The 65,395-nt window shown below is 36.2% G+C and overlaps 2 non-coding genes across 2 annotated transcripts; both read left to right on the top strand.

The window, feature by feature from the left end:
• Positions 1–8,910: 8,910 nt before the first annotated feature.
• Positions 8,911–9,014, top strand: LOC123935684. Its single transcript, XR_006816968.1, has one exon. It is a non-coding gene; the product is annotated as a U6 spliceosomal RNA (small nuclear RNA).
• A 27,695-nt stretch (positions 9,015–36,709) lies between these two features.
• Positions 36,710–36,819, top strand: LOC123935657. Its single transcript, XR_006816945.1, has one exon. It is a non-coding gene; the product is annotated as a U6 spliceosomal RNA (small nuclear RNA).
• Positions 36,820–65,395: the final 28,576 nt, after the last annotated feature.

Below are 65,395 nucleotides of genomic sequence, written 5' to 3'. Positions count from 1 at the left end.
TGTTTTAAATTCTTTTCAGGTATACTCAAGAGTGGAGCTGATGTTACATGGTAATTCTACATTTACCTTTTTGGGGAACACTAAATTTTTTTTTCCATAAATACTAAACCATTTTACATTTTGACCAGCAATGTACAATTATTCCAAATTCTTCATATTCTTTTCAACACTTATTATTTTCCATTTTCTGATTATAGCCATCCTAGTGGTTATAAAGTGGTAACTCATTACAGTTTTGACTCTCATTTCCTTAATGACTAATGATATTGAGCATCTTTTCATGTGCTTCTTTGCCATTCATATATCTTCTTTGGAGAGAATTGTTTTCTCAATTTAGTTTTTGGATAGCTCTTTGCTAGTGTGTAAAAAATACAGCTGATAATTGTGTATTGATCTCATATCTTGCAAGTTTGTGCTATGTGTTCATTGCTCCAAGAGTTTTTTTTGTTAACTCTGTGGTATTTTCTGTGTATAAGATCATTTGAGATAAAATAGAGATATGTGATAGAGATAATTTAATTCTTCTGTTTCAGTTGGTTGCTTATTTCTTTTTATTGCCTAATTTCTCTGGCTAGAATTTCCTGCACGGTCCTGAATAGAAGTGGTGAATGTAGTCATTTTTTTAAAAGATTTTCTTTATTTATTTGAGAGAGAGAGAGAGACTGAGAGAGAGAGCTCGAGAGGGCAGAAGGTCAGAGGGAGAAGCAAGAGGGCAGAAGGTCAGAGGGAGAAGCAGACTCCCCATGGAGCTGGGAGCCTGATGCAGGACTTGATCCCCGGACTCTGGGATCATGACCTGAGCGGAAGGCAGTCGCTTAACCAGCTAAGCCACCCAGGGGCCCAAATGTAGTCATTTTTTGTGTTGTTCCTATCATAACTAGAATTATTTCTTTCTTTCATCAGTGAGTATAATATTAGTCATGGGTTTTTAAAAAATAAATTTCATTTTTCATGGAGGTACTTAGCTTCTATTCCTAGTTTGTTGAGTGCTTTTATCATGAAATGGTGTTGGGCTTTGTCAAATCCTTATTCTACATTAATTGAATTGATCTTGTGCTTTTTCCCCTTCCTTTTATTATCATGATACATTACATTGATTTATTTTCTTATGTTGAACTACTATTTTATTCCTGGGACAAATCCCACTTGATCATTTGTATAATACTCTTAATATTCTGCTGGATTTTGTTTGCTAGTATATTGTTGAGGATTTTTGCATCTATATTTATAAAGGATATTGGTTTATATTTTTCTTTTATTGTGATGTTTGAATCTGGCTTTTGTAATAGGGTAATGCTGGCCTCATAGAATGTTGGGTTGTATTCCTTCCTCTATGATATTTTGGGGAGTCTGAGAATGTATTCATTCTTCTTTAAATATTTGGTAGATCTTAACCAATGAAGCTCATATTATCCTGGGTTTTTCTTTGTTGGGAAGCCTTTGATTATGGATTCAATCTCTTTATTTGTTATAGATGTATTCAGATTTTCTATTTCTTCTGGAAGCAGTTTTGGTAATTTTTGTGTTTTTAGACATTTACCCATTCCTTTAGCTTTTCTAATTTGTTGGTCTTTAATTGTTCCTACTATTCCTATTATGATTTATTTTTGTAACTTTTTTTTTTTTTTTTTTTTAAAGATTTTATTTATTTATTTGACAGAGAGAGATCACAAGTAGATAGAGAGGCAGGCAGAGAGAGAGAGAGGGAAGCAGGCTCCCTGCTGAGCAGAGAGCCCGATGCGGGACTCGATCCCAGGACCCTGAGATCATGACCTGAGCCGAAGGCAGCGGCTTAACCCACTGAGCCACCCAGGCGCCCTGTAACGTTTGTTTTAATGCACTTTATCAGTCTGCTAGGCCTGCCATAACACAGACTGGGGCAGTTAAACAACAGAAATATATTTTCTCACTGTTCTGGAGGCTAGAAATCCAAGATCAGGTTGTTGGCAAGATTAACTTCATTCTGAGTTCTCTCTTCTTGGCTTGTAGATGGCCATATTCTCCTTTTGTCTTCATATGGTCTTAATATGTGCAGCTGCGCTCTAATTTCCCCTTCTTATAACAACACCAATTATATTGGATTAGGGCCTACTTCAATGATTTCATTTAAACTAATTACCTCTTTAAGATTGTATCTCAAAATACAGTCACATTCTGAGGTAATAGGGCTAGATCTAAAACACATGAATTTTGGTGTGGCACAATTCAGCCCATAACATGTCCCCACTTTCATTTTCTGGTTTTAATGACTTGTCTTCTCTTTTTTCTTGGTCATTATAGACAAAGGTTTATTAATTTGGTTTATCTTTTCAAAGAACCAATTATTGGTTTTGTTGATTCTCTTTATTGTTTTTATATTATCTATCATTTATCTCTCTCTGTTCTAATGTTTATTATTTCCTTCTTTCTCCTAGCTTTGGATTTACTTGCCCTTTATTTATTTTTTTTATCTCATTAAACTGTAAAGTTAGGTTATCAATTTGGGATATTTCTTGTTTTTAAATATAGGCATTTATAGCCATAAATTTCCTGTTGAGCACTGCTTTCACCATACCTCATAAATTTTGGTATGTTTTGTTTCCATATGCATTTATTTTTATTTTTTCATTTCATCTTTTAAAAGTTAATTTTATTTTTTCAGCGTTCTGTGATTCATTGTTTATGCACCATACCCAGTGCTCCATGCCATATGCATTTATTTTAATTTTTTTTCTAATATCCATTGTGCTTTTTCTTTTGACACATTTTTTAGTATTTTTAAATTTGTATGTATTTGCACATTTTCAGTTTTCTTTGCTCTTTGATTCCAGTTTTCCCTCATTGTGGTTGAAGAAAATACTTAATATAATTTCACTTTTAAAATACATTAATTGTGATGTGCACTGAGTGTTATATGCAACCAACGAAACATTGAACATTATATCAAAACTAATGATGTACTATATTTGGCCAATTGAATTTAAATAAAAACAGAAGAAAAGAAAATGTATTATTTGTTATGTAGTCTAACATATGGTCTACACTGGAGAATGTTTCACGTACACCAAGAAGAATGTGTATTCTGATATTGCTGCTGGGTGGGTGTTCTGCATTGTCAATTAAATCTAATGTGTGTGTGTGTGTTTCAAGGCCTCTATTTCCTTTTTGATCTTCTATCTAGTTGTTCTTTGCATTTTTGAAAGTGGGAAATTGAAACCTCTGTTATTGTAGGATTAAATATTTCTCCCCTTAATTCTGTCAATTTTTGCTTCCTATATTTTGGGGCTTTTTTTTTTCAAACTTGGAGCATTTTATTATATTTTAAATTGCAATTCTTTTTTAAAATAATTTTAAAATTTTTTTATAAGCATATAATGTATTACTAGCCCCAGGGGTACAGCTCTGTGAATCACCAGGTTTACACACTTCACAGCAATCGCCATAGCACATACCGGGGCTTTGTTTTTATGTGGGTATATGTTTCTAATTGCCATATAATTCTGATTGACACTTTTATGAATAAATAATGTCCCTTCCTGTTTTTAATATCTTTTAAAGTTCTTTTTTTTTCCATTTTATTTATTTTTTCAGCGTAACAGTATTCATTCTTTTTCACAACACCCAGTGCTCCATGCAAAACGTGCCCTCCCCATTACCCACCACCTGTTCCCCCAACCTCCCACCCCTGACCCTTCAAAACCCTCAGGTTGCCCCAACCTCCCACCCCTGACCCTTCAAAACCCTCAGGTTGTTTTTCAGAGTCCATAGTCTCTTATGGTTCGCCTCGCCTCCCCAATGTCCATAGCCCGCTCCCCCTCTCCCAATCCCACCTCCCCCCAGCAAACCCCAGTTTGTTTTGTGAGATTAAGAGTCATTTATGGTTTGTCTCCCTCCCAATCCCATCTTGTTTAAAGTTCTTTTTGTCTGCTATTAGTATAGCCACCCCAGGTCTCTTTTGGCTACTATTTGCATGAGATATTTTTTTCTACCCTTTTACTTTAAACCTATCTATAGTGTGTTTCTTCTAAATTGAATATAATTGGATCATGTTTTTTATAAACCCACTGGCTAATTCCAACCTTTTATTTAAGGGTTTAATCTGTTTCTATTTAAACAAATTACTGACAATAAATAATTATTATTCTTCTTTTTAATTGTGGTAAGAACACATGATATTTATCCTCTTATGAACGTCTAAGTACACAATACAGTATTGCTGTCAGTAGAATGTTGTACGGCAAATCTGTAGAACTTATTCACCTTGTCTAACTAAAACTTTATATTTGTTGAATAGCAACAATTCATTTCTCCTTCCCCCAGACCCTGGAAACAGTCATTTCACTCTCTGTTTCTATGAATTGATGATTTTAGGTACTTCATATAAGTGGGATCATGCAGTATTTGTCCTTCCATGACTGGTTATTTCACCTAGCATAATGTCTTCCAGGTCCACCTATTTTGTCTCAAATGGCAGGATTTCCTTCTTTTTCTTTTAAGGATGGATAGAATTTCATTTTATGTATGTATATACCACATTTTTTTGATATATTCTTCTGTCAATGGACATTTATGTTGTTTCCATTTCTTGACTATTGTGAATAATGCTTTAATGAACATGTGAGTGCAGATATCTCTTTAAAATCCTGATTTCATTTCCTTTAGATAAATACACAGAAGTGAAAATTTTGGACATATGATAGTTCTATTTTTAGGTTTTTGAGAAACCTTCATACTATTGTACATAGCATTGGCATCATTTTACATTTCCACTGACAGTGTACAAGGGTTTCATTTCTTTACATCCTTGCCAACACTTGGTATCTCTTTTTTAAAAGATAGTCATCCTAACAGGAGTAAGATGATATTTAATTGTGGTTTTGATTTACATTTCCCTCATGATAAGTGATGGTGAGCACTTTTTTCATATACCTGTTGATCATTTGAATGACTTCTTTAAAGAGATGTCTATTTAAGTCCTTTTTCCATTTCTAAATTGAGTTTCAGTATCTTCCCTTATACATTCCAAGATCCCAGGGGATATTTGGAACTTCTGATAGTACTGAACCCTACATATACTACATTTTTCCTGTATATACATACCTACAATAAAGTTTAATTTATAAATTGAGCATGGTAAGAGACTAATGGCAACTAATAATAAAATAGAATAATTATACCAATAAACTGTAATAAATGTGATGGTAATGTACTCTCCCTTTCTCAAAATATCTTCTTGTAATGATGTAAGATGATAAAATGCCCATGTGACAAGAAAAAATGAGGTCGAGTGATGTAGGTCTTGTGACATAATATTAGACTACTACCATGATGTAGTATTACTACTACTGTTGAGGATCATCTGCTTCTGGACAGCAGTTGGTTACGTGTAACTGAAGGTGAAACTGCAGGTAAGGGGAACTACTATATTTGTTTTGTTTTGTTTTTGCTACTGAATGTAGGACTTCCCTATATATTTTGGATATTAAGCTTTTATCAGATATATAGTTTGTAAATATCTCACATTCTTAAATTGCCTTTTCACTTGTAGCAAAATTTCAGGTATGCAGCAAAAGCATTACTAAGAGGGAATTTTACAGTGATTCCTTACATTAAAAAAGGGAAAATCTCTTGTATAAACAAACCAACATCACATCTCAAGGAATTAGAAAAATAAGAACAAACTAAGCCCAAAGTCATCAGGAGAAAGTAAATAATAAAGATCAGAGCAGAATTAAATGAAGTAGAAAATAGAAAAAGTTAAAAAAAAACCTGAATTAATTTTTTGGAAAGATAAACAAAATTGACAAACCCTTAGTTTGGTAACTAAGAAAAAAAGAGAGACGACTCAGATAAGATCAGAAATGCAAAAGAGAACATAATAACTGATGCCACAGAAATAAAAAGGATTATGAGAGGTTATTATGAACAATTAAATACCAACAAATTGGATAATCTATTAGAAATGGATAAATTCATAGGAACATACAACCTATCAAGGCTGAATCATGAATAAATAGAAAATGTGAAAGGAGCAACAATGAGTAAGGAGACTGATTCAGTAATCAAAAACTAAGAAAAACCCAGGATCAGACAGCTTCATTGGTGAATTCTCCTGAACTGTTAAAGGATAACTAACACCAATCTTAAATGCTTCTAAAAAAGAAGGAACACTTCCAAACTGACATTGGCAGAGATGCGCAGAATAATGACTAGGTCCATCTCATGTTACCTTCCCTTATGTAGTCTTGCTGATGCTAGATGAAGGGGAAGTCTCAGCTTCCTACTGGGGGTAAAGTAGCTTGCCAAATGGCTCCAACTTGTATCACCTTGTTCAGTCTCATTGATGTTGTGTGGGGTAGAGAATTAAATAGCTGCTGGAACCTGCTAATACTACCATTGCTAGAGAACCAGAGCACTGCCAGCTTCTACCAGATGGGGAATAGAAGACTACCTCCCTGCCATGGCCCTCGGATACTATCAGAAATCTCTGCTGTGCTCCTGTGATACTGCTAGAGGCAGGTGGGGAAATTTGAATGCTGATGCCTACTTCTGTGGGGCAAGGGCAGGATGGGACCTATTTAGGACCTAAGTAGATTATAACTTACTCTAATCTACTGAAACCATGGGGGGAGGAGTACTGTTTTACCATTGGTGTTTGGCTGGAATAGGACAGATATTGCCAAAATTTTCTATTGTTACATCACTCTTCAGTCCTTTCACTAAGGAGAACAGGCTTTTTTGGAATGTTTTAATTTGCCTTTTGGTGGGTTTATTTTCAAGTGTTATGAAATGCCCTGTCCAGGATATATGACAGGCAACAAGGAAACCAAGGGAACTTACTACTGTGCTGTTCCTTAAGTCTAGAGGCAACTTTTTTTTTAAATTCCTTTCAGAGTCTTCCTATGCTTTTTTGTCTTGTTATGTCCAGAGATTTTTTTCTATCATGGGTAGTTCCTGGGAAAAGTGGGGCAACTTCACTTTGGCAGAACTGAAATTCTCTGTAATGGTTTATTTTTAATTAAAGAATAGCAAAATTTAGCCCTTATTGTGAAAAACTTGTTAACTGGAATAGTTACTTGTATTTATTCACAGATTTATATTTAGAATATAAGGGAGAAATCTAAACTTTTCCATTTTTTTTAAGAAATGAGAGGGCAGTTTCACGAATTTCAAGGTCATAATTATAGCCATTTAAGCATTACAAATGAACTATGAATATCTGATGGATGACATGAGGAAAAACTTATGAAGTTATACATTCTCTTCAAAATAATCTATAAATTCAGCAAAATCCCAATACATTATCTCCAGTCACTATTAAAAGAACGTTAGTGGAGTATTGTCACCAAGATGGCAGAACAGAAAGCCCCAGATCCTGCTTACCCCATGGATACATGAACATAACATTGCACAGATTGATTGCATTCATGAAAACCAGTTACAAAGCTCCAGAACTACAGGCCAGCATATGTCTAAGAAGAACCACATTGAAGTCAGAAAATTGCTGGTAGTTACTCACCAAAGCTGCCTCCTTTGGTACAGCACAATGTGGCTTCTTTCCAGGGAGGGAAAGAAAAGAGTGGAAGGCACAACCAACATTCTGACTTCAGTGGGTTGCATTAGGGACTGGGATTCTCTTACATTAATCAAAACACTGACAGGAATTGGCACCAGGTTGAGGGCTGCTGAGAACAAAGATAATTACTTCATGGCTAACCCCAAATAATCTACAGTACTTAGGATAGACACTAGGTAGAGCTCATGTGCTACAGCTTGCTACAATAGAAGCAAAACTCTAGGAGTACAGAGTCATCAGAGAAAGTTTCTGAGTAGAAACAGGGAAACCCCTTCAACTATGAGATCATGCATGCAAATCCAGAAAAAATGCACTCCCAGAGAAGGATTGAGAGGCCTCCAGAATATCAAGGTAGACTTATTGGTGAAGGTCATTCTTATACAAAGCCACACTGTAAAAACTAGGTGAAGTGGCTATTTTTTCAAATGCTCAAGTCCCAACAAAAAATAACAAGACATACAAAGAAACAGGGAAGTATGGCCAAGTTGAAGGAACAAAATAAATCTCCAGAAAATCACACTAAAGAAATGGAGATGTATGAGTTACCAAAGAATTAAAAACAACTGTCATAAAGATGCTCAATGAACTAAAAGAGAACAGAATTTTTCTTGCATAAAAATTCTAAATGACCTGTAGATAATCAAAGTGTAGATACTTTGCACTAAAAGAAGGAAAGCACAAATCCCTACACCTGGAATACAGTCTGCTGACTGAAATACAGTATATTAAGGCAGCTAGGGACAAAGGACAATTTTTCAGTGAAGAAATTTGACAAATTCTACCTTAGCTAAGTGATCAATGTCAGTATCAATAATGATAAATCATATTGAGAGTATTTATATTTGATACGAAATGAAGAAAATGGCAACTTACCTAGGTTGTATTCCTCAAAAAAAGAAAAACCATAATCCTAGTTTAATCATGGTCTTAAAATTATAAAAATTTCAATCAAAGGGTATTCAACAAAACACTTGACCAACATGCTTTTTTTTTGGCAGTCCAAGGTCGCCACCAATATGAGAAATCTGATGAATTTTCACTGCCAAGAGAAACCTAAGGAAACACAACAATAAACATAATGTAGAATACTGAATGGGGTCCTGGAGTAGAAATACATCAGGTAAAAACCAAGGAAATTTGAATAAGCTATGTACTTTAGTTAAAGATAGAGCATTAATATTGGTTCATTAGTTACAAAGAATGTACCATAATAGCATAAACTGTCAATAATAGGAAAACCATGTGAAATGATATATGGGAACTCTGCACTATATTCTCAATTTTAGTGTAAATGTAAAGCCATTCTTAAATAAAGTCTACTTTCCTTTTTTGCTTTTTAAAAATTTTTTTGTTAAGTGCTTGTTTTGGCAGTCCATATACTAAAATTGGAACAATACAGAGATTTGCATGGCCCTTATGAACGAATGACATGCAAATTTGTGAAGCATTCCATATTTTTGAAAACATAATGGTCAAAACCTTTGGTATGCAGCAAAAATACTCCTAAGAGGGAAGTATATAGCAATACAGGTCTACTTCAAGAAGCAAGAAAAAAATTAAATAAACGACCTAACTGTTACACCTAGGTAACTAGAAAAAGAAAACAAATGAAGCCTAAAGGAGCAGGATAAGTGAAATAATAATGTTTGGAGCAGAAATAAATTATATAGTAACTAAAAACAGTGGAACAGACCAATGAAACCAGGAGCTGGTTCTCTGGAAAAAAAAATAGACTTATCAAAAAGCACACACAAAGGACCCAAACAAATAAAGTCACAAATGAAAGAGGAGAAATAACAACCAATGCCACAGAAATACAAACAATTATAAGAGAATATTATGAAAAATTATATGCCAACAAATTGGACAATCTGGAAGAAATGGATATATTCCTAGAAATAAGCTACCAAAACTGAAACAGGAAGAAATAGAAAATTTGAACAGACCAAAACCCAGGAAAGAAATTGAATCAGCAATCAAGAAACTCCCAACAAACAAAAGTCCAGGGCCACATGTCTTCACAGGTGAATTCTACCAGATATTTATTTTAAAAAAAGATTTCATTTATTTATTTTTGAGAGAGAGAGAGAGAGAGAGAGAGAGCGTGTGCGCATGAATGGGGGAGAGGGTCAGAGGGAGAAACAGACTCCAAGCCCAATGTGGGACTAAATCCCAGGACCCTGGGATCATGACCTAGAAGGCAGATGCTTAACTGACTGAGCCACCCAAGCACCCTCTACCAAACATTTAAAGAAGAGTTAATACATATTTTTCTCAAACTATTCAAAAAAAGTCAAAATGGAAGGAATACTTTCAAATTAATTCCATGAGGCCAGCATTACCTTGATTCTAAAACCAAAGACTCCACTAAAAAAGAGAACTATAGGCCAATATCCCTGATGAACATGGATGTAAATATTCTCAACAAAATACTGGCAAATTGAATCCAACAGTACATTAAAAGAATCATTCAGCATGATCAAGTGGGATTTATCCCTGGGCTACGAGGGTGGTTCAATATTTGCAACTCAATCAATGTGATATACCACCTTAATAAAAAAAAGGATAAGAACCACATGATCCTTTCAATAGAAGCAGAAAAAGCATTTAACAAAGTACAATATCCATTCATGATAATAAAAAACCCTCAACAATTACTTCAACATCATAAAGGCCATATATGAAAAACCCAGAGGTGATATCATTCTCAGTGGGGAAAAACTGAAAGCTTTTCTTCTACAGTCAGGAACAAGATGGAGATGTCCACTCTCACCATTATTAGTTATTATAATACTAGAAGTCTCTGTCTCAGCAATCAGACAACAAAAAGAAGTAAAGAGCATCCAAATTGGCAAGAAAGAAGTCAAGCATTCACTATTTGCAGATGACATGATACTCTATATAGGAAACCTGGAAGACTCCACCAAAAATTTGCTAGAACTGATACACAAATTCAGTAAAGTCACAGGATACAAAATAAACATACAGAAATATGTTACATTTCTATACACCAATAATGAGGCAGCAGAAAGAGAAATCAAGGAATTGATCCCATTTACAATTGCACCAAAAACCATAAGATACCTAGGAATAAATCTAACCAAAGAAGTAAAAAATCTATATTCTGAAAACTATAGAACACTTATGAAAGAAATTGAAGAGGACACAAAGAAACGGAAAAACATTCCATTCTCATGGATTGGAAGAACAAACATTGTTAAAATGTCTGTACTATACAAAGCAATCTACAGTTTTAATGCAGTCCCTATCAAATTACCACCAGCATTTTTCACAGAGCTAGAACAAACAATCCTAAAATTTGTATGTAACCACAAAAAACCCTAAATAGCCAAGGCAATCCTGGAAAAGCAAAGCAAAGCTGGAGGCATCATGATTCCAGACTTGAAGCTATATTACAAAGCTGTAGTCATCAAGATGGTATGGTACTGGCAGAAAAACAGACACGTGGATCAATGGAACAGAATAGAAAACCCAGAAATGGACCCACAACTATATGCACAATTAATCTTTGACAAAGCAGGAAAGAATATCCAATGGAAAAAAAAGACAATTTCTTCAACAAATGGTGTTGGGAAAACTGGACAGCAACATGCAAAAGAATGAAACTGCACCACTTACCATACACAAAAATAAATTCAAAATGGGTTAAAAATCTAAATGTGAGACTTGAAACCATTAATATCTTAAAGGAGAACACAGGCAACTTCTTTCTAGATATGTCTTCTGAGGCAAGGGAAACAAAATGAAAAATACACTATTGGGACTTCATCTAGTTAAGGGGGGCATGTGATGTGATGAGTAGTAGGTGTTATATGCAACTGGTAAATTATTGAACACTACATCTGACACTAAAGATGTACTATGTTGGCTAATTGAGTTAAAAAAAGATAAAAAGCTTTTGCACAGTGAAGGAAGCAATCAACAAAACTAAAAGGCAACCTATGAAATGGAAGAAGATATTTGCAAATGATCTCTTATAAAGTGTTAGTAGCCAAAATCTATAAAGAAATTATACAACACCCCAAAAAACAAATAATCCAGTTAAAAATGGGTAGAAGACACAACTAGATATTTTTCCAAAGAAGACATACAGATGAGTAGCAGACACATGAAAAGATGTTCAACATTACTCAAATCAAAACTGCAATTTTCTATCATCTCACACCAGCTAGAATGGCTAAAATTAACAACACAGGAAACAACAGGCGCTGGTGAGGATGTGGAGAACAGGAAACCAACTTACACTGTTGGTGGGATGCAAACTGCAGCAGCCACGCTGGAAAGCAGTATGGAGGTTCCTTAAAAAGTTAAAAATAGAACTACCCTATGACCCAGCAACTGCACTACTAAGTATTTATCCAAAGGATGCAAAAATACTGATTTGAAGGGAAACATGCACCCAGATGATTATAGTAACATTATCAACAGTAGCCAAATTATGGAAAGACCCCACATATCCATAGACTGATGAACAGAGAAAGCAGTTGTAGTATGTGTACACACACACACACACACACACACACCCCACACACACACCCTCTGGCCTCTGGAATATTACTCAGCCATAAAAAAGAATGAGATCTTCCCATTTGCAACAACATGGATGTAGCTACAAAGTATTACACTATGTGAACTAAGTCAGTCAGAGAAAGACAAATACCATGTGATTTAACTCATATGTGGAATTTAAGAAACAAAACAGATGAATGTAAGGGGGGAAAAAAGAGAGGCAAACGAAGAAACAGACTCTTAACTATAGAGAACCAACTGAGGGCTGCTGGAGGGAAGGTGGGTAGGAGGTTAGGCTAAATAGGTGATGGGGATTAAGAAGGGCACTTGTGATGAGCACTGGGTGTGGTGTGGAAGTGACAAATCACCAAATTCTACATCTGAAACTAATATTACACTGACCGTTAACTACGTGGAATTGAAATAAAAATTAGGAGAAAGAAAAAATGAAGTCTTTGTTTCAATTCCATGTAGTTAACAGACAGTGTAATATTAGTTTCATGTGTACAATATAGTGATTCAGCACTTCCATATAACACCTGGTGCTCATCACAAAAAATAAAGTCTATTCTAAAAACCTCCCAAATAAGAAATTTCCAAGCCAAGATGACTTCATTGGAGAATTCTGCTAAATGTTTAAAGAAGAATTAATACCAATTATATACCATCTCTTCCAAAAAAGAAAGTGGAGGGAACACTTCCCAATTTATTTTATGCAGCTAATATTATACGTACAGAAAAGCCAAAGACAGCATACAAAAAAGAAAACTGTATCAATATCCATAAGGAACACTGACAAAAATTCCTTATAAAATGTTAGCATACGTAATTCAGCAGTGTAGAAAAATAATTATACACAATGGGATTTATTCCAGAGATGCAAGTTTGGTTCAATATTTAAAAATCTGTCATTTTAATCCATCATACTCACAGGCTAAAAAGTGAAAATTATATGACCCTATCAATCCATGCAGAAAAAAAACAAAAGAAATTCAACACTTATCCATAATAAGAAATAAAACTCTCAGAAAAATTCAAATAGAAGGGAACTTTCTCAGTTTGATAGAGAGGATTGTATTAGTTTCCCAGAACCACCCAGAAACTACAAACTGAGTGACTTAATACCAGAAATTTATTGTCTCTAAGCTCTAGAAGCTCTAAGTTTTAAATCAAGCTGTTAGAAGGGCTATGCTCCTTCTAAGGCCTCCAGGGGAATATCCTTTCTTGCCTTTTCTGACTTCTGATAGCCCCAGACATTCTTTGGTTTGTGGCAGCATAATTCCAGTCTCTTCCTTTATTGTCACTTGGCACTCTTCCTAAATGTATCTCTCTGTCCTCTATCCCCTCCTCTTCTTTTTTTTAGATTTATTTAACTATTTGAGAGAGAGAGCACGAGGAGGGGGAAAGAGAGAGAGGGTGGACGAATCTCAAGTAGATGCTGCACTGAGCTCAGAGCCTGACACAGGGCCCAAACTCACAACTCCAAGACCATGATCTGAACTGAAACCAAGAGTCAGATGCACAGCCAACTACACCTCCTAGGCACCTCTCCTCTTCTTATAAGAACACCAGTCATATTGGATTAGGGCCCACTTTTTTTTTTAAAGATTTTTTTTTTATTTCTTTATGTAACACAGAGAGAGAGATCACAAGTAGGCAGAGAGGCAGGCAGAGAGAGAGGGGGAAGCAGGCTCCCTGCTGTGCAGAGAGCCCGATGTGGGGCTCGATCCCAGGACCCTGAGATCATGACCTGAGCTGAAGGCAGAGGCTTAACCCACTGAGCCACCCAGGCGCCCCGATTAGGGCCCACTTTAATGACTTGATCTTAAATTGATTATATCTGCGAAGACCCTGCTTTTAAGTAAGGTTACACTTGCAGGCACCATGGGTTAAGACTTCAATAAATCTATTTGGGAGACGCAATTCAACTTGAAATGGTCCACTCCCTGGTTCTCCAAAATATATACATATTAATCAATTCTTTTTAAAAAATGTTTTATTGGGAGAGAGGGAGCGGGCTATGGACATTGGGGAGGGGAGGCGAACCATAAGAGACTATGGACTCTGAAAAACAACCTGAGGGTTTTGAAGGGTCAGGGGTGGGAGGTTGGGGGAACAGGTGGTGGGTGATGGGGAGGGCACGTTTTGCATGGAGCACTGGGTGTTGTGCAAAAAGAATGAATACTGTTACGCTGAAAAAATAAATAAAAAGGGAAAAAAAATTAAAAAAAATATAATAAAATAAAATAAAACAGAGAAAAAAAAAAAGAAAAAAATGTTTTATTTATTTGACAGAGATCACAAGTAGGCAGAGAGGCAGGCAGAGAGAGGGGGGAAGCAAGCTCCCCGCTGAGCAGAGAGCCTGATGCGGGGCTCAATCTCAGGACCCTGGGATCATGACCTGAGCCAAAGGCCGAAGCTTTAACCCACTGAGCCACCCAGGTGCCCCAATCAATCCTTTTTAAAAATATTTTTTATTTATTCCTTGGAGACAGAGAGAGAGAGAGAGAGAGCAAGAGAGCACAATCGGGGGGAGAGCCAGAGGGGGAGGAAGAAGTAGGCTCCCCACTGAGAAGGGAGTCCAACGAAGGGGTTCAATCCCAGGGCTCTGGGAGCATGACCTGAGCCAAAGGCAGACGCCCAGCCATCTGAACCACTTAGGTTCCCAAATCAATTCATTTTTAAAAAGTGGTGTTTTAGTTTCCTACTATATGTATGGGTTTTTAATTTGTTGTAGTTCTAGCAGATCCTCTGTATAAATTAAAATTTTTTTGAGATGCACAAAATTTGTTATGAGTACTTTTTAAAATATTTTAAAATAGTCTTGTAAGTCATTCAAATCCATTCTCCTTGAATTTTATTTTATCTGATATTAAAATTGCTACATTTGTCTAGTTCTCTCTTTCACATATAACAGACTTTTTTCCTGTCTTTGTATAGTGCTTTTAAAAGTGCAGGCATACCCCTTCTAACACATGAAGTTACCATGAGAAAATGGCTGTCAATGAGGCAGGAGGCTCACATCAGACACTGAAGCTGCTAGTACCATGATCTTGGGCTTCCCAGCCTCCAGAACTGTGAGAAATAAATTTCCCTTGTTTATAAAAAAGAAAAAAAAAACATAGGCATACCTTGGAGATATTGGAAGTACAGTTCCAGACCACTGCAATAAAACAGGTATTATAATAAACCAAGTCAAATGAATTTTTTGTTTTCTCAGGGCTTATAAAAATTATGTTTATACTATACTCTATAATATACTCTATTGTATGCATTAGCATTATGTCTAAAAAATGTACATGCCTCAATTAAACAATACTTTATTGCTGAAAAATGCTAATCATCTGAGCTTTCAGTGAGTAATACTCACACATCACAGACCACATAACAAATATAATAATAATGAATAAGTTTGACATTTTGTGAAAATTACCAAAATGTGACAGACTTGAAGTGAGAAAATGCTATTGGAAACATGGCACTGATAGAACTGCTTGAAGCAAGGTTGCCATCAACCTTTGATTTGTATAAAATGTAGTATCTGTAAAGTGCAATAGAGCCAAATGCAATAAAATGAGGTATGCCTGTAATATATAGTAGCATTTGTAAAACATCAATTGGTTTTCCTTGTGAAATATTTAAAATTAAGGGAATTTTAAAGTTTCATTTCACTAAACCTCCAATAGTGCTACAATCCTGCCTTTATATGCAGCTATTTCAACAGTTTAATGTATACCCTTCAAATCCTTTTATCTGTGCATTTACCAATAATTATGTTTTAAGAAGAAACATAGAGCATTATTTTTAATATGTATTTTATAATGCTTCACACACTTTTTTTTACTTATTCCTGTAACTTGATTTTAAAATTCTTTTCAAAGATTTTATTTATTTATTTGAGAGAAAGAGAGAGCATGTACATGGTGGGGGAGGGGCAGAGGGAGAGGGAGAAGTAGACTCCCCACTGAGCAGGGAGCCCCACACAGGGCTTGATCCTAGGATTCTAGGATCATGACCTAAGCCAAAGGCAGATGTTTAACCAACTGAGCCACCCAGGTGCCCCGACTATAACTTGATTTTTTAAAAAATTTCTATTTTAGTTGACACATGATGTTACACTAGTTCAGGTGTACAACATAGTAATTCAACTTCTCTATATGTTACATTGTGCTCACCTCAAGTGTTGCTACCATCTGTAACCATACAATGCTATCACAATACTATTGACCACATTCCCTATGCTGTATCTTTTATTCCCATGACTTATTCATTCCATAACTGGAAGCCTGTACCTTGCACTCCCTTTCACGCATTTTGCTCTCCCCTCCTCTTTGGCAACCTTCAGTTTGTTCTTGGTATTTATAGGTCTGCTTCTGTTTTTTGTTTGCTTATTCACTTGATTTTTATTTTTTTAAAAGACTTTACTTATTTATTTGACAGAGACAGAGATAGAGCACAAGGAGAGGAAGCAGCAGGCAGAGGCAGAGGGAGAAGCAGACTCCCCACAGAGCAGGGAGCCCAACACAGAACTCCATCCCAGGACCCCGGGGTCATGAACTGAGCTGAAAATAGACACCTAACCAACTAAGCCACCCAGGCATCCCTATTCACTTATTTTTTTAGATTCCACATATGAGTGAAATCGTATCATATTTGTTTCTCAATCTGACTTATTGCACTTAGTGTATACCTTCCAGGTCCATCCAGGTTGTTGCCAATGTCCTGATCTCATCCCTTTTTATTGCTGTGTAACATTCCACTCCAGTCCATACTATTCCATTCATATTGCACCAATCTTCCTTGTCTATTTGTCTATTGATAGACACTTAACTTACCTCCATATTTTGGCTATTGCAAATAATGCTGTAATCAACATAAGTGTTCATATATCTTTTCAAATTAGTGTTTTCATCTTCTTGGGGGTAACTACCCAGTAGTGGAATTACTGGATCATATGTTATTTCTGTGCTTGACTTTTTGAGGAACCTTCATACTGTTTCAACAGTAGCTGTAACTTGACCTTATTTTACTATTTTTCTGTGTTAGTACATTTAAATTGCCCTCATTTCTTTTTTTTTAAAGTTTTCATTTATTTATTTGCAAGACAGAGAGGGAGAGCATAGAGGGAGAGTGAGAAGCAGACTTCCTGCTGATCAGAGAACCTGATGTGGGCCTTGATCTCAGGACTCTGAGATCATGACCTGAGCTAAAGGCAGAAGCCTAACCAACTGAGTCACCCAGGTCCCCCTGCCCTCATCTTTATAATAGATACACAGAATTTAATTTCTGAACATATCGTTGTTTATTGTTATCTCTCCTTTAAAAAAATTTATTCATTTATTTGAGAGAGGGAGTGTGCACAAGCAGGGGTAGGGGCAGAAGGAGAGAATCTCAAGCAGACTTCTTTCTAAGGATGGAGCCCAAAGAGGGGCTCAATCCCACGACCCTGAGATCATGACCTGGGGCAAATCATGTTGGATGCTTAACTGACTGAACCACTCAGATACCCTTTTATTCTTCCTATTGTGGCTGCTTTGATTTTGTCAATTTTTTGTCATGACATAATTTAATATAATGACAAAACCTGTAAATATTTCTGTTCTTTAAGGATGTAGATATTTTAAAAATTTATTTATTTTAGAGAAAGAGAGAGTATGGGCATTGTTAGGGGTAGAGGGGGAGAGAGAGAGAGAGAGAGAGAAAATCCTTAAGCAGACTCCCCACTGAGCCCAGAGCCTGATATGGAGCTCAATCCCAGGACCCAGAGATCATGACCTGAGCCAAAATCAAGAGTTGGCTGCTTTACCAGCTGAGGCACCCAGGTACCCTTAAGCATATGGATATTTTTAGTGACAGGCTCTGGTTCTAAAGATAATTTAGGGTGCCAGAGGATGGAGAAGTTAATCTTATGACTTATATGACAATCTAATTTCTATGATGACTGAGATGTACTACATATTTCACAGAGGCAGAGATCTTTGGCAAAGGCAGGTGCTGACAGGTACATCTGTAAACCAGGTTCTGGTATTTGGAGTTCTAAGTATCCCTTGTCTGTGTGTTTATGAGTGAGGGTTCTAGTTGCAGGTAGACAGAAGTGTTCTGATCCCTTCTGCCATGTGAGTCACACCTGAGGCACTTACTGTAGGGATATGAAAATGTCTCAGATATGCCTGGATTTTCCCTCTTGTTGAGAATTTGCATCACTGGGTGCCATGTGAAAATGAGAGAGGAATTTGGATTGGGTGACTTCTGAGACTCCCTTTAGACCCAGCATATATTATAAACATCTTGTGGAAGTATGATGAGTTGGGGCTGGAACACAGGTGTGTGCCTGACAGGAAAGCCAAATTTGTCAGCTTTTCTATTTAAACGGATTCCCTAAACAATTGTTTAGAAACATTTTCCCTTCAATGCATATCCCTGCAATAAGTTTCTGGTGTTTCCTCTAATATTTATTCATTTACTTATTGGATTGGGAGACTCAAATGTCTGAGGTAGAGATTAAAATTTTGCCTCTGAGGATGAATTTGCCTTATCCAGTTGCCATAGTGAACTGATGTTAACCATAGAAACATAATGTACTTTTGGTTTCTAAGATACCTGAACTATGTTATCTTACCCTGGGAGAAAAACATTAAACTTGGATGTTTACAGGCAGAAAATGTGTGATACTTGCATCAAAATAAGATAATTTGGGTGTTTCTCATCACTATGAGTGTGTGTATATGGGAGGGTGTTGGGGGGGTGAGAGAAATTAAATAAATGATTGCAAATATAAAGGCTGATTATTCCTGTTTTGAGGGCAGGCTGGCAGCCACTGCTAAGAACAGACTAAAGAGGCTTAGTCACTAGTTATTCCATTTCCTCTCTTGTTTCTATGTCCTTGGATGACACCCCAGTAGTGGGGCTCTGTGATCTCAGATTTTGCAAGGCCAGTGTCCAGGAACTAATTTTGACTCTACACTGCTCTCCATGAAATATTTTTGTAGTACCCCTGAAAGATGTATCTTCATTTATAATATAACTTCATATATTAAGGAAATTTGGGAAAGGTAAGTTATAAATGCACAAACTTTGAAGCAAATGAATTGTGAGATACAATGAATATAACAGAAACATTAATGCATTTTTTCCTGGACTGCAGTGGATTGTTTGCACACCTCTTAGTTATCTGAATGCTACTTTGGAAAATTACGGCTATAAAGGAAAAATTTTAACTTATTATATAACTAATTGAAATATGTGAATGGCTCTTCATTACTATATGTAAAAAGTACAAATGCCTTAATAAAGCTTTTGGTGTCAGTGGTTGAATTTTTATTGTGATATTGCTGATGTAATAGTTTTTTTTTTCCTATTTATTATGTTTTTTTCCTGTTTGTTAATTAAGAAAGGCAGATTATTTAAAGTACTTGCTGTTGTTTCTTTTGTGTTAACTATGCCTTAGTAAGCAGTGGTATAATGTTTATGTAAATCTTTCAGCTTTACATTTCTGACTCTACTCTGTGACATGAGTGTGGCCTCTGCTAACTCTGTTTCTAATTTGCTACCTAATTCACTGTTAGGCTATGCTCATAAGGAGTGCCACCTGTAGACATGTATCTGGAGGAACAGAAGCAAGTTAACCACAGTTCTGTTCCTGGGATGAACTCTACTTGATCATAGTATATTATTCTTGTTATGTATTGTTGCTTTAATCTACCAAAAAACACATTTAAATTAATGAGGCATATTGGGCTATAGTTTCTATTTCATGTCATTAGTTTTCTTTCTTGATTTCAGGGTAATGCTGGCTTCGTATAATGAGGTGGGAATTGTTTTTTTTTTTTCTTCTTTTTCCTCAGGAATAATTTATGCAGAATGAATAGTATTGCTTTCTGTTTCCACAAATGATGGAGTAACAGGAACAAAATGTAACTTCTGTATTAGTGTCCTGTTGCTGCTGTAATACCTTACCACGAATGTAGTGGTTTAAAACAACACATGTTTATCATCCTACAGTTCTGGAGGTCAGCAGTCTGAAACAGGTTCCATCGGGATGAAACCAAAGTGTTGGCAAGGCCATGATCCTCCAGAGGCTATGGGGAAGAATTTGTCTTCTTATCTTTTATAGCTTCTAGAACTGCATATATTTACTTCCTTGGCTTATGACTCCTTCTTCCATCTTTGAAACCAGCAGAGTGGCATCTTCGAGTCTTTCTCTACTTCCATCTTCATGTCACCTTCTCTCTCTCTCTCTTTTTTTTAAGATTTTATTTATTTATTTGACAGAGAGAGATCACAAGTAGGCAGAGAGGCAGGCAGAGAGAGTGAGAGGGAAGCAGGCTCCCTGCTGAGCAGAGAGCCTGATGCAGGACTCGATCCCAGGACCCTGAGATCATGACCTGAGCCGAAGGCAGCGGCTCAAACCACTGAGCCACCCAGGCGCCCTGTCACCTTCTCTCTTATAAGGGCAGTTGTAATTATGTGGGGTGACCCAAATATTGCAGGATAACCTCTGTACTCAAGATCCTTAATTTAATCACACCCATAAAACTTTTTTTTTCCCAACGTAAGTTAGTATATTCACAGATTCTGGGGGTTAGGATGTGGAGGTATTTAGAGGTCTCTAATTCAGCCTACTACACATGCCTGTGAAGCAACCAAAATAATCAGAAAAAAAAAAAAAAAAGAAATAATGGTTTTCAACATACTGGACAAAAAGAAAGGATAGTGATAAATGAGAGATTAGAAATAAGTCATAGCTAGCATCATACTTATTGGTGAGAGACTGAAAGCTTTCCTCTATAAGATAAAGAGCAGACAAGGATGCCTACTCTTACCACTTCTATTTAACAACATACTGGGAAGTTCTAGGCAAGGCAATTAGCCAAGAAAAAGAAATAAAAGGCATGTGTATTAAAAAGGAAGGAATAAAACTATTTGCATTTACAGAAGCTATTGTCTTAAATAATAAAAAAATCCTAAATAACCCAAAATAAATTATTAAGGTTGAGTTCAGTCAGATTACAGAATATGAGATAAATATATAAAAATCTGTTGTGTTTTTTATATTAGCAATGAAAAGTCCAAAAATAAAATGAAAAAATAAATCAGTTCTTTATATAATGACTTGTTATAAATAAAATGTTTAGGATTAAATTTAATAATCCAAATGTCCCTTGATGAATGGGTAAATAAAATGTGTTCTATCTATGCAGTGAAATATGATTTGACCATATAAAGAATGAAGTACAGATTCACGCTACAATACAGATGAAATTTGAACACATTTTGTCAAGTAAAAAGAGCCAGTGAAAAGGCCATATATTGTATGTTTCAAATGATATGAAATGTCCAAAAAAAGGCAAATTCATGGAAATGGAAGGTACATTAATGTTTGCCTGGGTCTGAGGTAGGAAGCAGGGATGGACTGCAAATAGGCATAGAGAATCTTTTTGAGGTGTTGGAAATTTTCTAAAATTGAATACAGTGTATAAATTGTGGTGATGGTTGCATAACTTTCTAATTTTAATCCAAACTTATTGAATTTTACACTTAAAATAAGTTAATTTTATATTACTCTAGTTGTATTTAAAATATGTTAAAGTTATTATCACTTTGCTATTATTGTTTTTTAATCCATCAATATCTACACTGAGATTGAATGAGAGAAAAATAATTTTTTACTTTCCTATTGGCACAAAATATAAAACAATTTATACAAGAATTTGTACATGTTTTTATTATATTTAAAAAATTTTTTTGCTTCTCCATGTCAAAAAAATTTTTTAAATATAATAAAAACATGTTGTACAAATTCTTGTATAAATTGTTTTATATTTTGTGCCAATAGGAAAGTAAAAAATTATTTTTCTCTCATTCAATCTCAGTGTAGATATTGATGGATTAAAAAACAATAATAGCAAAGTGATAATAACTTTAACATATTTTAAATACAACTAGAGTAATATAAAATTAACTTATTTTAAGTGTAAAATTCAATAAGTTTGGATTAAAATTAACAAACTGTGGGTTGCTGGAGGGAGGTGGGATTGGGAGAGGGGGAGCGGGCTATGGACATTGGGGAGGCGAGGCGAACCATAAGAGACTATGGACTCTGAAAAACAACCTGAGGGTTTTGAAGGGTCAGGGGTGGGAGGTTGGGGCAACCTGAGGGTTTTGAAGGGTCAAGGGTGGGAGGTGGGGGGAACAGGTGGTGGGTAATGGGGAGGGCACGTTTTGCATGGAGCACTGGGTGTTGTGCAAAAAGAATGAATACTGTTACGCTGAAAAAATAAATAAAATGGGAAAAAAAATAAATAAAATGGAAAAAAAATAAAAAAAATAATAAAAATTTAAAAAAAAATTTTTGTACAACATATTTTTAGAATGTTGTCTTGGGAAGGCTTTAAAGTGTGAGGAGGCAGAATAACTTAAAACTCTCATTTGATCATTTTCTTGCTTTTATATCTTCAAAATTTATTACCTTTTAATCAGAAAAACAACTGCAACTTATAAGCTTTAAAGGTGAATATATACTTCAAAATGACACTCAAATTATGATGACTCTATAAAATAGACTAGTAAGTTTAAAATAACAATATTTCCATAAAATATTAAAATTTAGAAATTCATAGATACAAATATTATTTTAATTGTGTGATCACTGATTATGTGTATTTTCTTAATTTTTAGCATCTTTTAAAATTTATTGACCATTTTTTTAAAACTAAAATAGAGCTGAAAATAACCTATCCCATTTTATTACATATACACACACACATACATATGTATGTTTAGGTGAGGACAAAATTTTCTATAGACTGGAGTGTGCTGCCTATATATGGGTGTGCCTAGTTTTCTAACTGCCTTTCATTTTACATGTCTTCTATTTGCTTCCCTTGCCCTTTGTCTGTCATTTGTCTGTCTCTGCCACAGTTTTAGCTCTGGTAAGCAAGTGCACTAATCTGTTTTTTGTTTTCTCAGAAGACAGAAGATATTAAATTAAATATATTTTCATATGCCAGGTAAGTAAACTTTGCATAGCATAATATATAGAAACATACACAAGAATATTAACTGCAATAATGCAGCTGTCTAAAGCCATTAGGTTGAATTCCATTTATGTATATACACATATATGATACATCTGGATAGATAAATACTATAGAATTAGCAGTGGATATCTCTGGATGAATGGGGTTATGAACATTTTAATTAAAATTTTATCATTATCTTCTCATTTTTCTATAGTTTTCTGTGTTGACATGATAATAAAGTAAATATCGAAAGAATAGTAAAAAAAAAAAAGCCAAGTAGTTTTATAAAATCACATAATGTTATGTAAAATTTTTTGAATTACAGAAATGTATACATTGAATCTTTTGGGCAAAAATCACAACTGTAAAATAACATCATACATTAAGTTAAATATACATTCTTCTTTAGCCAAGGGTGGTGGAACTTCTTGTGCACTCAAGAAGATTTGCATACAGGCATGGTGGTTGTAGCTGAGTGATGATCGAGGATCTAATTTCTTCTTAATTAGCAATGCTGGCTACAGTTCTGCCCTGAACACATGGTTGCATTTTCTACGTTTTTTTGGAGGTAAATTGTGAGAGAGGCTTAATATTTATCATGCTTCTCACTGGAAAGTGTGGAGCCTGGTTATGGCCTCCTACCTGTGTTCTACAAGAAAGACCGGATTCCTAGTTCATGAAACAGTCATGACTGGTAGAGACAGTATGTTCAACTGCTAAGGATGCAGAAAAATTGGGGTTCCCATTTTGGTTTCACAACTTCCTAGTCATGTGACTAATTTCCTCATACACTGGATAAGCTGTATAAACTTATGTAAACTTATATAAGCAGTATAAACTGCATCTCTTTTCTCTGTATTAAGTCTGAGTATGGAATGTAGTAATGGGATTGGGAGGTCTTCATGTCACTTATTTAAAATTCATTTTCTTGATCTTAACTTCACATTACCCTAAACAGACCTAATTCTAAGATCATTTTTTAAGTTGTATCAATTTTAGCATTACTTTACTTATCTATTACCATAATAATGCTATATTAGACCTCAGTGATATACATATATCAATAACCATTGAGAACAAGAGTCTGCAGGTAAGCATTTTAGTCTAGGATTCGACTGGGCAGTTTTCCTAATTATGGGTGGGCTCACTTGCATGGATGTGCATTGTTTGGCTAATGACTAATTTGGATAGACCTCATTTCAGAAACCTAGGAATGTCTGGCTCTGGTACACTCATCTTCTATGTCTCATTATGTCAGTCTTGGCATATTCTCATGGTGATGCCAAAGTGCAAGAATTAAGGCTGAAATGCAAAAATGCTTTTTCAGGTCTTTGATATTGCCACCGCCACTTATATCTCATTAGCCAATGCAACAAAATGGACAAACTCAAAATCAATATGAGAAAATGTAATCCATCTCTCAATGGGAACTTCTGCTGTCATTAGGCAAAGGATGTAGAAACAGATCTATAATCAGGAAATATACAGGAAGAAGCAGTTATCTTGTACCCAATATGATACATAAGAGAATGTTTGGACTAGACTAGAATTAAACCTGTAGCCAAATTGAATTCAGAAAAGGATCAGTAGTAATCAGATATACAGTTTCATTTTCTAACTGCAGTTGTTTCCAGGGATGAAATATAGTGGTGTGTTTGCATGTTTGAGCTTTTCATTAGAAAATGTAAACATAAATTGACCACATGACTCACTAATTCCATATTATTTATATAATTATAAATTATATTAATTATAATTCTTTTATAATTTACTTAAAGTTTTTCCAAACGTAAACTACCCTATAATAACCAAAATCATATTACTGGTTGCCTAAGGTGGGTGGAGGCAGAATTGACTGCATAGAGGCAAAAGGGAACTTCTGGGGTTGATAGAGTTGTTCCCTCTCTTAAATTTGATGGTGGTTACATGGAGGTATATATTTTTCAATACTCAATGAACTTAATGCTTTGAATTAGTAGAGTTTATTGTACATAAATTACACCTTGAAAATTGACAATTTATCTCTACCCCTTTCTATTTTTCCTTCTCTTTCTTCTGAGAAAACATTGATATATGGATAAGATTACCTCCTAACTGAAGGTAGCTCTGTGACTTGAACATCCAGGTATTAGAAACAACTCGGTCAGCTGGGAAGTAGTTACATTAGGAAGTACTCTCCAGGCCATGGAAAGTTTCACCCTCATGTAAAGACACGGCCGTGTGTACATGTGTGCCTGAACAAAATACTATATTTAGCCTTTTTTTTTCTGGTTGTAAAATTGCTCACTAAAAAATAAAATAAGATATTGAAGACTATCAAGGAAATATATACTGTATCATCAGAAATTCCAAATCACAGAGAGATGGTTGGTGTCAAAATTCAGGTTTATATACTTGCAAATTTTTATTTTATTTAAATACATGTTTACATAGTTTTAAAATAGTTCTTCTAGTGAGCTAAACAGTATTATATCTATTTATTTATTTTTTAAAATTTGCAAACCTTGAAAACTTTTATTTCCTAGGATGTTTGACTAAATTTTTGTTTTCCCTTTTTCAGAAAAATTGATTAGAGAAGGGGGATGGGTAAAATTGGTGATGGAGATTAAGGAGGACACTTTTGACGAGCACTAAGTAAATAAAACACAATTAATTATTTTAATTAATTTGTTTTTTATTATGTTCAGTTAGCCACCATTTTAAAGTATCTTCCCTTGTTCATATGGATCGAAATAATCTTTATAAATTGGTTTAAAGGAACATATTTTAAGTTTTTAATTTCAGTTATTTTTCTGATTAAAAACTATTACATGTGCAGAAAATATTAGAAACATATGACTCTTAATCTCACAAAACAAACTGGGGGTTGCTGGGGGGAGGTGGGATTGGGAGAGGGGGAGCGGGCTATGGACATTGGGGAGGCGAGGCGAACCATAAGAGACTATGGACTCTGAAAAACAACCTGAGGGTTTTGAAGGGTCAGGGGTGGGAGGTTGGGGCAACCTGAGGGTTTTGAAGGGTCAGGGGTGGGAGGTTGGGGGAACAGGTGGTGGGTAATGGGGAGGGCACGTTTTGCATGGAGCACTGGGTGTTGTGCAAAAAGAATGAATACTGTTACGCTGAAAAAATAAATAAAATGGAAAAAAAAAGAAACATATGTAAAATAAAAAGACCAAATTAGGGGCGCCTAGGTGGCTCAGTGGGTTAAAGCCTCTGCCTTCAGCTGGGGTCATGATCCCAGAGTCCTGGGATCGAGCCCCACATAGGGCTCTCTGCTCAGCGGTGAGCCTGCTTCTTCCTCTCTCTCTCTCTCTGCCTGCCTCTCTGCCTACTTGTAGTCTCTGTCTGTCAAATAAATAAATAAATAAATAATCTTAAAAAAATAAAAAAAAATAGAAAGACCAAATTATCCTGTCCTCTCACTCCATCAGTTCTTCCTTTTTAAGCAGATTTGACTATATTCTTCCAAATATCTTCCATTTTATATTCTCATGCCAGTAGGAACATCATTTTCTTTACTCAATACATGGATATTTAAGTTTTTTTTAAAAGATTTTATTTAATTATTCGACAGACAAAGATCACAAGTAGGCAGAGAGGCAGGCAGAGAGAGAGGAGGAAGCAGGTTCCCCGACAAGCAGGGAGCCTGATGCGGGGCTCGATCCCACGACCCTGAGATCATGACCTGAGCTGAAGGCAGAGGCTTTAACCCACTGAGACACCCAGGTGCCCCTTAGATAGATGTTAGAGATAGATAGGTAAGTACATAGTGATACCAATATTTATTGTCCTTTGCTAAACAGTACGATATCTTATTGTGAGCTATATGCTTTGGAAAGTCATCCTTGAGGCAAATATTTCATAAAAATAAGAATAAGCAAATACCTATGTTGTAAAAAAGTCTAAGTTTATATTCTTTTTAAAAACATCATAACTTTACAACTTTCCTTCTCTAGATGGATGAACAGCTTTGTCAAACTTGGATTAAAAATATTTCAGAATCTATTCAGATGACACTAATATACAGATTTAATTATAACTATATAAGTTACAACAAAACAAATTTATAATATCATTTATAACTGTACATTTTGCAATTTATAATTATACAGGTTTTCTCATGTTCTTCAGCAAAGTTTCATAGTTATCTTTAATCAGAGGTCTTGCCTTTTGGGAGTGTTCTAAGTGTATAATAAAAATGGCAATGAGTGCCTGAAAATCATGAAATTGCCACAGACTTACACTAAAATGTAAATTTAAGACTTGTTTTACTTGGTTCAATTCTATCATATGTCCAAAAATACAAAAACGTATTCCCATGTGGAGGGCCATCTCTCAATTCCTCCTCGAACAAATAAATAATTTATAAAAATTTGCATCCACAAAGAAACCTTCAGGGCACTTTACAAGAAACAACAAAAGTTATACAAAACAACATTTTTACTTGATAAAAAGCCTCATGCACTAATTATATTTTTACTTCATTGGATTTTTAAAAATTCAAATGTGAATCCTCACCTTTTCACAGACCATTTCCTCAATAGAACTCATACTTCTGCCTATAGTGCAACTGGTAAACTTTTATTGAAAGATGTTTCTTTACTCCTTAAAATCTCCATAAAACCATGTTAGATGAGACTTCCACCATAAAGACCCTCTAATTGTAATTATTTCAGTAATGGTGTATTGGATTAAAATGTTAAGAATATTTTCCATAATTATCAAACTTCAGGTAAAGGTTACTAGGCAAATAATTGTTTCATCACTTATAGATATCCCTTAATTGTGCTCAAAAACAAGGTATTGCTTATGCTTCCAGGGAGCTTTTCCATTATTCATTGCATTATTTTTTGCTATTTAAAAAATCTGGAAAGAAACAAGAAATCCATAAAGAGGAAGTGAATAAATCTATGCTCTATTGCCAAAATAGAATAGTATGCAACCATCAAAAAGAATGAGTTAGATCTAAACATATTACGATAGATTGGGAAAATATAATTTTTATAAAAAATTAAAGCATTATGTATAATTTAGCACCCTCTTTTATGTGGCAAATGATATTAATTTTTTCTATTAAGATATAACTACAAATACATGTATAGTAGGGTATGCACAAATCTAATGAAAGAGTTACAAATAAAGGCAGTGGAGGACTAGAATGGATGCAAGTAGTGAATTGGGACATTATTATTATATATTATTGTAAATTTTCAGAAGTCATTTATGTTTTACATATGCAATTAAATATTAATTTTTAAAAGATGATAAAAATACAAGTTATCGATATCAGGAATGAAACTGTGTATATAATTATAGTCTGAAGCCATAAAAAGAATAGTAAGATGACTTTAACTCTAACAAGCAAAGAGCTTGGAAGTCATCACTCCTATCCTCACAATAAGAAAAAGCTAGAGAAACTGAAAATCTATACTTTTCCTTGACTCAAAAGATAACTAGTGTCATAGGGCAGGACACCATACAGAAATCTGGGAGAAAGGCACATTCTGAAATATATAACATCTGAGGTATGCTTGCTTAGAACAGAAGAAACTGGATGCCATAAACAGTAAAACCACTTATTTACCACTAACTGTAATGAATTGCTGGAGGCTGAGTGTGGGCTAACAAGAGAGTAAGGAACTCCTTTGTGTTGCAATCATTGAAGGTTCCACATTTTCATGAACTGTTCTTTCAGGAACCCTACCAGTTTCCCTATCATGTTCTCATGCATGGAACCTTATCCTTAGAATGCAGAAGGGAAAAGTAACAATTGTGAAATATCCCAAGCTCTTCTCCATAACATAAGCCTATTTTCCAGCAGAAAGATTCAGCAGAGTGAACTGAAAGTTTATCCCACCCGGGGGAAGTGAATTCTACTCCATTCTGGCCCTCTTCAGCCTTTCTGTCTTTGTTTTTCATCTGATGAGGAGAAAAACATAGTCAATAGAAGAGAGGGTTTTAAGGAAATAGGTTGGGGTCACTAAGTCAAAGAAGACACCATGAACAAGGGCAGAAAAAAGTTATATCCTGGAGGAAAGACAGAAACACTTGTCATAACCCTGAGACACAAGCCCACTGAAAGAATGAGACTTTATCAAAGATTATATAGTGCTTCCCCTCCCTCATGCCCTACCATCACAGCAACACTTTTAAAAGACACAAATTACTAAAATTCACTTAAGGAGAAATGGATAAGCCTAATAGTCCTATATCTATTTAAAAATTGAATTACTAGTTAAAAACCCTTAAAAAAGAGAAATCACAATTCTTTTTTTAAAAGATTTTATTCATTTATTTGACAGACAGAGATCACAAGTAGGCAGAGACGCAGGTAGAGAGAGAGAGAGAGAGAGAGAGAGACGGGGAAGCAGGCTCCCCGCTGGGCAGAGAGCCCGATGCGGGGCTCGATCCCAGGACCCCAGGACCATGACCTGAGCCGAAGGCAGAGGCTTTAACCAACTGAGCCACCCAGGCGCCCCAGAAATCACAATTCTTAACTCAGATGTTTTTACTGGTAAACTCCACCAAACGTTTAAGAAAGAAATAATACTGATTTTTCACAATCAATTCCAGAAAACAGAAGAAGAGGGAACAATTTTCAACGTATCTTATAAGTTGAGTTTCACCTTAATATCAAAGATAAAGACAATTAAAGAAAATACTACGGATCAATATCTCATGAGATAGAAAATCCAGTAATAACAGACCAGTAATGAAATCTAACAATATATTAAAAGGATAATATCCCATAACCAAGGTGGGGATCATTCCAAGAATGCAAAGCAGGTTTGACATTTCTAAGTCAGCCAATGAAATGCATTAATAGATTGAGGAAAAAAAAGCAGATGATTATTTTAGTAGAGCAGAAAATTCACTTGACAGAAAACCTTCCAAAAATCAGGAATAGAGGGAATTTCCTCATGTTAATAAAAGATATAGAGAGATAGATAGATATCTTTATATATCTTCAGTCTATAGATCTTTATCTATCTATATATATCTTCATATATATATAAAACTATATCTATACTATCTATAGATATCTATGTCTAGATAGATGTAGATATAGTTATATATCTAATATATAGATATAAATATAAATCTACCTATATAGAGCCTTCTATTATATGTTATATATTATACATATATATATATATATATATATATATATTTTTTTTTTTTTCTTTTGAGAGAAAGAGAGAGAGAGGTGGGGAGGGACAGAGGGAAAGGGAGAAAGAGTCTTAAGCAGACTCCATGCTAAGCACAAGGCTCCTTTCAGGGCTCAATGTAGGGCTCCATCTCTCATAACCCTGAGATCACAACCTGAGCCAAAACCAAGAGTCAGATGCTTAACCAACTGCACCACCCAGGTGCTAAACTACTGGAGTTTTAAAAAATATATCTTTTATTAAAAATAAAAATTTTATGGGAACCTGCGTGACGCAGCCAGTTAAGTGCAAATTCTTGGTTTCAGCTCAGGTCATGATTTCAGCATCACGAGACTGAACCCTGACTCAGACTCCATGCTCAAGTCAGGCTCCATGCTCAGCATAGAGTCTGCTTAAGACTCTTTCTTCATTTCCCTCTGTTCCTCCCTACTGTGCTCCTCTCACGCTCTCTCAAATAAATAAATCTTAAAAAAAAATCCTCGAATAGCTAACTTTATATTTAACAGAAGGAGACTGCAGTCTTTTCCCCAAAGGTCAGGAACAAGACAAAAATGTCTTCTCTCACAACTCATATTCAGATCATACTGGAGGTCCAAATAAGATAAGAAAAAAAATTGTGTAGACTAGAAAGGAAGAAAACTGTTATTATTTGCAGATAACATTAATGTCTATGTAGAAAACCTAAAGAATCTACAGAAGACTCCTGGAACTAATCATGGATAGCAGCAGTCACTGCTTATAAGTCAACACACAAAAATCAACTGCTTTCTTATATACTAGTAATGAACAATTATGCCATAAATTTGAAAAAAATAATCATTTACAATAGCACTCAAAAATTAAAGATGTAATATTTTAAATATATATATACACACACACAAATATATATGATTTATATGTGGAAAACTGCAAAATACAGATGAAGGAAATCAAAGAGATAAATAAATGGAAAGATATTTCATGGTTATGGATTGGAAGACTTAATATTGTTAAGAAGTCAATTCTTTCCATTTTGATCCACAGATTCAATGCAGGAAGTGAAGTCTAGAATAAACCATGTGATTATGTATCAGAATTGGAAACATCAGTACAAACTCATGTTTAGCTAAATATACAGATGGATAAGTATAGAAATATCTATAGATATATGTGTATACTTGGGTTAACATATACACATAATTTCTAAGCCCTGACTGCTGAGGAGGCCTAGAAACAATGACAATCTGGTTATATGAGCACATCCAACATCACTATCTTTACTTCTAATGTCACTCTCCAATAAAAGAAACCAAGAGTCCTTAGAGAAATGGCTGATTGAGGAAGTGGGGCAGGGTGCCACAAAGTAAAAAAGTGCTCAAAAACAAACCTATTGAAGGGTCAGGGGTGGGAGGTTGGGGGAACAGGTGGTGGGTAATGGGGAGGGCACGTTTTGCATGGAGCACTGGGTGTTGTGCAAAAAGAATGAATACTGTTACGCTGAAAAAATAAATAAAATGGAAAAAAAAAAAAAAACAAACAAACCTAAGGGGATATGTCAAAGGGACACAGGAGCCAACCTGAAAGAGGTCTCAATGACCAAATCTGGAACAATATGAGTAACAATATTAAGGATTAATATATAGGTACAGTAATCTAGACAATATGATATTGGTGGAGAGATCTGTGGGACAGAATAGAGAACCTCGGAATAGATTCACATGAAATGCCCACTGATTCCTGACAAAGGTGCAAAAAATTTTCAATGGAAGGATGTCTTCTCAACAAATGATGCTGGAGCAATTGGACATACAGATGCAATAACAACAACAAAATCTCTCAAACTAAAACTCATACGAAAGTTATCTTAATGTAAAGGGAAAACTACAAACCCTTTAAAAACAGGAGAAGGTTTTTGGGACATAGCGCTGGAAAAATAGGTCTTAGAATAGGCACCAAAAGCAAAGGAAACATTAATTAGCAGGACCTAATAAAAATTTAAAACTATTGCTCTTCAAAAGATCTTGTTGAGAAGATGAAATATAAGCTACAGACAGGGATAAATTATTTGCAACCTCATATTCAATAAAGGATTAGAATCAAGACTACATAAAGAACCTATAAAACAGCAAATATACAAAAATGCAATTAGAAAATTGGCAAAAGATGTGAAGAGATGTTTCACCAAAAAGGATGTACAGATGGCAAATAAGCACTTGAAAAGATGTTGAACATCATTAGCCATTAGGGAAATGCAAATTAATACCATGATGAAATATTACTACACATTTATCAGTATAGCTAAAATTAAAAAAATAGTGACATCATGAGATACTGGTGAGAAGGCAGAGAAACTTCATCACTGAGACATTGCTAGTGGGAATATTAAATGGCTCAGCCACTATGGAAAACAATGAAGCAGTTTCTTATCAAACTAAACATGAAACTGCCATATGATCTCTCACTCTCCTTCTGCCATTCCTGGTCATGCTCTTTCTCTCTGTAAAAATAAATAAATAAATCCTTAAAAAAAAGAAAAAAAGAAAACATTCTTGAAATTACAGAATTCTAGAAATGGAGAGCTGATTAGCTGTTCTTAGGGGTTAAGGAAAATGGTGGAGTAGGGAAGGGTAGTAGATAAGGCCATAATAGGACAGCTTAAGGGATCGTTGTGGTGAAGAAACTTTCCTATATCTTGACTGTGGTTGTAGATATGTCAATCCCCACCTGTGGTATACTGTATTGAACTAAATACACACAAATGAATATATGTCAAACTGCTGAATTTTGGATAAATTAATAGCATCAATGTCAATTTCCTGGTTGTAATAATCTACAGTTGTGCAAATTGTTATCGTTGAGGGAAACTGGGTGAGGGGTCCAGGGATCTTACTGTGTTATTTCGTATAACTATATGTAAATTTATAATTAACTCAAAAAATAATTTAAAGGGGCGCCTGGGTGGCTCAGTGGATTAAGCCGCTGCCTTCGGCTCAGGTCATGATCTCAGGGTCCTGGGATCGAGCCCCGCATCGGGCTCTCTGCTCCGCAGGGAGCCTGCTTCCTCCTCTCTCTCTGTCTGCCTCTCTGCCTACTTGTAATCTCTCTCTCTGTCAAATAAATAAATAAAATCTTTAAAAAAATAATTTAAAATATTCGGGGCACCTGGGTGGCTCAGTGGGTTAAAGCCTCTGCCTTCGGCTCAGGTCATGATCTCAGGGTCCTGGGATCGAGCCCCGCATCGGGCTCTCTGCTTGTCGGGGAGCCTGCTTCCTCCTCCTCTCTGCCTGCCTCTCTGCCTCTTGTGATCTTTGTCTGTCAAATAAATAAATAAATAAAATCTTTTAAAAAAATTTTAAATATTCAAAACACAATGATAATAGATATATTGGCATTTGAGAACAAAAATAAATCATGTGTTAGCTAATTTAATACCAGAAAATAGTACTTTTGCAAAGAGATTAGCCTTGCAAGGAACGTGGAAAGATATTTCATTATGATAACAGAAAGGTACTCATTATGAAACATTTATGTACCTAAGCTCGAAATCTACAAAGCGAATCTAGTAGAACTACAGAGATTATTTTTTTTAAAGATTTTATTTATTTATTTGACAGAGAGAAATCACAAGAGAGGCAGGCAGAGAGAGAGGAAGGGAAGCAGGCTCTCCACTAAGCAGAGAGCCCGATATGGAACTCGATCCCAGGACCCTGAGATCATGGCAGCGGCTTAACCCACTGAGCCACCCAGGCGCCCCTACAGAGATTATTTTTAAATTCCAAATGGAATTCTAGAACTAAAACCAGAGGTTAATAAAATTAATAACTTTTTAAAATGTGTAAAATGATGGAATATACACAGGAAATATAAATGACTGAACTGAAAGTTAAGTCAAAGTTGAATATATATAGATAAATGAAGAGGAGAAAAAACTGAAAAAAGCCACAAAGAACAAATGAGACCTGTGGGAAACAGTGAAAACAGCCAACAGATGTGAAACAGGAGTTATAAAAAGGAAGAAAGAATTGGACAAAAGCAACACTTCAGGATAAAAATGTCTAGAATTTTCTGTAAGTAATGAAAATAAAAAAGTCACAGAATCAAGATACAAACCCAAAGCTAAATAAATACAAGGAAACCACAGCTAGGCATATCATAGTGAAACTGCAGAAACCAAAGAAAAGAGAAAACTTTATGTCAAAGTGATTAGAATAAAAAAGTATATGTGTATCATGTACAGTCAGGAAATAAGAAACAACACCCCTTATTTAAACACATTTCAATAGTTATTTAATTCAACAATTATTCTAAATTGAAAATGCTAAAAGGAAACAAATAACATAAATATAAGAATAGTAGGAGAGAGATGGCAGAGTAGGAGGGCCCTAAGCTCACCTTGTCCCATGGATACAACTAGATAACACCCATATCAGTATAAATAACCTGGGAAATGACTCAAAGACTGGAAGAACAAACTCCACAACTAAAGGTGTGGAAAAGGCCACATCAAAGACCATAGGAAGTGTGAAGGTGTGGTCTGGGAGCAAAACAGGACTGGGACCATCCAAGGTAGGGAGGAAGTTGGTGGTGCAGATATGGGCAGAAAACAGATTTTCACATCAGGGAGCCCAGGAACAGGGTGGACAAATCTCTGTAATATTTGCCTTTGGAAGTGACAGGGGCTGAATTTCATGAGTTCCTAAAACCAATAGAAATTAAAGCCTGGAATTTTAAATATTGGAGGCTTTGGCTCTGGGAGAGCCCAATGACTTTAGGAAGTGGAGACCCTGCCCTTAAAGAGACAGCACAATGGCCTGCACAGATAGAACCAGCAGTTTGAAAAATGCTGGGGACAGAACAGAGAGTGATTTTCTCATCTCAGAGCATGGCTCAGAGACACAGGGATCACAGGGAGACCCCTCCAGGAACAAAGGAGTTGGCAGGTATCATTTGCTCCCCCTACTCCCCAGCATAAACAAAGGCCACTTGCAGGAACCAGCACAGAGCCAAAACTCCTTACCTAACTTGCTTACCACAAGCCTCGCCCCCCACCCTGTGCTTCCATTGACCCACCCTTCTCAGTTGCTCACATGAGTACCTGCACTGCAAGTACCCTCTCGCAGAGGACCAGTACAAACCTCAGCAGCACCATGTCTCCTGACCCACAGCTTTTGCGGGCTTCAGTTCTGGTAGCAGTGGTAGTGGGTCTCATTTTGCAATCGAGCCTTCAAACACCTTGTTAAAATGTGCCCCACGGGGCGCCTGGGTGGCTCAGTGGGTTAAAGCCTCTGCCTTTGGGTCACGTCATGATCCCAGGGTCCTGGGATCAAGCCCCACATGGGGCTCTCTGCTCCACGGGGAGCCTGCTTCCTCCTCTCTCTCTGCCTGCCTCTCTGCCTAGTTGTGATTTCTCTCTGTCAAATAAATAAAATATTAAAAAAAAAATAAAATGTGCCCCACCCCTGCTGGGCACACAGTAGGTAAAGAGAGCCTCTATAGATAACTGGATTGAAGGAAAAAAAAAGCTGAGACTCAACAGCAGAGCACACACAATGTATATAGGAGACACTGAAGTACCAGGTCCTAGGGAACAGGGTATAATGCACTGTAGAGCACTACAGGACCTCTCCTTCCTCAGGCTATTATTGTTAAGAGCAAGACAGGTAGCTGATTTTCTTAGAACACATATACAGACACAGAAATTCAGACAAAATAAGGAGATGAGAAATATCTTCCAAATGAAAGAACAGACCCAAACCACAGCAAAAGACTAAAAGTGGACAGATATAAGTAATATGCTAGACAGAGAATTTAAAGTAATGATCATAAACATACTTGCTGGGCTAGAGAACAGAGTGGAAGACTTTGGTGAAACCTTAACATAGAGATAAAAAAGAACCAATTAGAGATTAAGGACATATTAAATAATATTAAAAATATACTTCATGGTAACATGCCTGGGTGGCTCATTTGGTTGAGTGTCTGACTCTTCGTTTTGGCTCAGGTCATAATCTTAGGGTCATGAGATCAAGCTCCGTGTTCTGTTCGGTTCCGTGCTCAGTGTGGGGTCTGCTTGAGATCTCTCCTTTTCCCTCTGCTCGACCCCTGCTTGTACTCTCTCTCTCCAAAACAGACAAACAAACAAACAAATAAATATTTTAAAAATGTACTTCATGGAGTAAATAGCAAGCTAGATGAAGCAGAGGAAGAAGGAACAGCAGAATACACACTCTTTTCAAATGCACACAGAATATTTTCCAGAACAGATCATATAATTCATCCTGTGCATCTTTTCTATCTACAATGTTATGAAACTAGAAACCAACCACAAGAAAAAAAATCTTGAAAGAGCACAAATACATGGAGGCTAAATAACATGCTACTAAACAATGAATGAATGAACCAAGAAATCAAACAAGAAATCAAAAAGTACATGGAAACAAATGAAAATGAAAACAGTGCTTGTTTTAGTAACACATATACTAAAATTGGAATGATACAGAGAACATTAGCATGGCCCCTGTGTAAGGATGACACATAAATAAAAAACACAATGGTCCAAATTATTTGGGCTGCAGCAAAAGTGGTTCTAAGAGGGAAGTTTATGGCAACACAGGCAGGCCTACATCAAGAAGCAAGAAAAGTCTCAAATAAGCAACCTAAACATACACCTAAAGGAGGTAGAAAAACTACACAAAACCAAAACCCAGAAAAAGGAAGGAAATAATAAAGATTAGAGCAATAATAAATGATATAGAAATTAAGAAACAAGAGAACATATCAATGAAACCAAGAGGTGATTCTTTAAAAGATAAACAAAATTGATAAAACTCTTGTAAGATTCATTAAAAAAAGACACAGGACCAAGATAAACAAAATTATTAATGAAAGAGAAGAAATAACAACTAACATCACAGAAATACAAACAATTGTAACACAATATTATGAAATTGAGAACACACAATATTATTGTAACACAACATTATGAAAACTCATATGCCAACACATTTGACAACGTAGACAAAATAGATACGTTCCTAGGGACATATAACCTACAAAAACTAAAGCAGGAAGAAATAGAGAATTTGAATGAACCGATAATCGGCAAAGTAATTGGGTCAGTAACCAAAAGACTCCCCCAAAACAAAAGTCCAGGACCAGATGGCTTCATAGGGGAATTCTACTAAATTCTACTAAACATACCTATTCTTCAACTATTACAAAAAATATAAGAGGAAGGGAAACTTCCAAAGTCACACTATGAGGCTAGTATCACCCTGATACCTAAACCAGATAAAGACATCACAAAAACAGAACTACAGGCCAATACCACTCATGAATATAGATGCAAAAATCCTCAACAAAATATTAGCAAGCCAAATCCAACAAATATTAAAAAAATCATACATCACAATAAAGGAGGATTTATTTCTAGGATGCAAGGGTAGTTTAATATTCACAAAACAACCAATTTAATATATCACATCAGTAAGAGAAGGGATGAAAACCATGTGATCACTTAAATAGATGCAGAAAAAGCATTTGGTAAAGTACACCATTCATTCATAATAAAAACCCTCTGCAAAGTAGGTCTAGAGGGAACATAGCTCAACATAATAAAGGCCTTATATAAAAAAATCCTTATATAAAAAATCAAGATAAAAAGTTTCAAAAAACTAAAAGACAACATACTGAATGAGAGAAGATATTCACAAATGACATATCTAATAAAGGGTTATCATCCAAAACATGAACTGTTACAACTCAATACCCAAAAACATATAATACAATTAAAAAATGGGCAGAAGACATGAAAGACATTTCTCCAAAGAAAATTCACAGATGGCCAGCAGACACATGAAAATATGTTCAATATCACTCATCATAGGGAAATACAAATCAAAACTAATGAGATATCACCACACCCCTGTCAGAATGGCTGAAATCGGGGCACCTGGGTGGCTCAGTGGGTTAAGCCTCTGCCATCGGCTCAAGTCATGAACTCAGGGTCCTGGGATCGAGCCCCACATTGGGCTCTCTGCTCAACAGGGAGCCTGTTTCCCCCTCTCACTCTTTGTCTGATGCTCTGCCTACTTGTAATCTCTCTCTCTCTGTGTCAAATAAATAGGTAAAATCTTAAAAAAAAGAATGGCTGAAATCAACAACACAGAAAAAGTAAGGGTTGACGAGGATGTGCAGAAAAAGGAACCCTCTTGTACCATTGGTGAGAAGGCAAAATGGTGCAGCCATTGTGGAAAAGAGTACAGAGGTTCCTCAAAACATTAAAAATAGAACTACCCTATAACCCAGGAATCTCACTATTCATTATTTATCAAAAAAAATACAAAAACATTAACTCAAAATAATATATGCACCCCTATGTTTAATGACAGCATTATTTACAATAGCCAAATTATGGAAACAGCCCCTGTGACCATTGACTGATAAATGGATAAAGTAGGTGTGGTATATATATGTGTACACACACACACACACACACACACACAGGAATATTATTCAGTCATCAAAAAGAATGAGATCTTGCCATTTGTGACAACATGAATAGAACCACAGAGTACAATGCTGAGCAGAATAAATCAGAGAGAGACAAATAGCATATGATCTCATATGTGGAATTTAAGAAACAAATGAGCAAAGGAAAAAAAAAGAAAGACAAGGCAAGAAACAGATTCTTTTTTTTTTTCAGATTCTTAACTATAGAGAAAAAAGCGATGGTTAACGGAGGGGAGGTGGGTGGGGGAATTGCTGAAATTGGGGATGACAATTAAAGAGTACATTTATCTTGCTGAAAATAAAATAAAATGAACATAAAATAAGAGGAGAGAGCTCGCACCCTTAGAGCTGAGTAAGGCAAGGGAAGATCTGGGGTTTCTGGGGAACCATAATGTGAAAGAAGAGCCCCTCAGTGCTGGGACACAGACATCTGTAGAAAGGGGGCTGCCCAGTTAGTGGTGGTTTCTAAATGTACTCTGATCAGGGGCTCTGATGCATACCTGGCACTCAACCTCTGTAGAGGATGAATTGCCCAGCTGGTGCTAAGCCATAGGATCTCATCAGAGGTTCCCCTGGGCTGGGTTCAGACCTTTGAAGAGAGAAAAGTCATTAGCGTGCAATGACTTTTAGAAAAGTCAGAAAAAGTGCAAAATTGGTCACCCTCCTGTCCTTATAGAGACCACATGGCTCTAGTAAAATGAAAGTCTTTGTTGGGGTGAAACTGAGAGGAACAGGAAGCAGACAGGAAGTTGCAAACCCCTTCTATGCGATACCTCATTGTGGTACTTAACAGGGAGCCAGTTGCTAAAGGAGAAATGTGACTGGTAAGAGTCCCAGGTTTTCCATAGCATAATGTGAGATGTGCAGCTGAGGACCTTATGTATCCCTCATCTACTCCTTCTTCCTAAAGTATATATTGTACTAGGAAAATAACAATAAGTGCTTTAGTTACCCTGCATTTCTTTTAAAACATAATTAATAAAAAGAAATATCAGCAACATCCACTATCAAAATATAACCTCAGTAAGATAATAAATTCACAAAGAAGTTTTTTTGAAATAGAAACCATTTAGAGATTTTAATTAGTGATCCCATAAAGCACATTTTGTACTTTAGAAGAGTGGGTTTCAAAGCAGTGTATGGGTAAACCAAGAGGTATAAAAGGTAGTTCACTGAGGCTCAGGGATAAAATAATTCCATAAATACTTATTTGTATATAATATTTTTATTTATTTCAAAATTTAGTTTCATAAGCATAACTAAGCTTCAGTGGAAAAAAAAGCAATGATTGCCTCTGCAAGTTGAAAGAGCATTTAACAGAAAAAGAACATAAAAGAGCATTAAGATGTGAAGGCAATATTTTTGTTTGTTTTTTGAAGGCAATGTTTTTATCTTGAAAGTGTTTGTGTTACACAGGTATATACATAAAATTACTTTCAGCAAACATCTAGAACAGATTTTTAAATTTTCATTTTTCATAAATTTCACATTACTAGAAAAACTGTAAACAAATATTAAATTCTAGTTAATGACATGTGTGCTGAAGTACTTACAAAAAAGTTTACTGATACTCACAATTTACTATGAAAATAAAAAGGAGTAGTGGGGGGTTAGATGTATAAATGAGTAGATAAGTGAAAAAGCAAGTAAAGTAAACCATAAGAGTAGAGTCAAGATGGACTATAAGAGAATGCTATGAAAAATTTTGTCTATAAATCAATAACTTAAAGAAAATGCACAATTTTTCAAAGACACAAACTGCCAAATCGCTCAAGATTTCCATGAGATGAATAATCCTGCATCTATAAAAAAACATTTAATTAGTAGATTAATAATCTTACCATAAGGAAAACAAGACCAGATGATTTTAATGATGAATTCTATCAAATTTATAAGTAAGATATGGTACAAAGTCATGTATGTTGAATTTAGTTTATTAGGGACATAAATGTTTAGAATTCTTATGTCTTCTTCATTAACTGATCCTCTTTTATTACAAAATAAACTTTATTCCTGGTAGTATTCTTTGCTCTGAAATCTTCTTCATCTGATTTATAATAGCCATTTGTGCTGTTTTGATTTTTAGCTTGGTATGTATTTTTTCATTCTTTTACTTTTAACCTTTATTTTTGTATATAAGTATATAATGCATTTCTTGTAGGCAGCATGTGTTTGGGTCTTGTTATTTTATGCAACCTGACCATCTCTGCAAGTTATTTTATTTTATCTTATTTTATATTTGTAATATTTTTGGTTTTAATTTTAAGACCTTTGAAACACTATTTCCATATTTACCTTGGGGGAGATATGATATGCTTGGTACGATACATATGTGCAACTCTCTGAAAAACATTAGGAACGTGGAATCCCCTGACATTAGATACTGAAAAATAGTTGAAGTTATTATCTGAAAAAATTCAAATAAGAACTATCAAGTCACTGCTTTAATTCCAAGAGTCAAAATGTCATGGGTAAAACACTATTCAATGTATGCATTTTTATGTGACAAAAACGATATTCAGCATATCTTTTTAAAAAATTAATTAATTTAATTTTTTAAATTTCTTTTCAGCATAACAGAATTCATTGTTTCTGCACCACACCCAGTGCTCCATGCAATACGTGCCCTCCTTAATACCCACTACCTGGCTCCCCCAACCCCCCACCCCCCCGCCCCTTCAAAAGCCTCAGATTGTTTTTCAGAGTCCATAGTCTCTCACGGTTCACCTCCCCTTCCAATTTCCCTCAAATCCCATCTCCTCTCCATCTTCCCTTGTCCTCCATGTTATTTGTTATGCTCCACAAATAAGTGAAACCATATGATAATTGACTCTCTCTGCTTGACTTATTTCACTCAGCATAATCTCTTCCAGTCCCGTCCATGTTGCTACAAAAGTTGAGTATTCATCTTTTCTGATGGAGGCATAATACTCCATCGTGTATATGGACCACATCTTCCTTATCCATTCATCCGTTGAAGGGCATCTTAGTTCTTTCCACAGTTTGGCGACCGTGGCCATTGCTGCTATAAACATTGGGGGACAGATGGCCCTTCTTTTCACTACATCTGTATCTTTGGGGTAAATACCCAGTAGTGTAATTGCAGGGTCATAGGGAAGCTCTATTTTTAATTTCTTGGGGAATCTCCACACTGTTCTCCAAAGTGGCTGCACCAACTTGCATTCCCACCAACAGTGTAAGAGGGTTCCCCTTTCTCCACATCCTCTCCAACACACGTTGTTTCCTGTCTTGCTAATTTTGGCCATTCTAACTGGTGTCAGGTGGTATCTCAATGTGGTTTTAATTTGAATCTCCCTGTGGCTAGTGATAATGAACATTTTTTCATGTGTCTGATAGCCATTTGTATGTCTTCATTGGAGAAGTGTCTGTTCATCTCTTCTGCCCATTTTTTTGATATGATTATCTGTTTTTTGTGTGTGTGATATCCAGGATCTATAAAGAACTTCTCAAACTCAACACACATAAAAATTAATTTATTTTTTATTATTATGTTCAATTAGCCAACATATAGTACATCATTAGTTTCTGATGTAGTGTTCAACGACTCATTAGTAGAGAAAGGGGAACCCTCTTACACTGTTGGCGGGAATGCAAGCTGGTACAGCCACTCTAGAAAACAGTATGGAGGCTCCTAAAGAGGTTAAAAATAGAGCTAACCTATGACCCAGCAATTGCCCTACTAGATATTTACCCCTGAAGATACAGATGTAGTAAAAAGAAGGACCACATGCACTTCCATGTTCATAGCAGCAATGTCTGCAATAGACAAACTGTGGAAGGAGCTGAGAGGTCTTTCAATGAATGAATGGATAAAGAAGATGTGGTCCATGGAGTGGACTATTACAATGGAATATTACTCAGCCATCAGAAAGGATGAATACCTACCATCCATGCATCGACATGGATGGAAAAGGAGGTGATTATGCTTAAGTGAAATAAATAAAGCAGAGAAAGATAATTATTATATGGTTTCTCTCACATGTGGAACCTAAGGAGTAGGGGGGGGGGGACCATAGCAGAAGGGAGGGAAAACTGACTGGGAAGAAATCAGAAACGAAGACAAATTATAAGAGACTCTGGACTCCAGGAAAAAAACTGAGGGTTACAGAAGTGAAGGGTGTAGGGAGATGGGGTAAACGGGTGATGGGTATTATGAAGGGCAAATGTTGTGATAAGCATTGGATGTTACACAGTCTCTGTATTTTTGTTGGGGTGTTTAGATCATTAACATTCATGTAGTTATTGATACAGTTAGGTTTAAATCTATCATCTTGTTCTTGGTTTCTAATTGTCCAATCCATTCTTTGTTCCCATTTTACTTTTAGTCTGCCTTTTTCCTCAGATTATATTTAAGATTTAGTTTTAACTCCTTTGTTGCCTTCTTAGCTATAACTCTGTTTTGTTATTATTGTGGTTGTTTTAGAGATTATAGTATGTATCTTTAACTTATCACGGTCTATATTCAAGTGATATACTATATCACATATATTTTAAGAAACTTATAATAGTATACTTTAATATCTCCCTTCCCAGTCTTTATTATATTGTCATACATTTTAATTATACATATTTTATAAACCACTAAGATATTATTATTTTTGATTAAATAGTTATCTTTTAAAAATGATATGTAAATAGTAAGAAAAAATTTCATATATTTACCCAAGTCAATACCATTTTTGGTGCTCTTTAATCCTTTTGTAGATCTAGATTTCCATTTGTTATTTTAAAAAAATTATTTAAATATAGTTTAGTTAACATATATAGTATTATTAGTTTCAGAAATAGAATTTAGCGATTCATCAGTTATATATAACATCCAGTGCTCATTACATCAAGTGCCCTCCTTAATGCCTATCATCCAGATACCCAATCCTCCCATCTCTCTCCCCTCCAGCAACTCTCAGTTTGTTTCCTAAGGTTAAGAGGCTCTTACGGTTTCCCTCCCCTTCTGTTTTTATCTTATCAGTTTCTTTTGGCCTGAAAACTTCCTTTAGCATTTTTTATAGTGTGGGTCTCCTGGTGATAAATTCTCTTCCTATTAAAAGTTTTTTTGCTGTGTATAAAATGCTGGTTGAAATTTTTTAAAAAGTACTTTACAGGTATTACTACATCATTTTCTCACTTGTGTTGTTTCCAATGAGAAATTTGATGTTATCTTCTCTTTGTTCCTCTGTATGCAATATAAGTTTTCACCACCTCTGTCTACTTTTAAATTATTCTTTATCACTTAATGTGAGCAATTACGTTAGTATATACCTTGTTGAAATTTATACTTTTGTGTTTTGGGTTTCTTAAGACACTTGGATCCATGGATTAAAATGTACATCAAATTTGCAAAAAAAAAATCAGCTATTGTTTCTTCAAATATATTTCTGTCCCCACTTCAAAAACTCTAATTACATATATATTTTGCAACTTGAAGTTGTCAAACAGATCAATGATGGTCTTTTCATATTTTTTTTAGATTTTTTTCCTCTGTGTATCATTTTGGATACTTTATTGCTATATCCTCAAAGTTACTATGTTTTCTTCTGCCAAGTCTAATCTACCATCAATCCCATTGTTTTTTATTTGTTTGTTTGCGTATATTTGTTTTGGTTTGGTGTTTGTGGTCTTCAAATAGACTTTATTTTTAAAAATAATTTTAGATTCACAAAAGAATTCAGCAGAATGCAGAGTCCCCTGTCCTCCCATAGTTACAATTTATTTATCCAGTCACTTAGCGAAAGACATCTTGGTTGCTTCCAAGTTTTGGAAACCATGAAGAAAGGTACTATAAACATCTGGTTTTTGTGTGAACATAAATTTTTAGCTCATTTGTGTAAATATGAAGGAGCATTATTGCTGTATTGCATGGTAAGAGTATGTTTAGTTTTCTAAGCAACTGCTGAGCTGTCTTCCAAAATGATTTTATCATTTTGCATTCCTACAGCCAAGAAATGAGAGTTTCTTTTGCTTCATATTCTCTCCAGTATTTGGTGTTGTCAATGGTTTGAATTTTTTCCTTTCTGATAGGCATGTAGTGGTGTCTTCATTGTTTTAGTTTGCAATTCCCTAAAGATATACTGATGTTGAGCATCTTTTCATATACTTATTTGCCATCTGTTAATCTTCTTTGATGATGTGTCCAAGTGTTTTGTCCGTTTTAAAAAATTGTACTGTTAATTTTCTCATTATTGAGTTTTTTAAAAGATTTTATTTATTTATCTGACAGAGATCACAAGTAGGCAGAGAGCCAGGCAGAGAGAGAGAGAGGAGGAAGCAGGCTCCCCGTGGAGCAGAAAGCCCAATGTGGGGCTCGATCCCAGGACCCTGAGATCATGACCTGAACCAAAAGCAGAGGCTTTAACCCACTGAGCCACCCAGGCGCCCCGAAAAAATTTTATTTTAAAAGTAGTGATGACTTCAAGCAAGAAAATCTGGTTTGCTTATCCACCCTCATTCCTTGCTTTTGCATACCCTGCCCCCATCAAGTAATTAGGTTTGATTACATGCCTTTGCTTTAGGAGCATAATTCCCATAATCTTCCATTATTTCTGTGGTCACTAGGGCATAGGGCACTTTGTCAAAAATGGATGTCTTTTCAAGAATCATTTTTATGTACATCCTCATGTACTGCCATCCTCATGTACATTGTTCCAAAAAGTGCCTTTGGAAACAGCTATGAACTATTGACTTTGGAAACAGCTCACTGTGTTGTTTGCCTTTCTCCATATTTTCTAATATTATTCTAAGGTGACCAAGATTCCCTGTGCATTCCATTGGCACAGACATTCCAGCCCAAGGGACTGTTTTTACCAGAAAATCTCCATTTTTACTTGGAGAATATTTACCATGATTAGAAACTGATTTCCAAATATTACTTATTGTCTTTTCATTAAAATCATATCTATCATTATCTAATATTTTTTCTATCATGTCATTCATTCATTCATTGTTTCATTCATTCCTAGCATTGTGAGGAATAATAGTGCTATTTTAATCCTGTGACTCTGAGGATAAACTTAATGTGCCAATAAAAGAAGGTAATATTTCAACTGATGTAGCAAATTTTTACACTGACAGCATGTAATGTATTATGCCTGGAAATGAGATACTGAGCAGAAGTATGGACTGCCAAAAAGTGATTAATTTCAGGATTGATATTAGGGATTTTAGGTGACTCACAATTCAGTTTGTGGTTTTGTTTGGAAGAGGAGGGAGGCAGCCTGAGCTTTCTAGCATATGATTGAGATCTGAGGCATTTACTGAAGGTAATCAGAGTTTTCTCAGATCTGTTTGCATTTTCTCCATCTTTGAGACTTATTTTCCTTATCTACTAAACTCTCAAGTCAACCAAGTGATGGGTGTATATTTGGGGCTATATTGTCTTTGAGATTCCGAGTGAATGTAGTATCAGTTATGCTAGTCTCTAAGGAAGTTAAATTATAAGACTAGAATCCCAGTGGTTTGTGTTTTTGAAAGGAACCCAAATCTGCCACACACCTTATACTGATTACCTACCTAAACCATTATATGAAGTTTTCCCCTCCACACTGTACCTTGTTAAGCTTCTTGTCTTTAATAATGTCTATTCAATCTTTATATTGGAAGGAGGTGTAAGTGGCTGAAGCATGGATTATGGTTCTCAATGTGAAAATCAATTTTCACATTTTGATGACCATAGAAAGCTGTCAACAGTTCAAACATCATGGTGACCTCCTGGTTTCTATGACAACTGGGATTCACGCAATTTTATCATTGAATAGAACCATTTAGCAAGGATGTTTACAAGAAGGAAATAAATGCCTATTAAACTTCAGGGTCTGCCATAGCAAATGTTCTGGGTCTAAGAGAGACGGCTTCCAGTAAATTAATCAGGATGGGTTCTAGTGAACTTGAAGCTACAACTACTACCTGGTCACTTTAGTCTCTTCATGGCAGTGATTAGCAGGCAAAGAAAGGAGTTTATATAGTAGTGGGGCAAGTTGACTCTGATTACCATGCAGAGATATGAACTGTTGCTACATAATTAGGATAGGGAGGTTCATCATCTGAACCCAGATGATTCATCAGGAATTATTATTTTTTTTGGTGCTTCTTGCTCAGTAACAGCAGTAAATGGAATCAGTATAAAATAAGAGTTGATTTCTTCATAATTTTAAGAATTGTTTACACTTCAGATCTTGGCTAAGTGGGGTTGAATGCAACAAAAAGTCTTGGACTGTTATCAGAAACCATTCTAGGAAGACTGCCTGCATGCTTGGTCCTTTAAAAGTGTATTCTTTGGAGGCTTCAAGTAAATTAGCACTGTTCATAAACACCTTCCAGCTCTGGTTTTTAACATCTATTCGACTCTCTGTTCCGACTGCATCCATTTCAGTTATATATTTTTTCTAAATAGCTTTGATAATGTTAAAATGTTCAAATTCTCTATTCCTTCTCTTCTGGTAGGTTTTTACAAGTGCTGAGATCTGAACTATACAATTTTTTAAATTAATCTGTCCCTATTGGCACAAGTTATCTCAAAGTGGACCTCAGGAAACAATTTACCTTTGGCCCAGAGTGCCTCCACATTGGAACACTTTAGCTTTGCTGGCAATAGAATTAAAAGGACAGGACATGCATGGGCTTAAAAGGTAATCCAGCCCTCTGAGGTCTCAAAAGGAAGAGAGAAAAGACCCAAACTCTAGAAGCTGAGGGTCTTAAAAAATCAGTGGACCCCCAGGCATGTAAATTCTTACCTTTCAGCAAATGAGCTTAGAGCTTGCAAAGAGGGAAACATTCCTTTGTTCACTCTTTGAAGCTCTGCCTCCTGTTAACTACCCAAAAGATTGGTTCCCACCTCGTCTAACACTGCCTCAGGAGCAGCCTCAATTGGCTGCTCCTTGAAGCCTGCCCTCTCCCCCCACCCACTGGGTCCTTCCTGCAGTAGGGCCTCCACAGACACCTTACTAGACTGTTGTACCCTATGCCGCCATTTTCTCTGCTGCCTCTACCACCTCCCAGCAGACACCGCTGCCAACAGCTTCAACTCAGCAGCAATCTCCTCCACAACTGCCATCTTCACCACCTTTGTTAAGCAGCCAGATCATATCTCCAGTTGAGGCACTGAGTGGTGTATCTCTTCTGCCATGTCTGCTACAGAGAATCAAGGTCCAATCCCAGGTGGCCAGAAGAGAGGCAGGGGTGGGGGGGGGGAGCAGGACCCTGGATCCATCAGGGATGGTAGAGCACCTGTAGAATGGGGTCTGGAATCGCAAGGGCTGCAGCACCCAGGGATTTCCAGGCAGTCGTTCCAGGCAATTGGGAGGAAGAGGGTGGGCAGGGGTCTGCTCAACCTGTAGTCCAGGGAAACTGGGATGTACAGCAAATAGAAGAGGAGTGAGGGGAAAGAAGAAGAAGAGGAAGAGGAAGTGGAGGAAGAGGAGGAGGAAGAGGATGAAGACGAAAGAGAAGGAGGTGGAGAAGAGGAGGGAGGGGATACAGAAGGAGGCAGAGAAGAGGAGGAGAATGAGGAAGAAGAGGAGGCAGATGACAGCTTTGAGGAAGAGGATGATAATTACATGGACAAAGAAGAAGAAGAGAAGGAAGAAGAAGGATGATAATTACATGGACAAAGAAGAAGAAGTAAGGAAGGTGCAGAAGTTGTTCTGGACATCTGTCAGTTTACCATGGACACAATTTTGTCCCCTATGCATAACTGGGACCCATGCTTTTCCACACTGTGTCCATGATAACCGTATTCTGGCTCAGCCACACACAGGCTGAGTGGTGTTTAGACACCACTCCTGGAGCCCAAAGACCCTGGAGAAGAACTGTGCCTCTGGAGGGGGAGGACCCAAAAGAGGTCCAGTCACATCCCAGGAGCCAAGATCTAGGAGGGAAAATACCTGGTAGAGGGAACCTGATCCTGGGTGCTGGAGGAACCAGCAGAGAGGGCTATATCCCAGAAAACAGAGGAACCAATGGAAGTCAAGGTCTGGGAGGGTGAAGTGCTGAATGATGCTACCATTTTCTGGGAAAGCTGGGACCTATGCACCCAAGGAGATGGATATGGTGAATGGAGGCAACATCTTCAAGCTCTTGTAGCCTTTGTTAGTCTAGTTGGCTTACTTTTAGGCCACTCATAGTGCTTGCCTCTAGTGATTAACCAACAGGTCAGCGCTTTCAAAAAAACATCAGGCTGAATGTACCCAATTCCATAAGGACTTTTACAGTCTTGACAAAAAGTATGATTTTTACCAGACTCTGTTTGATAAGAGAGCTGAGATTTGAGATCATCAATGCAATTCATGAACCCAAAGAAGGTGAATGTCATTGGGAAGTATGTGTTCAGGAAGGTGTATGGGGGAAAATGGAAAGTGAACCTGAAGGAAAAGAGAAAACACATATTTTCCAATGAAGTTCCGAGAAAAACATACAAAACACAATGAGGACCAAGTGGTTCTGATCCCTTCTCACAAGGACCAGAAATAATCAGCAGTAGAGGGATTGAGATCTACTAGAAATAGAGGGAAAACCTCGCTGAGAAAGCTATCAAGCAGCAGAAATCTGAAGACCATGGGAGTGTTATCAAACATTAGCAATATGCCCAGCTATTCTTTTTCTTTTCTTTCTTTTTTTAAAAACATATTTCTATTTTACAGATACTCCTGAGGGCAGAGTACTGGATGTCATTACTGATTTTAAGTTGGGATATTTTTTCCACCACCTTCTGGCCTCAAAGTCAACATCATTATTCACTAAAGAAGCAACTGAATATCAGTATAAAAACTCTGATAAAGAGGCCCAAGAAGCTGGAAGTGACGAGAAGGAAGTGGAAGAGGATGAAAATGGAGAACCAGGATAAAGACAAAACGGATATGGACTCAGCAGAGGGTGGCAGTGTAAAATCCAGGTATTAGTGTAGAACCTTGAGTATTAATTAACCATTTCAGATATATACTTGTTACTAACAGCTTTATGTTTTTTAAAATTTTTCTGTAAACTAAGTAAGAAAAAATTGTTGAAATTTAGTTTTAAAAAACAATTAAATGTTAATAATATACTTATATACTAGATAGTTTAAAAAGCAGTATATTCTGAAATGTACTTTATTCATAGCTGCACATCCTCTGTCCTGTAGCTTTAAGACTACTACAGATGGGGAATTTATTGAACCTTGTATTAGAGATCATTTTTTTTTAGAAAATAGTCACCAGAAGAAGTAGCTAAAGCAGATGTACCATGCACTAACTGTGCCTTCATCACTTGGCCACAGAAATGCTGTCTCCTATAATAACAATGCCTTTGAGAAGGTGACTCTTTACAAAACTAGTAGTTAAGGATTTCATGAGTAACTCACAAATATTAGTTCAATTTAGGTTTTTGTATTTCATATTACATTCAAAAGAAAATAAAATCTGCCCTAGTAAGATTTTTTATCACTGAATTGGTAATTAAGCCTCAGCTTATATTTCCTCCATTCATCCATCTCTGTCTTTCTCTCTCCTTCTCCCCCTCCTTCCGTCTCTCTTTCTAAATTTCACAGCTATAGATGTTTGCTAACGGCCTCATCCTCATTTTAAAGATATGGAAACTGGAGGGTTGGGAGTATAAGGGATGTATGCTTTCTGTAAAGAGCACAGGCTTCTAAGGTAGAAAGATATATTTAAATCACAGAGTGGTCTTTAAAGGAAGAAAAAACACAAGCATTTATAGTGGTGGGCAAGATGAAGTCGAGGTTGGTGTGATCAAATGATTGAAGCATGTGCATCCTGCTATTAAGGGTCTGAGTTACAAAAAGAAACCATTTCATTTTCTCCTTGAGACAACAGATGTACATAGGGTTGACTTGACTCTTATATTAGAAAGTTACTGGTACATGTTAGTGGTATACAATTGTTAACTGACTCTTGTTCCATCCCATAGTTGGAAGGCATAGAACAAAATGGATTGAGAAGAAATGGATTTTTCACAGATACTCGTTTTCAATAGTCAAAATCACTAGTTTGATGTCAAAGTTAATCACCCCATAATGATATTAACTGACATCTGACTTTACTCTTACCTTTTACAGATATATTTGACAGCATTGGTTTACATTAAAAATAAAAGCTGCTTTGAAATAAATAAGTTGCAGATTCTTTTGTTACATAAATAATACTTACTCAGAACTTTGTAACTTTTTTATTTGTTTTGTCCCACCTTGCTGATCTTTTGAAAGAGGAATCTTTTTCAACTGTTTGGTAAGACTATTTAAAATTATTTTATTATAGTCTCAAATAAACTAAAATGTAAATTATAAACAATTCATGTAATGGCAGGGATGGTAGTCTAGCCTCTACTGCATTTTATTGAAAGAACCTAGGTAGGCTGGAGACCAAAATGGTGCTGCTGAGTTGGTGTGGACCAGCAGCATCAGTATTACCTGAGAACTCATTAGAAATACAAATTCTCAGACCCTACTTCAGACCTGCTGAGTCAGAAATTCTGAAGGTAGGCTCTTAGCCATCAAGATTTTAAAAGTCCTTCAGCTGCTTCTGAAGTACACTAACGTTTAAGAACCACTGGTTTAAAGCAATGTGGGATATATCAAATTTCACCTACAGCAAGGACAAGCCATTTTACAGACTCAGGACTGTTAATTGTATAATAATATATATTATATTAATTATATAATATAAATTATAATACAAATTGTATATAAGCATAATATAAATTATAATTATATATGATAGTCATATATAATATGTAAATATAAAATATATACATATTTATATACATAAAATATATTTTACACATTTATATACTCTATATACTATGTATTAGCTTAGTTTTTGTTAGTATATATATTAAGTGCCATTATGTGAGTTTAAGGACCTTAGGGGGTTCACATTAGAAAAAGATTTATATACAACTCTTACTGACATTAGACAAAAGATTTGTTACAACTTTTACTGAGATAAGTCTTTTTTTGGTGCATACTCAGAGTCCATGTCCCAACTCTAATTATACTACAGGTACCTGGGGCCCTGAATTTGTTCCCCAAATGGCCCCATGTCTCAACTCCCAAGAGACCTGGGTGCTCCTCTTCAATGAGTCTGTGCTTCTGTCCATGTTTTACTGCCAGGAGTGAGAGGTAACCAAGAGGTGATGGTTATATGTAGGGAACAAGTGGCTACATTATCCACATAAGTGCATGTGAAGCTTCTCTTGATTAGGGAGGGGGTAGGCTGAGTTATAGGGATTGGGGCATGGACTGGGGCAGGGGCCCACTCTCCTTTAACATTACTAGAATAGAACTTTGAGTACTCTAAGGATGGAAGACAGACCCTAAACTGACTTCCAATAACCCCAGCCTTCTGGAATTCATACTCTTGTATAATCCCCTGCCCTGTGATTTCTTTCTACACCAGGCCCAGCAAAGAGCAGCCCTTGAACCTCCAGGTATCCAGATGCATAGTTCTGAACTTCACACAATAAACCATTCCAGATTTATACTTATGACTGACAGATTGGTGTTTTTAAATTTTCTTGATAAACTAAATAAGAAAAATATATTACTAAAATATACTCAGTATATTAAATCTGAACCTGGTCTTTTAGATCATTAAAAAGGTGAATTTTTCATGTTACTGGAGATAAGGTTTTATTTAACAGTTTATTGGTTGATTTAAACTTTTATATATGGCAAGAAGGCCCTAACTAAACTCTTGCCCTGAAAACTTTAAATGTTACAAATGTTACTGGTGGTCCAGTTTGAACATTTGGTCTATTGTCCCTTACCCTTCCTTTCTCCCTATCATACTTTGTTACCTTAGTACTGAAAAAGTACTGCCCCTTACTTTGTAAATGGGCCCTGTAGCTAGATTCTATAGTCCATAATTCTATGCAGCTTGGACCTGTGGACGTAGTCCCTGAGCAAGGCTAAAGTAGAGCCACTAACCATTCTGCCCCTCTGCTTACATCTGACCACACTGACACTCTCTCCCACATATCTCACTTTCTGTACATGCATCGTGTACACAAATCCACTTAAGACTACCTCTCCCCTGTGCATATAGACAGCTGGAGGCTTCCAACCATCATCCTGTTCAGGCAGACCTGTACGGAGCCCATTTATGATCAGCAGAATCCTCCCTAACATTTTCCTTTTCTAAACTGTTAATATCCTATTTGATTTCTCTTCCTATTGCAAATAGACTGAGATGCACAACAGAACAGTTTCTGTTTTTGTAATTTTATATTTTTATAAAGACCAAGGATGTCACAAAAAAGCTGGGAACTTGTCAGAATGTGCCTCTTGGCATTTAGACTTCCTTAAACTTGTTATTTGAACACAGAGTTTTATTGCTAACTTTTGAAAGAAAATATTAATGGGGAATTTAAAAAGTATTTTATTTATTTGAGGGAGAGAGAGAGCATTAACTAGGAGGAGGGGCAGAGGGAGAAGCAGACTTCTCACTGAGCAGGGAGCCTGATGCAGGGCTCGATCCCAGGACCTTGGGACCATGACCTGAGCTGAAGCAGACACCCAACAGACTGAGCCACCTAGGTGTCCTTTAATGGGGGGATTTCCAGAATGAGACTAACCTTACATTGGTTCATTCTGAGAAAAAAAGAAAAAAGGTTGGAAGTATATCAGCTAGTATAAACACAATTATCTAGGTAATGGTACCTACCCCAGTTAACTGTTTGTCATGAGAGTAAGAAGGAATTATAAGCAAATGCATCACCTCTAGGAGCCTGAAAATGCTCCACATAGCATCCCAGTTGGTCACAGTTACTTTAAATGGATTTAAAGTCACTGAATTTGCTGAGATATTGACGAAGTGGCAAAGAAGTTTGCATGGCAGCCTGGGCCTGCTGCCTCTTCCTACTCTGGGCCTTGCTAAAAATTGTAAGACTTTAGATTACTCAGTAAATAGGTAGGAGTTGTACTCCCAAATAAAGTATACATTGCCCTCAGAATCAAAAGAAGCCCATGACTCATTGTGACTTTCTTTTTTTTTTTTCTTTTCTTTCTTTCTTTCTTTCTTTTCTTTTCTTTTTTAAATTAACATATCATTGTACCAATTTCTTAATAGTAGTTGAGGCTTGATGTGGTGACCTGTCTTTCCTTTTGGAAGGGATGTTTCAATATGCCCTAGACTTCTAGATCCCCAGAAAATTCACCAAGGAAGACTACCTTTAAATTTTTGTGGAATTCATTTCCCACCTTCTGGCATGTGTGCATCCTACCGTAGTTGCAATATCCTATTCATCAAGTCTAATCAGCATGATATCATCAATGTAATGGGACAGTGTCCTGTGGAATGAAGTGGGTATTTTGTGAAATAAAGAGGCAATCAAAGTCCTTCAGAACCAGATTGTAATTTAGGCCAAGGGCATTGATACAGCCTTTCATACTGTCCTTGTAAATAAGAGTGTTCTGATTACTCTTAAAGAGTGTTCTGATTACTCTGGAAAGATCACTGTGTTGGGTCAAGCACTAGTGAAGTCTGTGGCTTGAGTTCAGGGGCCATAGATATACTGTTTGTAAAATACTCATCTTTGCTCAGCAAATATGGGAGCCTAAGGGGGCTCCACCAGCCTGTGCCTCCACAGAAATGCCAACAAACTGAGCAAAAACTGTCAGAGTAAATTGTCAGAACTCTGTGACATTATCAAAGGATTGTAGTAATCAACTGAATGCTGAATTCAGAAAAGGGACAAATATAGTAGAAGAGTTTTGTTGTGGCATTTAAATTTGCCTTGCCCCACTCTGCTTCTTGATGTGTTGCCAGTCTTAAAGATGGCAGTCTGTATCTCCCTCCACTCCTACGTCCCAACCCCATCGGTACCTGGTTCCAGGACTAGAGTGGAACTTGTTCCCAAGGAATTGTGTTTGTCTGTTTTGTCTGCCGGCAGTTTCTTGAAGAACTGAAGCAAGGCACTTGCCTTTGGTTCTGCCTAACTTTCAGGGCAGAAAAATGGCAAACAGGGGATGCTCCTTGAAAATACTGAAAGGCGAGTGAACAAGCCATTGGTGTCTGGGACAAAAGATAGTCTGAATAAATAGTAAACACATCAAAAGCCTGGGAAGATAAGCTCTGGAGAGTTACCTGGGGGAATTAGGGCTTTGAAAAGCTTTCGCATATAATGGGGGATCTAAAAAGCCACATGCATACCCAGAGCATGATGCATGTTTAGAGAAGTCTTGATAAGGCACTCACCTTTCATCAATGGCTGATTTTAGGCTCAGCACAAGCAGAAAGTGAAGACTAAGGTAGGGTTATAAATGGATTGGCTAAGCATTTAAAGAGTGCTCCAACACAACAAATCTGTAAAGCCAAGAAAATATTTTTTAAATTATTTTTATGAACTCCAGGAATTTAAGGAAATTCCTGACAAACCACCAGTTCACCACAAGCTAAAGGCACAGACACTTAAAAGACCACACATGACAAAGTCTTTTAAAAATTAGTTTAGAAGAACAATGAAACCAACAAGCAACTACAACACATAGAAAGCAACAACAACAAAGCCTAACAGGAAAAATCTGATTTTCAGAGTTACTACATTATTATACTCAAAACATCCAGTTTTTATTTTAAAAAATTAGAATGCATTGAAAGTAACAATGTATGGCTTATTCACTATAAGCCATACATTAACAGTAAGTGTCCCTCAAGTATAAACAGATGAAAAGATGCTCAATGTCATTAGTCATTGGGGAAATGCAACCAAAACCACAAGGTAGTACCACTTCACACACAAGAGCTCGGCTATAATAACAAAGACAGATAAGAACAAGTGTTGGCAGAAGTGGAGATACTGAAATTCTCATATATTTGCTGGTGGGAATATGAAATGGGTATGGCCCCTGCTGCGAATGGTTTAACAAAAAGTTAAATATCTAGTTTCCAAATAACTTAGCAATTTTACTGTTAGTTATATGTCTGAAAAAACTGAAAACAGGCATTTAAATACTTGTACACGAATATTTGCAGCATCACTACTGACAAAGCCCAAAAGGTAGAAATCACCCAAATGTCCAATAATGGATGAATAGACAAAATCGGTTGTATCCATCGAATAGAATAATATCAGCCACAAAAGGAATGAGTACTGCTACATGCTATGACATGAATTAACCTAGAAAACATTATGCTAAACAAATGAAGAAAGAAGCTAGAGACAAAAGGCTGCATATTGTATGCTTCCATTTATAAGAAATGTTCAGAATGGGCAAATTCATAGAAATGGAAAGCAGATTAGTAGTTGTTGGGGACTGGGAGAAGGTGGTCACTGCTTAATGGCAATGGGAGCTCCTTTCGGAGTGATGAAAATGCTCTGGAACTAGATAGAAGGGATGATTGCACAATAGTGTGAGTGTATAATGCCACTGAATTGTTCACTTTAAAGTGGTTAGTTTTGTTATGTGAATTTCGCCTTGATTTTTTTTAAAATGCTCAACTTTAACCACAGGAATCATGCTTGGAAATTCTCACAAGTCTATGCGATCTCAGGAATGAGACTAAATGAAATGACGTCTGGATCAAGTCTTCACCTCATGTTCAACCTTAGTCATAAACTTATTGATAGGCAGAATCAGCATCAACTCCACCTTTCTCCTACTTCACATTCTTTGAATATTTGAATGTATATAAGGTATTCGAGTGCTTGAATGCATATAGGTTATTTGAAGATATATAGGTTAATTTCATAGATTTAACTCTTCTATTCAACCCTTGCTGACTTACCTGTTCCTCCCTCCCTTTTCTCTCTTGCCAGGTAAGACTATGCTAAACAAGGCTCATTACAATTGACTGCTTCTTCTCACCTTTACTTTTATTATTAAACTTGCAATCCCCCCAACTCTCAGGAAATTGTTTGCCCTTTCTATTATTAATTTATTCCTGGCCTTGACCTGTTGCACACCAAAACCTGGAGAGTTTTCAAGGGCTTCCTATTTCCTTAACCTACTAAACGTGGTCCTTCCTACTGTACCGATTCCTTAGTGTGTCATTCTGTCTTTGGAATCCTCTTCTCAATATACAACTGTGAAAATAAGATGCACTACACAAATGGCCACTGAAAGGGATGTTCAGTTGTTAATAAAGTATTACTTCTTATAGTCAACATCCACAGAATGACTCAGCAGGAACCTGAGCTTTCTCATTTGATGATTAATTCTATCTTTAAACTGCATTAGATTCTTAGGAATAAGATTAAGGTCAAATCGGCAGGCGCTTAATGAATACTTGTGTATTGAAGCAAATCAATAAAATTGTGTTTAATGCTATGTGTTGCCTCTGTTTTAAAGCATATTGAATCTCGGTTAGATCAGTGCAAGTGGGTGGGTGCCTGGAGGTGGAGATAATGGCAATGATGATAACCTGTTCTGTTGCATTAAGCCCAAACCAATACTATAAGAAACAGCCTTTAATTAAGAGCTAGAGTAAACCTCAGGACAGAAATGGCTTGTTCCCATCAGCATTTTTTTTCTATCAGCAAGCACAGTATTTGGCACATAGTAAGTGTTCGTTGTTTGTGTTTAAATGAAAGAATGAATGAATGGTCAGATAAAATAAGGCTTCATGCCTGGCAATATGATTAACAAAAGAGGTGCTGTAGAAATATCATTAAACATGAAATCAGAATCCCTACGTTCTAATCCTTATCTGTGGACTCCATTTGTGGCCTGCTGTGTCCTTTCCTTTTTCTAATCCTCACACATATCTGGAAAACAATGGTTTGGTGGTGGTGACGACAATGGACAAAGTGATTTCTAAGGGCATTCTTACCATCCTAATATTTGATGACAAGAGTGGCTACATTTTGATAAATGATGAATTGATGAAGCACAGGGAGTTAAAATATGGCTGTGGAGCATGCCATCATGGGATCCAAGTTTCAGCCTCTTAGAGAATGTGGGAGGGACAAGATGTCTCAGAACCTGCAGACTCAGAGGGAAAGTCAGTGGAACTTGCCATTGTTAAAATCTTTTCTATGCTATGCTGGATAGCGGCACTGACAAAAAGTTGGAAGCCAATATAGCATCACCCAGATGCGGAACCTTGGCTGAAAAGAGGGAAATGCCAAAGACCTAGGGAAATGAAGATAAAATCAAGGGTAAGTGAAGAGCCACATTAGTACATGGACCCCTCGGAAGTTGGAACTTGAAGGGTCCTGGGCATCTATCTAATTCAACCTCTGAAGTTGAAGTAATATAGTAAAACAGACTCCAAAAGGGGAAGGAAACTGGACTAATGTCACATATACAGTATATGCAGTATCAGAACCAGGGCCAGGGCTGTTAATTTCAAGTCCAGTGCCACAGTGTCTTCAGATTAGAAGCACACACCTCTCTGTCTCTCTGTCCCCTTTGTCTCTCTGTTTCTGTTTCTCCTCATCTCTTTCTCCTCATTTTCTTATAGCACATAAGAGTAAATTCCATGAATGATCTAGAATTAGAAGAGAAGGTATGATCTGGGCATACTTTTGCCTGTACTTTCGCAGGATGATCAGACTCCAAGTTAAGAAACTATGTCATGAAAGCTGTCACAGAATCCTAAAAACTCAGGGCAGGAAAGGACTCTGTCACTGAGTTCACTCTTATTGCGCATTTTTGACAGCTCTGCTGTTTATTTTCTTTATCAGAAAGTTTTTCTGATATTCTAATCACATCAGAATTGTATTGCTTTTGGCCAAAAGCCATTATAACACTCAGAGTGGAGTGGATATGATGTCAGCTTTAAAATAAATTAAGAGGATTAAAACGGATCAAATGAGAGTACTTCACAGAGAGTGAGTCATATTTTAAGACTGTGTTCATAAAACATGTTCTCCAATTCATGCATCTCTGGTCATTTTGTATGTAGCATTTAAACAAGTTTTCACTTGGATTTCTGATCTCATCATTACAAAATAAAAGACTACAGGTTATGCTTGTATCCATTCTGTGTGATAATTAACTTTTTTCCTTCTTTAATAATTCTAGATTCTTGGGATTGTGGGAAAAAAATTGTAAATGTGGAAGGACCTCCCACATAGGCAGAATTACAAGGGTGAGAGCATCCATCTCTAAAAGTTGGCGGTGGATTCATGAAAGTTAACTTGAGATTGAAAAGATAAGATGAAGTGAAGATTGACATAAATTCGTTAGTTTGTTCTAAGTACTAACGTGTGAGATTCTTTTTTTTAAAAAATATGCACATCTTTTTAAAACCAACTGTTTTTTAAATAACTTCATTGGGGTATAATTGACAACTAACTGCACATATTTAAGTGTGCAATTTCATTTGAGGTTTTTTTTTATGGATTGATTTATTTTTTCAGCGTAACAGTATTCATTGTTTTTGCACAACACCCAGTGCGCCATGCAATACGTGCCCACCCTATTACCCACCACCTGGTTCCCCCAACCTCCCACCCCCGTCCCTTCAAAAACCTCAGGTTGTTTTTCAGAGTCCATAGTCTCTTATGGTTCGCCTCCCCTTCCAATTTCCCTCAACTTCCTTCTCCTCTCCATCTCCCAAAGTCCTTCATGTCATTTGTTATGCTCCACAAATAAGTGAAACCATATGATACTTGACTCTCTCTGCTTGACTTATTTCCCTCAGCATAATCTCTTCCAGTCCCGTCCATGTTGCTACAAAAGTTGAGTATTCATCCTTTCTTTTTTTTTTTTTTTATAAACATATAATGTATTTTTATCCCCAGGGGTACAGGTCTGTGAATCGCCAGGTTTACACACTTCACAGCACTCACCATAGCACATATGAGCACAACTATAAAATCATCACCACATCTAAAATAGTGAACATATCTATCATCCCCCAAAGTTTATTCTTTCCCTTTTGTAATCTTTCTCTCCAACCTCAGACAACCATTGATTTGCTTTCTGTCACTATAGACTAGTTTGCATTCTATATAAATGAAATCATACGCATGTACTCTTTTGGGTCTGATTTATTTAATTTAGCATAGTTATTTTGAGATTCATTCATACTGTAGCATGTGTTAGTAGTCCATTTTTATTGCTGAGTCTACCATATGGACGTGCCACAATTTGTTTATTCATTCACTTGCTGATGGACATTTAGGCTGTTGCCAGTTTGGGGCTATTATAAATAAAGTTACTATGAACATTTGTTACAAGTCTTTGGACATATGCTTTCATTACTCAGGTAAATAGTTAGGGGTTGTATGACTGGGTCATATGGTAAGTACATGTTTAACTTTTTTTTTAAAGATTTTTATCTATTTATTTGACAGACAGAGATCACAAGTAGGCAGAGAGGCAGACAGAGAGAGAAGGAGAGGAAGCAGGCTCCCTGCTGAGCAGAGGGCCTGATGTGGGGCTCAATCCCAGGACCCTGGGATCATGACCTGAGCTGAAGGCAGAGGTTTAAACCACTGAGCCGCCCAGGCATCCCAGTACATGTTTAACTTTTAAAGAAACTGCTTAAGTATTTTATAAAGTTGTTGTACTGTTCTACATTTCCAACAGCAGTGTATGATTATTCCAGTTGCTACACATTCTTGTCAATACTTGCTATAATTTGTCTTTGGAATAGATGCATTCACTACTTTTAAAATATGACATCATCATTTGAGAGTGATCCATGTATCTTTATGTCTTTCAGCCTTCCATATCCAACTATTCACCCCTCTAAGTATCTCTTTGATGAATCAGCTTTTGATTTCATAGATTTTTCTCTGATTTCTTGCTTTCAATTTCAATTTCTGCTCTAATTTTCATTATTTATTTTCTTTTGTTTACTGTGGATTTTATTTACTTTTTTTTTCTAGTTTCCTATAATGTTAACAGTGCTTTTAGATCTTTTAAAAAGGTTTTTATTTTAATTCCCATTAGTTATGAGTGTTATATTGGTTTCAGGTATACAATATGGTAATTCAGCATTTCCATACATCACCCTGTGCTCATCATGACAAGTGTACTCCTTAACCCCCATCACCTGTTTATTCCTTTCTAAAATATGCATTCATTGCTATAAATTTCCCTTTAAGCATGGCTTTCACTGCACCCCACAAATTTTGATAAGTTGCATTTTTTAAAAGATTTTATTTATTTATTTGACAAAGAGATAGAGAGAGAAAGCACAAGTAAGCAGAGGGGCAGGCAGAGGGAGAGGGAGAGAAGCAGCCTCTTCACTGAGCAGGGAGCCCAATGTGTGGCTCGATCCTAGGACCCTTGGATCATGACCTGAGCCAAAGGCAGTTGCTTAACCAACTGAGCCACCTAGGCGCCCTGATAAGTTGCATTTTCATCTTAATTTATTTTAAAACATTAACTTCTCTTGAGATTTCTTCTTTGACTCATGTTTTTTAGAAATGTGTTTAGTCTCTACACATTTGGGGATTTTCCAGTAATCTTTTTTTTATTTTTTATTATTATGTCCAGTTATCTTTCTATTATTGATTTCTAATTTAGTTCCATTGTGGTCTGAGTGCAAATATTATATGACTTATACTTTTTACAATTTGTTAAGGTGTGCTTTATGGCCCAGAATATGCTCTAGCTTGGTGAACATTTCATGTGTTTGAGAAGAATGTGCGTTCTGCTATTGTTGGATGAAGTACTAAGTTTCTCTTGAGCTCGTTTCTTCATTTCCTATTAATTGCCACCACTTTTGTTCAAGTAACCATTTTTGACCTGAATTACTGCAATAGCTTCTTACCCAGTTGTCTGTGATCAGTCCAGCTCCCTTCAGTGCATCCTCTATTGTGCCACCAGAATCATAAGTTACAAATTGATGTCACTTCCTGTTACACACATAACAAAGCTGAATCCCCTCAAACTGTCCTATAATGCATGGCATTATCTAAGCCCTGACTGCCTTTCTGGCCTCATCTCTCTATTCCATATTCTACTCACCCGTCATTTTTCATGACAGGCCATTTCCTGAAGCTTCCATTCTCTCTCCTTGCGTTTGTACAGTTACCCATCCTGCTCCCTCTGCTTAGCTCTCTCTTGTTTTGCCTGAGCAAACAATTCTACTCATTCATTAAAACTCAAATAAAATACCATCAACATTTTCTGACATTGTTTGCCTAGTAAGGTTCTGTTTCTATATGCTCTCATATTACTGTAGCAGTTATCTTACCATACTGCAATAGGTTGCCTATTTGACTTCCCTTATAGCCCAAGGGCTTCATGACAGCAGATTCCTTAGCACAGTAGTAAGCGAAAGTTAAATATTTTAAAATTAAAGTTTATCAGTTGACCATTTCAAGGACAGAAACATTGTGATGAGGTAGGATTATATGTTAGTATTTACTCAACAGTACTTTGTCAAACATTTACTACTGTTTTAAGGGCTGACACAATGGAAACATGTAAGATACAGGTTTCATCTTCAAGATGCTCAAAGTCTAGTAGGAAATGAAATGAACAGAGCTCTGGTAGGGACAAGTCCAGAGTCAGTAAAAGAAACACAAAGTGCTTATCAAGTATTAATTCTTAAAAGGAGCAAAGGAGGTCAGAACGCTGTTGGACTCCCCCCCCCCAATATTTAATCTACTCTTTTTCCAAAAATATTTCTCAAGTGAACATATTTGGAAAGAAAAATATCTCCTAAAAGCAGTCACTACCAGGAAGTCAAAAGCAATTTGAAATAGAATGTATTAACTACTCCAAGATTCATAACCAAAAAGTCAAGTGTTGAAGCAGAGAAGTCTGGAGAAAGGCAAAAGAGGGAGGACAAGGAAGAGATAGTGAAAGAAGCATTCAGTAAAATCACTAGAATCTGTTATTTGGCATCGTGTAGTTCCAAAAACACAAATTCAGTTTCTTGGTCTGATTCCTGAGCTTTTGGGTGGTTCTGATGGTCAGAGCCAGGTAAGAGAGCATCTAGGGAGGCTAGACTCCCTAGTTTTTGGCAAGAGTGTAGTTTGAGAAAAGGTGTTTCTTCACTTGCTTCTAAATGTTTGCTCTGAGTTAAACAATGCCTAACTGTACTTACCCAAAGCCCTTTCAAGGCCCTCAACTCCGATCCTACATCTAGCTATATTTACATTCAAATTATGTTTCACAACAAAATTGGTTTCTCACAAATCTACCTCTGATTTCTACCATAAGGCCTTTGTTGTCTCAAAGTTACATTTGGGAAGAAATTTTATTTTTCCTCTGGATCTATTAATCAACTTCTTAATATTGTTAATTCAATTTTGGCAAAATCAAAATTGCACTTTTCTAAGGTGAAGTATAATTGACACACAATTTTACATTAGTTTCAGGCGTACAACATAGTGATTAGACAGCTCTGCATGTTATGCTATGCTCACAAGTGTAGCTACCATCTGTCACCATACAATGCTACTCTAATACCACTGACTATATTCCTTATGAGGCACCTTTTATCCCTGTGACTCATTCTTTTGATAGTTGGAAGCCTGTATCTCCCACTTCCCTTCACCCATTTTGCCCAGCCCCCAGCCCCCTCTTCTCTAGCAGCCATCAGTTTGTTCTCTATATTTATGGGTTGGTTTCTGCTTTTCTTGCCTGTTCATTTGTTTTTAGATTCCACATATGAGTGAAATCATATAATATTTATATTTCTCTGTCTGACTTATTTCACTTAGCATAGTACCCTCTAGGTCCATCTATGTTGTCATAAATGGCAAGACCTCATTCTTTTTATGACTATATATATATAGATATATATATCTATATATATATAACCATTGTATATCTATATCATTTTATAACTAATATTCCATTGCATATATATATATATAATCTCACCTCCTCTTTATCCATACTCAAAATTTCACTTTTATCATCTGTGAAAGATTAATCCACTCAAAACAACACTAGTGCTGACATTGATATAGTGGCTGATTTCTTGTCTGATATAAAATTAAAAAGTATTGATTTACTTTTCTCTTTGACATAAACATGACAAAAATCAGAGTAGATATGTGTGAATGAATGCAAATAGCTTTGAAATCCTACTGTATCTAGTCATGAGAGAGTCTTGGTGTACTTTTTCATACTCAAGTGTGGTTTTGTTGACTTCTGACTATCATTCACATGTGCTTGCTTCAGAGGGCTTGATTCAGAAGGTAGGCTGCAACTGCAAAAAGACTAAACAGCTTTTATCTTGGCACAATTTTCGATTTGTTTGTTGGTGTTGTTCTTATGGACTCTGATTTTCTGAGTCTTGGATCCTACCTGCTGACCAGTTTGGACCTATAGCATTTGTTTTCTCCTTCTTCCCTTTCTTACAACTCCTAGACTTGACTCAGAGCTTGGCTGGAATTGGGGTTCTTCCATAGTTTTATGCATAGGTAGACTCCCAGGACTAGGGCCTTTCAGGTACCCCTGTCCCATTGATGACCATGATTTGTCATGACACTCTCTCTAGGTCCAGGTAGGAAGTAAATGACCTTGCCTTTCAGATTGTACCTTGTAGTGTCTTTGTAGGTTAAGGTATACACGTCCATGGGTATTCCTTTACCTGTACCTCCCCCCACCATATAATTTTCTAGGTATTTTGCTTGATTCTTACTGCTACCTCTAGTTTTTATAGCTACCAAAATATCCTTCTGCCCCACTAGAGTCATAATTGAGCTTCTAAATCTAATGACTTTTATCTGGATTATTTACTCTTTGTCCTTTATTATTTCCTGCATCTTCTGAAAGGGAGATGCACTCCATATGGATGAGATGACCTACAAACACTGCATCTGAGGAAGTAGGTTGTCTTATAGTGTACATCTGATCCTTGAACAACATGGGGTTAAACTTCATGGGTCCTCTTATAGGCAGATTTTTTTTTCCCTTGTATAGTAATATACATTTTCTTTTCTCTAGCTTATTTTATTGTAAGAATACAGTATATGATACATATAACATACAAAGTATGTGTCACTCAAATTTATGTTATTGGTCAGGCTTCCATTCAACAGTGGGCTGTTAGTTAAGTTTTTGGAGACTCAAAATGTATACATGGTTTTTTGACGTTGTGGGAGTCAGTGCTCCTAACCCCTGCATTGTTCAAGGGTCAACTGTAGTTATTAAGACCATGAGCTGTGGAGCCAGAGCTCTACCTCTTACCAGGTGATATGAATTTGGGGGAAGTTATTTACTCTATGTGTCTCTGGTTTTTCATATATAAAATGTGAATAATAATGTGCATACCATATACAGTTGAAGGATTAAATGAAAAAATCATGCAAGGCTCTGAACACAGTTCCTGGCAAACAATAAATGCTCCATAATTTTTAAGTATTATTAGTATTTTTAATCCAGTGTATCAGAGAGTTGATATCAATTCTTCTTACATTAAATGGAATGAGTTGACTAAATTCCTCTATGCTAGGCTAAGAGTCATTTAGACTATGAGGAATGAGACCAAGCAAGTTACCATATCCTAGAATTGGAGGAGCTTATCACTAACACTAGCAGTGTTAAGCTGAGGAAGTAGGCATAGGAGTAGTTCCCCTGAAAGTGCCTTTGCTCCAAATGTGTACCACAGAATTTGTAACCCTGGAATCAAAGAAGTAGAAACAAAGCCTCTCAGAGGTCATGTAAATGGCCTTCAAAGGAACCACGTTATTACTAGGATTTTGCTCTGTGCAGTTCTTGAGTCCTAAGGCCTTAGTGTGTCATGGGATAGATATTTAGGATA

This window comes from Meles meles, chromosome X, assembly GCF_922984935.1.
Source record: "Meles meles chromosome X, mMelMel3.1 paternal haplotype, whole genome shotgun sequence".
NCBI classification, from domain to species: Eukaryota; Metazoa; Chordata; class Mammalia; order Carnivora; family Mustelidae; genus Meles; species Meles meles.
This window is presented reverse-complemented; position numbering and strand designations above follow the sequence as displayed.